The following is a 72,089-nucleotide window of genomic DNA, read 5'->3' on the forward strand; positions in this document are numbered from 1 at the left end:
ATTCACAAAGAACTTCAGTTAATCCAGTGTCAAATTCAGCAGCAGATGTGCCCCTGGCTCATATTGAATGACACATTCCATGCTTGCCACCCACAAAACAGCCTAGATCTAGTGCAAAAGATCCAACACCAATTGAGTCCTCTGATGATTAATCTTTTTTAGATACATCGTATGGTTTTTTGGGTAATTTGTTATAAGCTTATAGATATTAGAGGCTATAAAGACAGTTTGGTCCCTCTAGTTTTGTTGGAAAATCTTAGACAGTTTTGATTTTGGACTGGTTATAATGCAATCAGATGGTCAATAGCCCTGGTTTCCCTATGGGCAAGTTGAGGCCATCTAGGCATGGATGCTTATAATGTAATGTCTCTACAATTTGAAGTAAAGAAAGGTACCACCTAAACTTACAATATATATATTTTAATTAAAAAATCTCTAAATTCTTTTTTTTTCAATAATTCATATTATATATATATATGAAATTTATTATTTAATAAACATCAAATTTATTATTACTTTGTTTTTAATTTTATATAACCTACTATATTGATTTAATAATATCAATTTAACAAAGTGAATAAATGGAATCCATGATTTTGAAATGCACCTCACTTATTTTCTCCTTTATCCTTTTTCGAAGTGCTGAGGTTTTATTCGAATTTCGATTTTATATTAATAAAAGCTACAGCAAAGTGCTCAATAATAAAATTTTGTCAACGAAAACCAAAATGAAAATACTAATTTCCTGCATATGGCTATACCTATCTATATTCTCAAATATTATATCCCACTGTTTCTTAATGGTATATAATCGATAAAAAACCTAAAATCCTAATAACTTTGTAAAGCATTTAACTTAATGAGAGCCATAGTGGTTCTATCCTAAAATCCTAATAACTTTGTAAAGCATTTAACTTAATGAGAGCCATAGTGGTTCTCTGCTTCTTCCATTGCTGCATTCTCAAGATGAGTTAGTTTGATAATTTCCTTGGCTTCTCGTAATTAATGTATGGTTTCCTCTTCCTTCCAGCTTTTACAACTAAAGTAAACTTATTGTTTGTGATTAGATGCTCCAGAATGCTCTCCCTTTGTTAAATTTATTCGGTGTCTAGAACAGTAATCTGATGCTTCAGCTGGATCAAAGTACCCATAGCTATTACGTTTTGAATAGTGATTTGGCCATCAATTTCATGTGTTTTAGCTGTGCTCAGTAAAAATTGACATTTTGTTTCCTTGGATGCCCATCTTATCTCTTGCAATTCACTATAGTCCAGTTTTGAAACAATCCAAATCTGCACTTCACTGACAAACCCCTTAAGCCCAGGAGTAGTTCTTAGGAATTCCTATACCATCTAGGTCCTCGCAAACCAAAAAGAAGAAATCCGCTTCACAAAAAGAACCAACAGAGAACAGAATGCAAATTGAGTAAGACCTTTAAGGCCTAATGGCAACCCTATTACAGAAAAGAGATAGAGGATGCTTTTCCCACTCCCAACTAACCCAAAGAATACTCAATTTGAACTAAGAAATGACAGAGCAAACCTCCAATAACACAGACCTTTTCCAAGGCCTCAGACGTCCACGAGACGAACAAAATCAAAGACACAGGCTTGATAACAAGAACTTAACTAACCCCACCGTCACAAACCTGAAAGCCACCATCTCCACAGAGGACTTCTAGATTGAGGTGTTATAATCCCACCAAACTTGGGGAAATTATCTTCCATTATGAGACTCTATACAAGAAGATGCAAAAAGGTGGGTGGTGTTGAGTCCCCTTACTCACAGTGGGCCATGTGAATCCATGTGACTCCATAAATATTTGAAACACGTTATGTTTTTAATTGTAAATCACAGGATGGGATGGTTTATAAATGGTTGTTGATAATAATGTCCTTAATTTTTAATCTAATAACTTCATTGAAAAAACCATCCACTAAACAATTATTTTCCCTTTGCACACGATAAGACTTAATGTACAATTGTTTTTCCTTGGCACACGTTAGACTTAATGAAGGGGATTTTATTTATATTTTGTCTTGCACAAATTATCAATAATGTTAGAAGGTAATCGACTAAGGTACAGTTCATTACCATCTGATTTAACATTGCTTTTGAATCCCCTGTCACAATCTGCGTTTGTATGCGAGAGTTGTTAACTATATTCAAACCATAAAATAAAAAGTTTGTTTAATGACTTACCAAATTTCCCATACATAAGATGATTCAATCGTTCTTTTAAGACACACAATAACCCATTCTGCACCTGCCAACCATACCTGACTTTTTATTATATATCAAATTTATTTTACTTTTAATTTTATATAATTAAGAATGTCATATTCAATGTACAATACTAACCTATGAGATAAATATTACAATCTCACCTGTAAAATACAGCTACCATCTCATATAATTATAATTTACACCATATAACAATATGATTGCTTCACTAGCAAGTATTGCATATTTTACATGTAACAACCGTGTATCTCGTAACATCTTGGTAAACCAACTCCGTCGTTGTTTCAACGATAAGCACTGCTTAGTTTGTAATGGTGAGCGATTTGTATCTTAAATGTTCACATGGGCTATAGAAATAACATGATTCAAAGTTGGGATTCATTATTTTTTTATGGGTTAATGTTGATTCATATATTAAATGTTCACATGGGCCACAGTAGTAAAATGATTCAAAGTTGAGATCGCATTATTTTTTTAACGGAGAGTTCTTAATTTTCAAGAATATTTGGAATTCAACAATAAAACATGAATTTCAGTATGATTAGTGTAAATTCAGCATAAAATCTAAATAGGTTTATTTAGCATCCAAAAGAATCAAATTTTTCAAGCACCTCACAAATATCAATAGAGTAGCTATTTAATCATTTAAGTTTCAAATATATTAAAAAAAATAAAGATTTTGATTAAATATTTCAACTTATCATGATGTTTCACATTAAATATCTTTTAATCGCCATCTCTGATAAATGTTGCGTTGTATGTCTATTATCTGTTCTGCAGAAATTGGCTTTCCACATTTGCAACATATTTACAGCTTATTTACAGCTTAAAAATTGTATACATTTTTTAAGCTTCTATAAAAAAGCTTAAAAAAACACATTTTAGGTATCAATTCAATAGAAGGGGCACAGATGAACTTTAAGTTACTCTTTCACATCTTGAAAGGAAAAGAAACGGATTTAGCTAGCAGGTTCAATCTCTGAACCGCTACACAGCTAATAACAAATTAGCTCGCAGATTCAATAAATGAACTGCTAGACAGGAATAACAAAAATAGCTTTTGTTTGGATTAATAGGCAATTTAATTTCAAAAATGTTCAGGGGGGAAGCAAAACAATCGGTTCAATCACTATTTTGCCTTTGCAAGTCGTGTAAATGGTCAACCGATAGAAAATTATGATTGCAAATTCACAAACAGCCAGTGCAAACATCCAGGGATACTGTGATAATGTGTGTAAATGATCAACCGATAGAAAATTATGATTGCAAATTCACAAACAGCCAGTGCAAACATCCCAGGATACTGTGATAATTTGGCACAACCCCACAAGGCCACAATGATAATGTGGGTGCAAACCCTTCCAAGCTACTGTGAGAATGTCTGGTGCAGAACATCACAAGATACTGTGGGGATGTGGGTGAAATCCACCACAGGTCACAGGGAGAATGTAAATACCTATTAAACACATTTTTGATCTGACCTTCACCAGCTCAATATTAAAATTGAATGAATATATGTATAAGAATTAAAGCTGAGAATGGGCCCAACATTATACTTGCAGATTCATAATGTTATACAAGAACATTATCGAAAACTAAAGCAAAGAATAGACACATCAATATACTTGCAGATTCATAATGTTTTTTTTTTCAGAGGAAAAAAACAAGATGATATTATATATAGCAGATTCATAATGTTATACAAGAACATTATCAAAAACTAAAGCTGAGGATGGACACAACAGTATACTTGCAGATTCATAATGTTATCCAAAGAATATTTTATCGAAGCCAAAAACTCTCTCTTAGATTCATAATGTTATACAAAGAATATTTTATCCAAGTCAAGAACTTTTTCTTAGATTCATAATGTTATACAAAGAACATTTTCTCAAACTCAAACTTTTTTTCCAAAGAAAACCTGTAGAGATCTCGTTCTTCTCGAGAATTTATGGGAGGAGCGTGATGGTGACTCAATGACCAGCAGTAACAGTTCAGTCACTAGTAACTCTGAAGTACTCATCTGGATTTGAATCTGTAACCTATGGCCTCCTTATTGGCATTAGAAAATCAGAGAATTGCATACAGAAATTCAATGTCTTAGCATACACAGAAGGTAAATTGTTAACATTATAGTGATAACTGCACAAAAATAAAAATGCTGAGCAGCCTGCTAGAAGGCAAGTTCGAGAAAGGCTTGACCACTATGATGAAAAAGTAGCCGTGCAGGAACAACACCAACTACAAAATTCCAATGAGATTGCAATTTTATTGAATGACAGATGTTTGTACAAGCCATAAGTTCACCTGCTTGAAAATTATAAAATCTATTAAAATAACTTATCATGGATTCTTCTTTGTGAAGCATAGAACCAACCCTAATCAAATCATAGACTTCTAAGAGTAAATGAGGAGCGGATTAATAAACTCAGCCCCTCATCACCCATTTTATACAGACCCCAAGAAATAAATTTAGACAACCGCAACAAACAGGAATTTTACATATGATAGCTGGCTACTGTACACACCCGAAAACCCATTGTCCGATTTGCAAGTTGCTCCGCAAATGTAGATAAGTAAAGCAAGCAAATAAGATAGAACTGCAAATTCTTCTACCGATCCTTGATGTTAGCCACACTCACCAGGCATGTATAAAGGGTTTTACGTGACTCCATATGACTGGAACCAACAATATGTAAGGCATGCAACCAATGGTGTGACATCTCGAATCAAAGAATGCTATCAAGTGCAACTGTGGAACAGAAGCTGATAACCTTGTGGAACCTATTTACAGGGAAAGGCAACGGAGGAACTTTTGTCCAGGTGCAATCCAATTTCGGAGAAATGTCACAGACACAAGCAGGATACATCTTGTGATGTTCTTCATTGAAGACATAAATGAGACTCCCAAGCCCCACACACTTTAAGCTTGCAAATTTATCATCCTCCTCACTATCAAACAAAGAATACAGAAGCTCTTGGGGCATGGAACCAACCTCACAGAACGCCATCGATTCTTCCTCGACTTTCCAGAGATTAAACATCGGCCCATCGGCGCCATTGCGCAAACCAGCCAAGATAAGGTTGTTCTGGCAAGCCAGAAGAAATGAGAATATAATCCCCGGGGGGCGGACAATCTGGACACCACCCCATGCCTTGTGCTGCAGATCGAACGCTGAAATATACCCTGAATAGATCCCGAAGACATAGAATTTCCCTTTCAGCAATGCAGAAGTCAGCCACTGCGAGGAGTTACCGGATCGGAAATCCGATGGCAAAGGGGCACAGAGTTCCCATGAATCTTTGCTAGAGTCGTAGATTTCAACAGCCAATCTATCCTCGATATCAACCAGCCCCCCAATGAATCTGACACCCCCAACTACAATGAACCCATAATGGCCCTCCTTAAACACACCTACCAGAGGCTGGCGCCTGGAGAACCTTAGCGGGGCAGTTACCTTCCATGAACTCTTCAACACCGGGGCATAACAGAACCTAGAACAGGCAGACCCAGTGGTGGCAAACAGAAACCCTCCTGAACCTGCCAAGGAATCCTCAGCACAGGGCTGGGGAAACGATGAAGTAGGCAAACGGATCCATTCATTGGCCTCTGGATCAAAGCCAAATGCCTGGTTATTCTTCAAGAAAATGTTGTTTTGGCCATACAGGAAAAACCAGGGTTTCTTGCAAACCCTAAGCCTGGCTGTAAACGAGGGCTGGGTTATGAGAGAATACCAGTGCTTGCAGACGATACACGAGCGAACAATGGAGCTGACGGGCAGCCGAGAAATTACAACCTCGGTGATATCAGAATTCAAGCGGTTCCAATCTAACTCAAGGGATCCCCCATGTTGCTCGCAAACCTCATCAACTTCCATGGCCATGAGGCAATTTTGACTGAAACCCAAATCAATGCAGGCGGTCTAAGGGTGTTTGGGATGAAAAAATCGGCACAAGCCAGTTGGGTATTTTGGGAACGGCCTACGTAGGGTTTTATAGATTGCAGAAGAAAAAACAACAATCATTCATAAAGTTTTTTCATAAAGTTTTTTAGAATACAATTTTATGTGAAAGGGGTTAACAGAGAAGATGCCTATCAGTACCAGATGTAAAGCCCACTGTTGATCAGCTTGGTCTGGAGCTACAGAAGATAACCGCCTTCGGCCACGAATGAGGAAAAACCTGAATAAGGCTGTTTGCAAATTCGTCTGGAGCCACAGCAGATAACCGCCTTCGGCCACGAATGAGGGAAAATCTGAAAAATGATGGCTGCGGGCTGTGCATTGAATACCTCTATTTGCGAGAGATAAAAGTTGCAGACATTGAGGGAATGACAGGTAACCCAATTTGTCTTATCTCGATCTCCTTCATCTCCAAACTTTACGAGTTTTGCGGTGTAGTTTTGAAATGATTGCGAGATATTACTTATTTTTGAGATGACATTTGGTGTGTGTTTTACTCACGTTTTGGAGTTTCTGGTTGGAGTTGAAGGAGTCCAATGAGTGTTATATCAAAAAAATGTCAAGGCGTGTACTTTAAATCTGCAAATTCTTTGGATTTCTTTTTAAAATGTGTTTGAATTAGATATCAATTATTAGAATTCATAAAATTCAGATAAAAATTACAGAAAAACCATTTATTTTATAATTAAATATATAAATTAATAATAACTCAACTCAAATTAGAATTATCCAAAAGAAATCCAAATTTTAAATCTTTTAACTTTTTTACCAATTTCAATTTTACATGGATAATGATTATAGTCAACTCACATCGATTTTGATAAAATTTATATATATTTAAATTATTTGTCATTTTTATTAAGTTATTTTTATTTAATTTGGGCATACATCATATCACATATAATGTCCCAATTGTTATACAAGTATGAGATACATGTTTTTAAATGGAAGTCACTGTAATTGGTTGCAGGTAGATTTTTATAGCATTATTATGAATTGACCAGTAATAAAGTTGATTTTTGTGGTGATAATGAAATTTAATTTTTATAAACTAAATATTTAAATTTTATCATAAATTATATAAATCTATTTTATAAAGATAGAATTGTAATATTTATATGAATTTTGATTATCCGATTTTTAAGTCACTGTACTCTTTTTGTAAATTAATATATATGAGATTTTTTTTTTGGTTATATAGGTTTGTTGAGATGTATTTTTATTTTCCCTCTTAAATAAGCCAGAAATGTATTTTTAATTAAATTGATATTTTATAATTTAAAAAAAAATAATAATAATAATAATTGTACATTAAATTTATTATAATTTAATTTTGAATTGATAATAAAAATAATTATTATTAATGGGTGGGAGGAGAGATTATTTTTATTTTCCTTTTTAAATAAGCAATAAATGTATTTTTAATTAAATTGATATTTTATAATTTAAAAAAAAATGTAGATTAAATTTATGTTAATTAAATTTTCAATTAATAATAAAAATAACTATTATTAATGGGTGGGAGGAGGGAGAAGGATTTTTATAAATTCCGAAAGAAAATTAGAAATTAAGTACGTTTTGGGGGCTTGGTCATAAATCAAACAATCTTGCAGAGATGAATGGTTTGTATTATGGTATCCAGGTAGCCAAGAACTAGAATGTCTCTTCAATAGTAATTATTGGTCTCTCTTATTACCATCTAGCACTTCCTCAAAGGATCAAATTTGGCGAACAACCAAATCTCTCTCCACCTTCGTAAAATTAGAGTCATGTTGGAGGCCTTCTCAAATAAAGCTTATTTCCACATCCTCAAAGGGCATAACAAGGAGGTAGACACTCAAGCAAACATGGATTGTTAGTTATAGGCAAGGCAATGGGAATTGAATGACACATCAGAATGGTAAGTTATCCCATGAAGCATGTTGGCAAGTATATTAAACTTTCCCTCCCTAATGAGCAGATTACGAAAAAGGACAAGGTTAAAATAGGCACATACCATAATACTCTTCTAGAATTCCCCACAGTTCTTTGCATTTCTCTCCTAATCAATAGCAAGTCCAGCAATTGGCGTCGAACTTTTGTCATGCATCGTGAGGTGGGTGAAAGTTATCAATATGGGCTTACGCCAGCTGAGGTAATGCATGTTGAGAATGCAACAAGATGATGGAGCTTAGTGGAAAGGAGTCGCCTTCACTAAGTGGGTCCGCAGACAAATTATGGCGCAAAGTCTATTTTTAGACTATGTCTATTTTTAGACATATGGATCATGGTCTATGAGTTGCAGTATGTTGTTTATGGATGATTGGTCATGTTGGGAAAAATAGATGGACTTCTATTTTTGGCTCACAGCGGAGTGATCAGAGTCTATTTTTAGACTGCCAGTTCAAAAATAGAAAAGTCAAATATTATTGTCTCATAATAATATTTAGACTATAAACTTTATCTTATCCTCTTGGAGCACTTCAGTTTGAGCTACAGATGTGGCACATGCAGTTGTCAGAAGGAAATACGCTTTCTTTGTGGGTCAGTTGAGCTATTGCATGCAGGACTTTAGTTAGAACTCAAGCAGTTGAGTTTGGTGGAGTTGATTGTGGAGTTGATGGAGTTGTGTTCAGTTTGACTTGGTTAAACTAGTTGTAATTAGTCTAACTGCAAATAGACTAGTGATGAGTTGTGTGAATTAATTATTAACTCATAAAGCAACTAAAGAATACATCAGTTAACTCAGTTGCATGTCAGTGCATGTACAGTTCAGTGGAGACAGGTGTTAGAGGTTGAGATTACTATCAGTTGTGACTATAGTTGTGCATGAGATCTTGCACAATCAATGGGATTGAGTTATGCCAATGAGTATTGCGCAGTGTGGGCCAATACAAGGCATTATAGCCTGTGCTCACGTGATTTTCAGTGTGGATGATTTTCACTAAGCATTGTGCAGTGGAGGCAGGCAAAGCAGCGGAGAAGATTTGAACCTGTGACTTGTTTGGATCTGAGCTAGTTTTGTGTGTAACAGGTGGAGATAGTACTGAGTACTTGTGAGGAGTATTGTACTATGTACTGTTACATGTTCTCAATCATTAATATACATATAGTGTGGGGTTTTCAGCTGTAAGCTTTCCCCGGGTTACATACTGTGTTAATGTGTGCATGCGATTGATGTTTCATTGTTTTTTATGATGCTAAATTGATGATCAACATAGAGGAGGTTATGTATTATGCGTGTATTTCGCAATAGTGTATAATCAGGATAATCTCTGTGAATAAGTGTTTATTATTCAAAATTTCTACATGGTATCGGAGTTGTTGATCATCAGATCTATTATTCAGAAAGTGTTTACATCTTATTTCTTCAGGCAGAGTCTGTAATCGGGCTAGGTAGCCTCTGGATTCATCCTTCCTTTGGAAGGTGAGATATCCGGTAAAATCCCATACAGTCAATCTCTGTACGAGAAATACTTTGTTCTCACGAATTCTAGATCAGAGGCGGTTGAGTTTGGAGCTGGTGGAATTCGAATTTGCAGCAGTGTTTTCTTGGTATCAACGTGGCAATGTCTTTCAACGGATTGCGATTGGAGTATGCTCTTGAGGGCAGCTTGAACTATATTGCATGGAAGGACAGGATGGAGGCGGTGTTAGATGATAATGGGCTGAAGGAGTTCATAGAGGCTGAGGTCCCAAAGCCTACTGATACTGCGCAGGTTGATGCTTGGCAAAAGAAGATAGCAAAGTGTCGAAGGATTCTGTTGGAGGGCGTGAAGGATCACATTGTGTCCAGCCTGCATGGAAAGGCTTCTCCATACTTGATGTGGAAAGCGTTGATAGATCTATTCCAAAGCAAGAGTGATCAGAGGAAGCTGGCGCTCAAGGATAAACTCAGAAACATCAAATGTGAGAAGGGAGACAATATGCCCAAGTATCTCATGAAGTTCACTCAGTGTCGGGATGAGCTGGGAAGTGTGGGGGTGACTGTCGATGATGAGGACTTGGTGAGCTTGGCTCTCCTTGGTCTTCCGAAGAGTTGGCATTCCTATCAGGACTCTGTCAATGGTCGGGAGAAATTGCCAGGATGGGAGAGACTTTGGTCAGATCTTGTGCAGGAGGAGATCAGGCGGAATACCAGAGAGAGATCTTCATCAAAGGGGACTGATGAAGAAAATTGCGCTTTGGCTGCCAAAGCAAAGAAGGGGAAGAGCAAGAAAGCTTCTCAGTTGGTGTGAAAGGCAAGAAGCAGGACATGTCCAAGGTGAAGTGCTTTCACTGTCACCAGCATGGACACTATGCCACTAATTGTCCGCAGAAGAAGAAGAACAAGCCAACTGCTGAATCTACAGCAGGAGAGGCTCTAGCCTCACAGTTTGAGCTTGATTTTTCATTGATCGCATGCTTCGTTTCAAGTGGGATGGGATCCGTATGGTTCTTGGACAGTGGTGCGTCTTTTCACATGACAGGAGATCGAGATTTGTTTTCTGATCTGGAGGACAAAGATCTTGGAGTGCACATCGAGATGGGCGATGATGGTAGATACAGTGTGACCAGTATCGGTACCATTTCCTTTGAGAGGGAGTCTGGCAAACCCTTCGTATTGAAGGAAGTGATGCATGTTCCAGGATTGAAGAAGAATCTTATCTCTGTGGCGATGTTAGAAGACAAGGGATATGATGTTGTTTTCAGTGAGGGAAAGGCTTTCCTGCGCAGCAAGACAACTGGAGAAACCCGGAAGATAGGGGTTCGAGTGAGGAACCTTTATCAGTTGCATGTAGATGGATGTGCAGCAATGGCATGCAAGGCAGAAGGATTGGTGAGCCGGGATGATGGCGAGCTATGGCACAGGAGATTGGGTCACCTTCACCATGGAGCCTTGAAGATACTGCAGCAGATCACTACAGGGCTTCCTAAAGGCACTCTTGCGCAGTCAGATCAGTGCAAGGGGTGTACTTTGGGAAAGTTTGTGAAAGCCACCTTTCACGAGAAGGATAGTCGTGCCACGACGATCCTTGAGAGAATTCACACAGACGTGTGTGGACCTTTCTCAGTAGCTTCGACAGTAAAACACAGGTATTATGTGATTTTTGTTGATGATTTCTCTCGTAAGTGCTAGATCTTCTTCATGCAGAAGAAGAGCGAGACATACTCAAAGTTTTGTGAGTTCAAAGCACTGGTCGAGAAGGAGTCGGGGAAGAAGGTGAAGGCTCTTAGGAGCGATAATGGTGGTGAATACATCTCTGGCGAGTTCAAGGATTTCTGCAGTGCATAAGGGATTCGAAGAGAGCTCATAGCTCCCCATAACCCACAGCAGAATGGGGTTGCTGAGTGGAAGAATAGAATGATCGTGGGTGCTGCACAGGCGATGTTGCATGATCAGGGCCTACCCCTTCACTTGTGGGCAGAAGCATGCAATACAGCAGTATATGTGCAGAACCGTTGTCCTCATAGGATACTTGGAATGAGTACACACGAGGAGGCTTATTCTGGTAAGAAGCCTAATCTTTCTCATTTGAGGATTTTTGGTGCTAATGTTTACATGCATGTGATGAAGGATGCCAGGAAGAAGTTGGAGCCGACCGCAGAGGTTGGGATATTTGTGGGGTACACTAATACGCCCCACAACTATCGTGTGTATTTTCCAAACAGTGGTAAGACTGTTGTGCGACGGGATATAAAATTTCAGGAGGAGAAAGCCATGAAGTGTTTGCTTGAGAGGGAGCCACACTTGCATGTAGATGAGGAGCAATTAGTTCCTAAAGATGAGCTTCAGGGTGTGGATCAGCCACAGGACAAAGTTCATGGAGTGGAAGAGACCACTCATGCAACGCCAACCATCTGAGGGTGAAAGCGCTTGACAAAAGCTGAGTGACTGGCTCAAGATGCAGAGAAAGTTGTAGGACCACCTACAGCTCAACGCAGGCAGAGACAGTCACCTGATCGGTACACTGGATACATGGCTCTTATGAGAAAATGTGTTGTGACTGAGCCATCCTCTTTCGAGGAAGCTGTGGAGGATCCCGCATGGGTAGACGCCATGGTGGAAGAGTATGATTCGATTGTTAGAAACAGTGCATGGGAGATTGTTCCTAGACCGGAAGGGAAATTAGTGGTGGGTTCGAGATGGATCTACAAAGTTAAGCAGGCAGCTGACAGGAGTGTGGAGAAGTACAAGGCAAGATTTGTTGCCCGAGGCTTTTCACGAATAGAGGGAGTCGATTATGAGGAGACCTTTGCACCGGTTGCAAGGTATTCTTCCATACGGATGATTCTTGCTCTCCCAGCGCAGATGGGGTGGCACATTCATCAGATGGATGTGAAGACTATGTTCCTCAATGGAGTCATTAAGGAGGAGGTGTACATAGAACAGCCCGAAGGTTTTGAGATCTTCAGCAGCGAGTCGCATGTGTGCAGGCTCAAGAGAGCGTTGTATGGGTTGAAACAAGCACCACGTGCTTGGTACACATGGATAGATAGTTATTTCACCGGACTTGGATTCTCCAAGAGTGAGGCGGATCCTAACCTATACCAGATTGTGGTGGAGGGTAAGTTGCTTATCATTGTACTTTATGTAGATGATTTGATTCTAACGGGTGATGAGTTGTTGATACTTTCATGCAAGGATGATCTTGCTAAGGAGTTTGAGATGAAGGACTTGGGCCTCCTTCATTATTTTCTGGGATTGGAAATTTGGCAACGCAGTGATGGACTATTTTTTTCTCAGGGTAAGTATGCTCGGGAGATACTGGAGAAGTTCAACATGCATGGCTGCAAGCCTGTTGATACTCCTCTTCCTGGAGGTTGGAGGAAGGAGGATGCCACTTTGGCAGAAGAAGTGGATGCCACTGTTTATCGATAGTTGGTGGGGTCGCTTATGTATCTGGTCAATACACGACCCGATATATGCTATGCAGTTAACCAACTTTCACAAGCTATGGTTAAGCCTACCAAGCTCTTTTGGAAGGCGGGCAAGCATGTATTGCGTTATTTGAGAGGCACATCGGGATATGGATTGTGGTAGAGAGAAGAGGATGCAGATTGGGCAGGGAGCTCAACGGACGACATCAGGTACCATCATATCATAGATTGTGTGCAGCGGAGAATCATGTTACTTTCATACATTCCAACGGAGGATCAGGATGTTGATATCTTGACGAAGGCGCTCACCAGGAGCAAATTCGAATACCACTGAGGCAGGATAGGGGTTGCTGATAATCCATATCTTGTTGAATTGAGGCTTTTGTGATCCATAATATTTATAAGAAGAACTTCGGCGTAAATCACATAAAGAGAGACATTTGTCGACGTGTTTCGAACCAACCAGTGTGGCTCATCGTCAGGACAAGTTGAAGAAACAGATCCAGCTTTGCATGCTAAATAGTCTGAGCAGAGCCTCCAACGGCTATCTTGATCAACGACTAATTTTGACTTAGGGATTGTAGTCAAAAAGTCAAAATTATAATTTAGAGGGAGTTAGTTAGGTTATATAAGAAAGAAATAATTATAGATGTTGATTATGTTATTAGTTTAATAAAAACCGTGACTTGTATGGGAATTAGTTAGATTAAGGCCCTGAGTTATACATATATATATATATATATATATATATATAAATATATATATAAATAAATATATATTATATATATTAAATATATTTTTTTTTTCTCGATAAAGACTAATTCTATTAAGTAAAATATAGTACAATCAAGAGAAGCAAGAGACCGACAGACCGGAAATGATGCATCCATCAACCTCGGTCCCGGAGGAAAGATTCAATCTCAGAGCTACATCAAATAACTTGAGAGCAAAGACTGACTAACTGACTTTTACCCCACAGGGGCAGAAACTACAACACAGTGTTTTTTCCCTTTCTTTTTGTTGACTTTTGTCCAGCCATCATGGGGAGAATGAGCTAAAACAACTTGAAGACTGGAATTCTCTATCTTCGGGAACTCCTTTTCTGATTCAGAAGAGGAAGTCTCATGGGCGCGTTTCTGGGAGATTGCTGTGACATGGGTGTGCCCCTTAGTATCCGTGGGCGGATCCATCGGCTGAGGCGCCTGGTCCGGTTCTGAATCGCTTTCCTCATCCTCCGAACTTGGGGAGCTAGAGCTCCATTCTGGCGGCGGAGGACAGGGAGCCCAACGCTTGGGTTTGGTTTTTGCGAAGATGCCCTTTTTCGTTCTTGCTGTCAGCGATGGGCAGGAGTTCTGCAGGTGCCCTGTTAGGTGACAATGGCAGCATCGGAAGGCAGTGTTTTCGTAATCTAGAAACTGGGTCCAAACAGTGTCATTGATCTTGAGATTGATTTGCTCTGGCAGTCCCTTGCTTAGATCAAGCTCCACACATATTCTAGCATATGTATAGAGACCTTGCTGTTCCCTCTCGTAATTTCCCATTAAAAAGTAGCCCAAGGTGTTGCCAATTTGCCTGTATACTTCCGTGCGCCACAGGTGTATTGGGAGATTTGGAAGTCTGATCCAGACAGGGGCTTTAGTGATGACTGCAGAAGCTGGGTCAAAGTCTGGGAACCATGGAGTTAAGAAGAGGCCTGCTGAACCCATGAACCAAGGGCCTTCTTCTAAGGCCTTTTCGTAGTGCTCGGGATTATCGAACAGCACTATGAAATATCCCTTTGCACAGAAATAAACCTTGCAACGGTGAGTCTAGTTGTCATTGATCCAGTCATAAAGATCCTTTGAGCGTGGCCAGAGCCCATTGAATCTGCAGATGATGGCCCTTTCAGCAAATTTTTGGGTGTCATCTGCAAGGTCAGAGTAGGAGATCTCAACAGAGGGAACCTCCTCCAATTTGTCAACCAAAAAAGGCTTGGGTTTGGGAGGTTCAGGGGATGCGGGTATCTCATAGTGGACTGCAGCTTTGTAGGAGTATGGAGGAGCAGAAGAGGATTGACCAGCAGCTCCACCTCTCAAGCGAAAGGAAAACACTAAAGAGCTGTTGTTTGTTATGCTGTAAAAAGAGAGAGGAAGAGGATCATCGAGCTGTTTACCTTGGAAAATAAGTCTCTGTAGGGCTGAGGGGATCCCAAGTCTGTGCTCCAGCTTTGCTTTGAGGTTCTGCACCAGATCTGTAGGGTTTACCCATTGCAGAATGGTCTTGCCAAAGATCTGTGCGATTTGAACCTGAAAGGGGGCAAAGGAATTTTCAAAAGATTTCTGGAGCAGCACGAGGCCAGAATCTTTTGAGTCTCCCATCTCTTGACGCATAGGGGGCAGCAGGAGAGAAGAAATCTTCTGCCTAAGGTATCTTTTGCTCCAACTCGGATCCGCTGCAAAGGGAAAGGCGTCCGAACTGTAGAGAGGCCCCTGATCAGTGGATGAGCCAGAGCTGCCATGGCTTTGCGCGCCTGTGCTCAGCGCATGGAAGTTCGCCTCTTCCTTCGGCTCAACCTCTGCTTGGAGCTTCAGCTCGGGTTCTCGTCTCCGATAGATCCTGAATCGAGCCTCCCTTTCAGCAGCAAGTCCGCGCAGAGGCCAAGCGGTGGCCGAGGACAAGGAGGCGACGGCGGCGACAGCTTGGCAGTTAGGGTTCGGCTCCGGCTCCAGATCTCTGCTCAATGCTTGCTTCTCAAGTGATGAGGAATGCTCCGGCCTTCTGATCTGGATTGGATCTTCCCCTTCAACGGCAGAGAGCCGATGCCAAACGGAGGCCGAGGGCGCTGAGGCGGCGGCGGCTGTAGGGTTCATCTTCAAGAGCTCTGCCTGCTCAATGACCTTAGTCATATATTAAATATATATTAAATATATTTAATATATTTAATATATATTTAATATATATTATATATATTATATATATTAAATATATATATATATTATATTTAAATATATTAATAATTTTTAATATTTTAAATACTTAATTTTATTAAAAATATAAAATATATATTTTTATATTTTTATTAGAATTATTTTTATTTAAAATTAAAAATTATTTGAAAAAAGAAATGTTGGGCTTGTCACCCAATCTTTAAGTTTGACATCAAAGTTAATCCCATCAAACGCTGAAATCAAGTCCACTACCAACCAAATGCAAGCCAAGTCAGAAACTAGTCAGCGACATACACAAATCAAAGCACGGGAGGAGCCCGCAAGGGCATGCATTTCATTCAACCATGCCTTTACAAATATTGAATACAATGGTGTATATAAACACCATTTATATCCCTCACCTTGTACATATGGGGTAAAACTCTCGTGGAGAGCTAAACTTCAAAGTCAAAGTAGCATATAAGTCAAGGACAAATATAACAAGCATCAAGATAAGGAAGGGAAAGGATAACGTCTCGGCAGTTTTTAATGGCAAAGATTGTCAATACGAAATTAATGGTTTTCATTCCATTTCGAACCCCCGAGATCATCTGAGCTTTAACAGCTCGCCGGGGGGGTCCAAAGTTTTGTTTTGACAAAAACCACCTATGATCACGTGGCATCATTTTGAGCATTTCAGTCCATCCAAGTCGAAAACCACTTACCATGTGCAACACCCCCCCCCCCGCCCACCCCCAAAATCAGCTTATGGTTTCAGTACAACAGGTTGGGCAGTGTTTTGTCAAATACAAAGCCCTTAACCAACAATGTTGCCAGCAGTTACCTCTCCCAAAAACCAAGGGCAAGAATTTGGGTGGTGAGATTGCTGCCATCCATTAGTCGTGCATCTCCTGGAGTGCACTCTGCCTAGTTGACCTATTATTGGAGATTTGTTCACGATGCCTCTTTTGAGTAGAGTTATCTAGTGTCAACAATGTAAGAAGATTTGACTCTGTGGGTTTTATACCAAAGGTGAAGAATCTCATGGAGTAGGGTGATACATCTCTGGTTCTCATACTATCTAATTTGATCGTGAAAGAACTTTGTCTGGGACTGCAGACAGTTGAAATCTGACTTTTGCCTAATATCTATGCTTCCTGTGTATGATCCATTACAATTTATTGACACAGAGTTCGGTATCCTAGATATATCATCTAGGGAGAAAGAAAGATTGTGTTCATCAATGCTGACTTCAAAATATCCGAAGAACGGTTCATAAACACCACTGTGGTCATTATCACTTGCTTGGGAAAGGAGACAAAAATTCCATACTCGTTTCAACCTATCTAGTTGCACTTATTGAACCTAATTTCTGATAAGTAGCATGTAGGCATAGCCTTACGGTGGCTCTCACAACCTCAGGGCATGTATATACAATGGGTAACCTTGTTAATGGTCAGTTGGGAAATCCTCAAGCTGATGGGAAGCTTCCAATATGTGTCGAAGGTAAGCTTCGTAATGAATTTATATAGCATATAGCCTACGATGCTTATCATGTTGCAGTTTTGACATCAAAATCAGAAGTGTACACATGGGGAAAGGGAGGAAATGGATGGTTAGGTCATGGTGACATTGAAGATAGAAATTCTCCAAATTTGTTTGAAGCATTAAAAGACAAACAAGTCAAAAGTGTAGCATGCGGTTCTAGTTTCACAACAACTATTTGTTTTAATAAGTGAGTATCAGGTTCTAACCAATCAATGTGTTCAGGTTGTCGACTTCCATTTGGTTTACAAGAAAACGTCACAATTTCTATAATTGTGGGCTTGTTTTTTTCATGCGTGCAGTGCCGAGAAGTCCTTCGAGGTTTCTTTAGCTCCAAATCCTAACAAGCCATTTCATGTTTGTGATAATTGTTATATAAGGTTGAAGGCTATTGAAGCTGGTTTAATATGCATTACTTTGGGGATCATAAGAGGAAATGTCAGTCAACATTCCCATAATTCTAAGGAGAAACAGGAAAAGTTTGATGCCAAAACACCTTTATCATTTTCCAGGTTCTCCATCATGGAATCATCTAAACAAACTCTGAGTAGATAAGCCTTTAGAAGAAATAGGAAGATGGAATTCCATAGCAGACGAGTATCTCCAGTTTCGAATGGCAATACACTGTGGGGGAACACAAATATTTTAGTACCCATGAGTCCCATTTTTTGTTCTTCCAATAAATTTTTCTCTACATCTCTTCTTGTGTCTAGAATTGTTTCTCGGGCATCATCACCAATTTCAAGGTGTCCTCGTCCACCTCGGTCTAGAACTCCCAACTCCAAAAATTTTAGGTCTAACTTCAAAAATTTTGGTCAATAATAAGAAGGCAAATGATACGTTAAGTCAGGAAATTTTCTAGAGGTATCCATAGGTTTGCTACATGCTGAAGCAAAAAAAAATGTTGGTTAGGTTGGTGATTATGTCTAGTTGTGAGATACAAGAAGAACTCATGCACTTATTAAGAAACTTGTGTTCTATCAATTCAGATCTCTAGCAGTGATCTAAGGGGCGAGAGGGAATTCAGATTTTAATTTCATTCCTTGGCCTATCTATTGAGCAAAAACAGGAGCATGTCATTTCTTAACTTTCTATTTTGTTCATAGAAGTTGATGACAGTAAATGGGCAATTACAACAGCATGTGGGATACCTCCACTTGTCCAGCTACTTGAATCTGGGTCTTGGAAAACAAAAGAGGATGCTGCACTTTTTCTAGGAAATTTATATTCTCATAGTGAAGAAATTTTTGCTTGTGTTCAAATTACAGATGTTGTTCCAGCCCTCCTGTGGCTCTTGAGAAATGTTGGTCCAAAGGGATAAGAAGTTGTTGCTAACGCGCTTAAGCATCTTATTAGAGATGCAGATGCTGCCATTATTAACCAGTTGGTGGTTTTACTGTGGGGGAATAAACCAAACTCAAAAGTACATGTGATAATGGTGTTTCCAGTCAGACAATTAACCCAAGCGATTATGGTGGATGCTATTTAACTCTTAACGTGGCAATATCTTCAATCATTTGTTGAAGTTAGTGCTACAAATTAGAGACTAAGCTCTATTTTTTTTTTTTGTAAACTTGGCAGTGCTTTCTCTATTTATATAAATTTTCTAAAATCATAAACTTCCATTTGTTCCATGTGGCTTACCTACCCAAAGGAAACCAGGTAACCACCTGTCTACATTGAAACATGTCCAAAATTTAAAAAGGTTTTTTGCTATCCATCTAGCGACATTGTTTTGACGGTCTATACTACTGCTCAGATAAAACAAATTAAACAAGTGAATGCATTTCATCAAAATTTTATCAGATTCGAACTGGACCGCTGCATCACTCCTCATCCGAGGATGTTACTGGGGCAGGCACTTTGGCACTGGAGCTAGGCATCTCACTCCTCTTCAAATCTTGTAATGTCTGCTCAATTCTCCACTTCATATCTTTTAGTGTCTGCTCAATTCTACCCAAGGCCAAGTTATTTTTGTAGTTTTGTATCTGAACTGTTGCTATTTCCCTGAGTAGTTCAACCCTGACTGGATCCTCTCCCTTGTTTTTCTCCTATGCCTCTGTTTCGTCACCTGCTGCTTGTTCTCGATTCAGAGTCATGGCCCGTGCCACCACATTCTTCATTACCCAATACTATTGTATGGTTTGCCTGAAGAGGGAGTGACGGCCTCGATAATTCCCTGGATCAGGAACCATGCTTTCCCACTCCTCCATGGGGATGTCCTATTTCTTGATGCTATCATTCAGTTCTCTCTCGCAACCTGCAATTTGGGCTCTGATGTCCGACGGGTTCCCTGCCATATATGCTTCAATAAGAGTTTTCATGTGTTCACTACCCGGCTTCCTCCCTCTTTTCCTGTTCGACCCGCTTGTTCCTTATTCCTTCTTGTTATCTCTCTTGCCTCTCCTGGGTGTCATGTTACTCCCTGCCTGCTTGTAACTGTCTTCTTCTCATTGTTCTCTATTCTCCTCGTTGTGTTGTCCACAGTGTGAGGTGAGACCTATCACAAAGCCATTGCATTTATCAGAATTATAATAATAAAACAAAACTATTTCCCATTTACCCATATCCTTTCTGTTATCCCTTCTGTTTCTAGGGTTTATTTCCTTCAGGATTTTTGTCGAAATTCCGCCAGTCCTCTCCTTGTTATGGGTTCGTTCCTTTCTTGGACCTCTTACTGTTTTCTCTCCACGACAACAGTCGACACACGGCCTGTCTGTTTTGGCCATCCTAATGGGTTCTTCCCTAGATAAGGCTGGTTTCCTGTTCCTCCCTTCCCAGGGTCTCCCTGGTTTGTCTACGCCTTCCCTCAGGTTGCTAGCGCTAACTACCTCCCCTAGAGGTTTCTTGTTTCCCTGGTTCTCAATTTTCCTTGATTTTTTTGTTCCCCGAGGTGCTTCCTTGTTACCTTTTTGTATCCATCCCATAGTTTCCTACAGGGGTGGCTACAGTCACGCTCTGTCTAGGTTTACTTCGGGCTTTTACCATGGTGTAGTCCTCTCCCTTCCTGGGTTCGAGACCCTCCCACCTTATCTCCCTACAACGAGTTTTCACAAGCACTTCTATTTTGTCTACACTAGTGTCATAGGAGGGTTTGGTTTCCTCCTTGATAGACTCATTCTTGTTCCATATCAGATTTCCTATATTCCTACTGAAATTAATCCTGAGCCTAACGAGGTTGGGGAGCAGAGGAACTACATACCAACTTGTAGGTCTGATGCCGCTTTCGTCCGCAGGCTGGATCTTCGCTCTTCAGCCACCTATCCTCTCTCATCTCTCATCTCCGACGTCTACATGTATTTAACTATGCCTTATTTTCCTTTAAGTTTTATGCCCCTCTTCCTCCTGTCCCTTACCTTTACTGCCACATGTCTAGCATTATTACCTAGGTTGATCCCTACGCTGTCATTTCAGAATGCTGCCCCCTGTCCTGGCTGCCATCTCCTCTCATTAATCCTCACTTTCTCTCGGCTACTCTTGTCGTGTACGTGTTGTCCTTGTCCTGCCACTTGCTGACATCCTTCTGCCCACCCCCTGCTCACTGCCCTGCCCTCTTTGTTGTCATGCTTATCCGTCACCGCCCTCATTCTCTCGGGAGTTATACCTTCTCTGCCCTGCTCCGCCACTTGCCATCTTACCTGCCTACTCACTTCATTTCCCTCATCTATCTATTCCCCCACTTGTCCTCTTCCTCTCCCTTCTCGGTCACATTTCCCCCGTCCCTCTAGATTTCCTGTGTTGTCTCCCAATCGGGGGTTCCCCTCTCCTCCTTTGTCATGTTATAGGATTTTTACTAAGTTTTCCATCTCCTCCATATGGGATAGCTCTTCCTCATTTGCGTCCAAGGTTCTTCCTCCACGACTACTCCCCCAGTTTGTCAAGTTGTTTGCTAGTGCGTTGCCTTTCCTTCTCACATGGGTTGGAAGGATGTAGTCTATCTGTCTAGTGAGTTTGCCAATCTCCTACACCAGCCAAGCGGTTCTCCAGCTATGGCTGATCTTCTCCGATTGGGTTCCTTGCTGTAGCTGTTTGACTATATCAATTAGCATTTTCGAGAGTCCTTCCACCTGTAGTTTTTGGTATTTCTCTCTTATGGCAATTTCCAGCGCTTTTTTCAGTGCATGCAACTCTGCTTCATTGTTTGTACCGTTACTGTAATCCATCACATAGATTTTGAGGGTCCTCCCCTTATCGTCTCTGAATACTCTGCCAGTCCCTGCCTCATCAGGGTTCCCTTTCGCAGCCCCGTCGATGTTTAACTTGATGAACCCCTTCTGGGGCCTTCTGAAGTGGTTGACCTCCTCCGCCTCATTGCTTTGGTGTTTCCTTGTTGGCTAGTGCATCATGTTTGGATTTAGGTTCAGGCATGTCATTATCTTTGTTTCTGTTGGGTTAGTTTTCCAATCCTCCTCAAACCAGCTCTCGGTTAGATTGGTCTCTCTGATATTTTGGATAATTTGGCTCCATATTTCTGTTCTTGCTCTACCTTCCTCTTTGAATATCAGTATGTTTCATTCTTTCCATATATTCCACAGAACAAAGCCTAGTGAGAGTCTCCATGCCTTGTTCAGGATCGTGTTCTGGTAAGTTTTTTTCCTCTAGTTCTCTATCGTTGTTTGCATGCTATTTATATTTCTGTCGCTAATTTCAAATATTTTCTGATGTTGATTCCACAGGTTTACGCTAACTTTACAGACGTTGGTTAGGTGCTCTATAGTCTCTTCCCATTCTATGCAGAGGGCACATCTCGATGGGCCTTGCATTCCTTTTTTTCTCAGTTGGTCCCATGTTAGTGCTCTCCCATGGCTCAGGATCCAGGTAAAGAAGGCTACCTTGGCCATGTTTTTGTTTTCCATATGCTTTCCCATTTTTTTGTTTCTAAATGTCTGTTGTGTCCTGATTTTATTTGGTAGCCTTCTCCTATTGTAAACATGCCTTTGATTCTATGGCCCCATCTTAGAGTGTCTAACCCTTCTTTTATCGCTATTTTCCTTGTTGCCATTTCCTTTTCATAGAGTTCCCATTGGGGTGTTGCTGGCGCTTCTGGCCAGTTTTCCTGTTGTTTCCACTTTCTCCAATATCCTTTTGGTTCCGGGCACCAGTAATTTAGTACTGTGTCGCCCTCATGTAAGCTGGTGAATTGGTGGATCTCTTTGAGTTATGGCTGGTTGTTGAGTTTTCCTCTCTGTTGCCATGCTTCTTCCCAGAAGTTGGCTTTATCCCCTCCTCTGACTTCCCAGAAGCTGTGCTCTCTGATCAGATCCCTGTTGGCACTGGCCAGATTCCATATTGCAGAGCCTTTCTTCTCATTTTGACTTCTCAACTTTCCTTCTAGGGACCTAGGCATATCATATTTTCTCTCCCATAGTTTTTTCCAAAGGTCTTCCCCTCCATGTGTCGATATCCACCACAACTTTTCCCCCATTACCTGATTCAGGATGTAGGGATCTTGAAGTCCAAGTCCTCCCTATTTTAGGGATTTGCTCAGCCAGCTCCAAGACAAGAGCACCCATTTCTTTGTCATGCTAGGCCCTTGCCATAGGAATTTTTTGAGCATGTCTACCATTTTCTGGCAGATTGTTTTAGGGGTGGCTTGACTTGTAAGTTGGTATATCGGGATAGATTGAAGCACTAATTTTAGTAGAATGATGCAGCTCGGGATATTCAGCGCCCTGAATGTCCAGTTTTGCATTCTCCGTTGAATCTTTCCCATCAAGGTACTCCAGTTAGCCACTCTGTTTTGTTGGTCATTTAAGTGGATACCTAATTACTTTGTAGGGAAATTCCAATTCTAAATCCCATGGTTCTTGCCAGGAAGGCTTGGGAGTGTGCAAGGGTATTGAAGAAATATATATCTGATTTCTCTTTACTTATCTCTGTCTCAGAGGCACTTGTGAAGTCTGTGAGAATTTCCATTATTTTTTTTGCTTCTTTGAGCGTTGCCTGTCCATATAGCGTGACATCATCAACAACTTGCTAGTGGGTTAGAGGGAGATCATTTCCCCAGAGTCTTAGGCCCTTATATTGTTCGTTGTATACTTTAGCTCTTATGAGTCTTCCTAGTCCTTCGGCTGCGAGGATAAATAGGAACGGGGATAACAGGTCACCTTGCCTGAGCTCTCTGGTCACATTGAAAGCTTCTATAGGTGATCTGTTTAGCAGTATTGACAGAACTGGCATGGCTATCATTGACATTACCAAACTTATCCATCTTTCATCGAAGTTGAATGCCTTTAGGATTTTTTGGAGGTATCCCCAATTTAGCCTATCATAAGCTTTGGCTAAGTCTAATTTTATCAGCATCCCATTGGTTTTTGAATTTTTTAATGAATGTATTGCTTTTTGTGCCACCACTATGCTGTCTGTTATTTGTCTGCCTTTGACAAACCCTGTCTGCTCCTGGGATATCAACCCAGGTAGTATTGGTCTTAGTTGGTTCACCATTATCGTAGCTAAGATTTTACATATTACATTGCAGAGTGCTATAGGTTGGAATCCTTGTGGTTCTTCCGAGTGCTCCATCTTTAGTATCAGGGCTAGAAATGTGGCATTCAGGGCTGGATGCATTCTTTTGGTGCATCTGGATTCTTCTAATACATTCACTATGTCTTGGCTCATGAAGTTCCATGTAGCTTGAAATAATTCTGAAGTGAATCCATCAGGCCCAGGTGCTTTATTCTTTGTCATCTTTTTTATTACCTCCTCCACCTCCGCTTTCGTTATGACTCTTAGGAGAGCCAAATTCTGATCTCTAGTTACTAGTTTGGAGATATGTTGACTAATTTTGCAAATTTTGTCCTCCCTTCTGATATTTGGTTCTGTCGGGAGCCCTTTAAAGTGTTGTATCAGCAAATTCTCCATTTCAACTTCTGAGTTAGCCTGTTGCCTTTTTGGTCCTTTAGGGAGAAGATTCTGTTTTTCTATCTATGTTATACCATTGCTTTATGGAAGAATTTCATGTTTCTTTCTCCTTCTTTTAGCCATTGGACTCTTGATTTTTGTTTCCAAATGATTTCCTCTTGTTTTCTCCTTTCTTCCAGATTATTTAGCACCAATCCTTCCTCTTCTACCAGCTATTTGCCTCTCTATGATTTGTTGTTGTATTTGTTTCATCTTTATCTAGAGCATTTCTTGTTCCTTCTGTATGTTTCCAAATTCTTCTATGTTCCATTTCTTTATCCTTCCTTTTAAGTCTTTTAGTCTGAGTTGGAGGGTGTGCATTTAGTTTTTTCCTTCCATCAAAATCTCAGTTTCCTTCCACCAATTCTCCATTTTATCGATAAAGGTGGGTTCTCTTAGCCAGAATGCCTCAAACCTAAAGGGTCTATTCTGGTTCTGATGATTCATAGCTATTTCTAATTTAATGGGCCAATGGTCCAACCCTAAACACTAGAGGATTGTTGCTTCATAGAAAATATATTTTCCAATGAAATGTTTTGTTGCTAAGAATCTGTCTAACTTGGATGCTATCTGCCTGCTTCCTCCTCTTCGATTGTTCCACGTGTATTTTCCATTTATGGTTGGAATATCTACCAACTTTAGTTCTGCTTGAAGGTCCCTGAACCTCTCCATCTCTGGCTCTTCTCTTTGCAGACCTCCTTTCTTCTCCTCTATTAATGTTGTCAAGATAAAGTCTTTTGCTATCATCCACATTTTCTCCTCGTGGAGTTTTCCAAGCTGTTGTAGTTGGAGGAGGAAGCTTCCTCTTTCCGTTGGGGTATGAGGGTCGTATACAACAGAGACTAGAAACCATTCTCGTTTCTGATTAGCCGGAATCGTCCTATGAGTATTATTTTCATGCCTATCCAGTAATCTATAGTAATATCTGCAGGGTTCCATAGTATTGCTATACCTCCCACACTGCCTTTCGCATCTATGGACATGCATTCATATTTCGATTTTATTTTATTTAGGATTTCCTCCATTTTCCATCCCGGTTTTTTTTTTCCTGTATCAACATTAGTTGAGGTTTTTCTTTTCTTAGCCTTTCCACTAAGTGTCTATGTTTGCCTTTACTATTAAGGCCTCTTATATTCCAAGATGTAATTATCATTGGGGTGCTTGGTTGGTTTGGTGGAATACCGCCGATAGCATTACTACCCTCCCTGTATTTACTAACATTTCTCCCATGATCTGTATCGACTCCTGTAGGTTTCTTTGACCTCTTTTCTTTCCGCCTTTTGCTTTGCTCTGATGGTCTTGAGTGTTGTCCTGTTGAAGGCCTAGTTGTTCTGCCATTTCCATTTTCCCTTGTCCCTATTTCACTTGGCACTGTTGAAATGTTTCTCTGTATAGTATTTTTTGCTCTTCTGGAATGAATCTTTTGTCTAGGGGTCTCCACTCATTTAGTAGTTTCCTCAACACCTCTTCTTCTGAACTTAGTTCTTCTCCTCTACTTGTATCAATTTCCATTATAGCATTATCCATCTTCTCCCTCTCTTCCTTTTCCTCCTTCTCTGTCAGTTTGCTTTGTGCTTTCCTCTTGGGTTTTGATTTGCCTTGGCTTGTGCTGCTTTCCTTTCCTTTTTCCCCCTGATAGTCCATTGTTTGGGTCTCGTTGTTATCTTCTTCTTCTTCTTGTAGGACTTCAAAGCTGTTTGTATTGCTAGGTTGGCCTTGTTGTTCTTTCTTTTCTCCACTGGTATTCTCTCTTGTTTGTCTTCTTTTGCTTTTTAATTCTTGAAACCCTTCCTTGTCTTCTTGGTTTTTCCTCTGATGTTTGTTTCTGCGCTCCTCTTCTTCTATATTGAGTGGACATTCCTTCAACAGATGTCCATACTCATGACATATTCTACATCTGAATGGAATATGTTCATAGTCGAGGGTTTGCTGCCAAACCTCTTCATGATACTCTAAATCTATTGTGTCTGGAATAGGGTCAGCTGTATTCCTGTAAACACAAATGTTGGCGTATGATGTGTATCTTCCTTTTTTTGTCGTTTCTTCTATTTTGACAAAACTGCCTATCATGTTTCCTACGCCCTCTAGGATCTCCGGGTCCCAGAAGTCCATTGGAAGGCCAAATAACCTAACCCATACCAGGGCTGCCAATAATTTTTCCTTGTCTGGATTATAACATTCTTCTCAGTATCTCATGAACAATCCAACATTATAATGAAAGTAAGGGCCATTCTCAAAAACTTTTTCTTTATCTTGCAGGTTCAAGAATATTACCGTGAAGAAGCCTCTTGCTCCCAGCGTTAGCTCGATGTGGCCTCGGGGTTGCCATTTTTGCTGAATCCACTTGGTGAGATCATTTTCCGTCGACCATTCTCCAATGAACTTGCATATGAGCGCGTGGTATTTCATATAGCTTCTGTATCGCTCTAATTTGTTCATCGTGATTATGAATCTTGGTTTCTCCATTGCACATGGTAAACATTTGCCTCTGCTACCTGCCTACCATCGTGCTCCAAGGATAGGTCCTGGTTTTCTTGTTTCTCCTGCCTGGTTACTGGTGTTCTGGCCTTACCCTGCTGCCACATCTCAATAGGAGGGTATCTCTCCCCTCCTCTCCTCCTCTGTCATTTTCTTCTAGTTCTTGGTTTTTGGGTCAGTCTCTTGCTGCAGTCTATGGTTCTTTCTAGCGCTGCCTAACTCATGGCTGCCTGAACATTAGGGTTGCAGAGCTCTCTGAAAATGTAAGATATGATATTTAGTTATTCGAATCTTACATTAGAGACTAAGCTCTATTATCACTACTAAGTTGAGTTCATTCTAGTAGAGGGCAGCAAATCTCCTTTTCTACAGGTTGAAATATCAGTCCCTTAATTCTAATCATCAATGGCCATACTCCGACATCTTTTATTAAATGTTTTAAATGAAATATGAACATGTTATGAATGTTTATTTGTTACTAAGGAAAGGGGTGAACTTATCTTTTGAGAAAGGAGACAAGTGGTAGAACATTCCAAATTCAATTCCAAGGAATTTGACTCAAGCAGTTCAACAAAAAAAGGTAGAATATTAAGCACTAGTGAACTAATTCAGATTTCAAGGCACAATACTTGCAAACAGTTCAAAGTTTCTAGCAGATAAATTAGAGATATTATTTTATTTTTAGTTATTGTTCATGATTTTATTCCAGAATTATTGTAACAATTTAGGAGAGATTTATTCTATATATTGTTTCATTTGTAATGTAAAAGGGTTAGCTTTTGATGAAAAAAACCTTTAAGCTTTGTAAAAATTTGATGACATAATTCTTAATTGAAGCCTTCTGACTCTAGTTCATGACAAAACTTATGTTTCTTGTATGTTTTTATAGTGTTTTCATACCTTATTTCTGCACATGTTCAAAGTAACATAGGAGATTCTGGGTAAGAATAGATTGAGTATCAATCTCTCTGGAATCCCTCGCAAAGTTATAATCATTTAAAGAGATTAGTTTATTGGATAGTCTGTTTGAGATAGCTCCTGTACATCTTTAAATTGTTTCCTCTTGTCATCTCTTGAATGTGTCTTGTTTGGATGTAGAAATCTTCTACACGTATCTAAATTTGCCTGGTTGTTTAAGTATTCAGTATGATTGCTTAATTATTAGGAATTATCTCATATTCTGCTTTCAGATCCTTCAAAAATCATGTTATTCTATCAAACTAGATGCTGACACTTTGACCAATGATTCTGTAAGAGAGGGATTTATTCATGAACAAAGATTGGTAATCACCGGCAACCGCCCAAATTAAATTATAAATCTAGCCATTGTGCTTCATAGGTTGTTTTCTAGTGACAATGAACAATGTTAAACAAGGCCTCGTAACATTTGAGGGAGCCCCCTTTGGTTCAAGGGCCAGCTTGAACCTAATGACTGGTCGAGTTGGTATTTCAGCATAATTTTTCAGCCAAGGGCTGCCTACGAGAAATAGGTACAGCATTTGGCGCTGGTTCCGGGGAGCGAAGTAACGAAGACGTCTTTCCTTGTAGAACGATAAAGACTAGATCTACTCTTTTCTAGTGAACAAAGACTAGACAATTGATATTGGTTGCATTGCTTCCACCTGGAGACTCCACTTTGTCATATGGTGATTCCACTGGTTTCCGAATTCAACTGGTTCAAAATGATAAGTGCATATCTCGCTTTGATAATAGCATGCAACTGTATGTTTTTCTTCTTTATAGTGATAGTTGCATTTAGAAACATATCTTTCTACTTTTTGATGATGACCAAAAGTCTCAAACATCAACAAAGGATGCAATTTTTTGAGTTCACATGTAAGTATCTATTGCCTGTGGAGTTTGAGTTTTATATTGTAAATATGTTTCGAGTTTTCAGCTGTTGGCAAAGTGATTTGCTAGTAAATCCACTCCTCACTTGGTTATATTGGAAAGGAAATTACAACTAACAATGCAGATGTTTCGTTCAGTTAGGTAAAGGTTGTGTGGGGTTGAATTAATTATTTTAGAATTTAGTGAGTATTATATTATTCAGTTTTGGTGTGCAGAATATGGGTTGATTTAAGTCTCAGTAAAGCATATTGTAGATTAGATTGCTATAATTACAATTTTATTTCCTAAAATAAATGAGATCTGAAACAAGGATATTGAAATAAGCAATACGTTGCAGTTTGCCAGATTTTGGAACAATGTACAGTTTTCAGATTTCAATGTGGTTGCAATTCACAGTTACAAGTTTTAGTGTGCAGTTGTAGTATATTCAAATGACAAGATTGATTCATCGGGATTGGTTATAATTTTACATGATTGTAGATGAATGGTTGATGGTTTCATGGTATGACTCCATGCCCAACACTTGAGGCAGTTGGTCTACTAGTTCTATGCTTCCAACAGGGGGAGGAAATCCCCAGTTGGAGCTGATGTTGTAAATTTTTCTGACACTCGGAAAGTTACAATTTTTTTTGAATTTTAGCCAATCTACCTTTCAGCTAAATATTTGGGCATATATAAAATTTCATGGCAACATTGTTGCTTGGCTAATTTTGAATATTTTAAATACTTAATTTTATTAAAAACATAAAATTATATTTTTGTATTTTTATTTAAAATTAAAAATTATTTGAAAAAAGAAAATGTTGGGCTTGTCACCCAATCTTTAAGTTTGACATCAAAGTTAAGCCCATCAAACACCGAAGTCAAGTCCACTACCAACCAAACGCAAGGCAAGTCAGAAACTAATCAGCGACATACACAAATCAAAGCACAAGAGGGGCCCACAAGGGCATGCATTTCATTCAACCACGCCTTAATATTGAATACAATGGTGTATATAAACACCATTTATATTCCTCGCCTTGTACATATGGGATAAAACTCTCGTGGAGAGCTAAACTTCAAATTCAAAGTAGCATATAAGTCAAAGACAAATATAACAAGCGTCAAGATAAGGAAGGGCAAGGATAACGTCCAGGTAGTTTTTAATGGTAGAGTTTGTCACTACGAAATTAATGGTTTTCATTCCATTTCGGATGCCCAAGGTCATCTGAGCTTTAATAGCTAGGGGATTCCGAAGTCTTGTTTTGATAAAAACCACCTGTGATCACGTGGCATCATTTGGATCATTTCGGTCCCTCAGGTCGAAAACTACTTACCATGTGTAGCCCACCCCCAAAATCAGATTATGGTTTCAGTGAAATAGGTTGGGTATAGTTTTGTCGAATACGAAGCTCTTAACCAACAATACTGCCAACAATTGCCTCTCCCAACAACTAAGGACAATAATTTGGGTGGTGATATTCCTACCACCCACCAGTTATGCTTCTCATAGAGTGCGCATTGCCTGGTTGACCTATTAGCGGAGATTTGTTCATGATGCCTCTTTTGAGAAGATCCATCTAGAGTCAGCAATGTAAGAAGATTTGACTCTGTGGGTTTTACAGCAAAGGTGAAGAATCTCATGGAGCAGGGTGATACATCTCTGGTTCTCATATTGTCTAATTTGATCGTGAAAGAACTTTGTCTGAGACTGTAGACAACTGAAATTTGACTTTTTCCTAATATCTATGCTTCCTGTGTATGATCCATTACAATTTATTGATACAGAGTTTCGTATCCTAGATATATCATCTGGGGAGCAGGAACTATTGTGTTCATCAATGCTGACTTCAAAATCTCCAAAGAACGGTTCACAAGCACCATTGTGGTCATTACCACTTGCTTGAGCAAGGAGACAAAAATTCCAGACTCGTACCAACCTGTGTAGCTGCACTTATTGAACCTAATTTCCAACAAGTAGCATGTAGGCATAGCCTTACGGTGGCTCTCACAACCTCGGGGCATGTATATACAATGGGTAGCCCTGTTAATGGTCAATTGGGAAATCCTCAAGCTGATGGGAAGGTTCCAGTATGTGTCAAAGGTAAGCTTCGTAATGAATTTGTAGAGCATATAGCATGTGGTGCTTATCATGTTGCAGTTTTGAAATCAAAATCATAAGTGTACACATGGGGAAAGGGAGAAAATGGACAGTTAAATCATGGTGACATTGAATATAGAAATTCTTCAACTTTGGTTGAAGCATTAAAAGGAAAACAAGTCAAAAGTATAGCATGTGGTTCTAATTTCATAGCATTTATTTGTCTTAATAAGTGGGTATCAGGTATTGACCAATCTACATGTTCAAGTTGTCGGCTTCCATTTGGTTTTACAAGAAAATGTCACAATTGCTATAATTTTGGGCTTGTTTTTTGCCATGTGTGCAGTGTTGAGAAGTCCTTCGAGGCTTCTTTAGCTCCAAATCCTAACAAGCCATTTCGTGTTTGTGATAATTGTTATATCAAGTTGAAGGCTATTGAATTTGGTTTAATATACAATACTTTGGGGATCAAAAGAGGAAATGCCAATCAACATTCCCATGATTATGAGGAGAAACAAGAAAAGTTTGATGCCAAAACACCTTTACCGTTTTCTAGGTTCTCTAACATGGAATTATCTAAACAAACTCGGAGTAGATACACGCATTTAGAAGAAATAGGAAGATGGAATTCCATAGAAGTCGAGCATCTCCAGTTCCGAATGGAAATACACCATGGGGGAACACAAATATTTCAATACCCATGAGTCCCATTTTTGGTTCTTCCAAGAAATTTTTCTCTACATCTCTTCTTGTGTCTAGAATTGTTTCTCAGGCATCATCACCAATTTCAAGGCGTCCCCGTCCACCTCGATCTGCAACTCCCAACTCCAAATATTTCAGAACTAACTTCAAAACTTTTGTTTGATAATAAGAAGAAGGTGAATGATACGTTAAGCTAGGCAATTTTCTAGAGGTATCCATATGTTTGCTACAAGCTGAAGCTAAAAAAAAAAAAAATGTTGGTTGGCCTGGTGACTATGGCTAGTTGTGAGATACAAGAAGAACTCATGCACTTATTAAGAAACCTGTGTTATGTCAATTCAGATCTCTGGCAGTCATCTAAGGGGCGAGGAGAGAATTCAGATTTTAATTTCATTCCTTGGCCTATCTAATGAGCAACAACAGGAGCATGTCATTGTTTTTCTTTCTATTTTGTCCGTAAAAGTCGATGACAGTAAATGGGCAATTACAGCAGCAGGTGGGATACCTCCACTTGTCCAGCTGCTCGAATATGGATCCTGGAAAGCAAAAGAGAATGCTACGCTTTTGCTAGGAAATTTATGTTCTCATAGTGAAGAAATTCATGCTTGTGTTCAAATTACAGATGATGTTCCAACCCTCCTGTGGCTCTTGAGAAATGCTGGTCCAAAGGGACAAGAAGTTGTTGTTAAGGCGCTTAAGCATCATATTAGAGATGCAAATGCTCCCATTGTTAACCAGTTGGTGATTTTACTATGGGGGAATAAACCAAACTCAAAAGTACATGTGATATTGGTGTTTCGAGTCAGCAGATTAACTCGGGTGATTATAGTGGACTCTATTTAACTCTTAAGGTTGCAGTATCTTTAGTCATTTGCCGAAGTTAGTGCTACAAATTAAAGACTAAGCTCTATTATCAGTATTGGGTTGACTTCATTCTAGTACAGGGCAACAAGTCTCCTTTTCTATAGGTTGAAATATCAGTCCCTTAATTCTAATCATCAATGGCCATACTCCGACATCTTTATTAAATGTTTTAAAGTGAAATATGAACCTGTTATGAATGTTTATTTGTTACTAAGGAAAAGGGTGAACTTATCTTTTTAGAAAGGAGACAAGTGGTAGAACATTCCAAATTCAAAATCGAGGAATTTGACTTAAGCAGTTCAACAAACAAAGGTAGAATATTAGCACTAGTGAACCAATTCCAGATTTCAAGGCACAATACTTGCAAACAGTTCAAAGTTTCCAGCAGATAAATTAGAGATATTATTTTATTTTTAGTTATTGTTCATGATTTTATTCCAAAATTATTGTAACAGTTTAGGAGAGATTTATTCTATATATTGTTTCATTTGTAATGTAAAGGGGTTGGCTTTTGATGCCAAAACCTTTCATCTTTGTAAAACTTTGATTACAAAATTCTTAATTGAAGCCTTCCGGCTCCAGTTCATGACAAAACTTGTGTTTCCTGTATGTTTTTCTAGTGTTTTCATACCTTATTTCTGCACATGTTCAAAGTAACATAGGAGATTATGGGTAAGAATAGATTGAGTATCAATCTCTCTAAAATCCCCTGCAAAGTTATAATCATTTAAAGAGATTAGTTTATTGGACAACCTATCTGAGATAGCTCCTCTACATCTTTAAATTGTTGCTTCCTGCCATCTCTTGAATGTGTCTTGTTTGGCTATAGAAATCTTTTACACGCATCCAAATTTGCCTGGTTGATTAAGTATTCATTATGACTGCTTAATTATATGAATTCCCTCATATTCTTCTTTCAAATCTTTTAAAAATCATGTTGTTCTGTCAAACTAGATGCTAACACTTTGACCAAGGATTTTGCAAGAGAGGGATTTATTCATGAACATAGATTGGTAATCACCGAAAACCACCCATATTAAATTATAAATCTAGCCATTGTGCTTCATAGGTTGTTGTCCAGTGATAGTGAACAACGTTAAACAAGGCCTCGTAACATTTGAGGGAGATCCCTCTGGTTCAAGGGCCAGCTTGAACCTAAAGACTGATCGAGCTTGTTTTTCAGCATAGTTTTTGCAGCCAAGGGCTGCCTACTAGAAACAGGTACAAGATTTGGCGTCATTGTCAGGGAGCGAAGTAACGAAGATGTCTTTCCCCAGAGAATGATAAAGACTAGATCTACTCTTTGATGGTGAACAAAGACTAGACAATTGATATTGGTTGCATTGCTTTCACCTGGCGACTCCACTTTGTCATATGGCGATTCCACTGGTTTCTGGATTCAGCTGGTTCAAAATGATAAGTGCATATCTGGCTATGATAATAACATGCAACTGTATGTTTTTCTTCTTCATAGCGATAGTTGCATTCAACAACATATCTTTCTACTTTTTGATGATGACCAGAAGTTTCAAACATCAAAAAAGGATGCAATTTTCTGAGTTCACATGTAAGTATATGTTGCCTATGGAGTTTGAGTTTTATATTGTAAATATGTTTCGAGTTTTCAGCTGTTGGCAAAGTGATCTACTAGTAAATCCACTCCTCACTTGGTTACATTGGAAAGTAGATTACACCTAACAGTGCAAATGTTTAGTTCAGTTAGGTAAAGGTTGTGTGGGGTTGAATTAGTTATTTTCAGATTCAGTGAGTGTTAGATTATTCAATTTTGGTGTGCAGTATATGGGTTGATTTAAGTCTCAACGAAGCATATTGTAGATGAGATTGCTACAATTAGAATTTTCTTTCCTAAAATAAATGAGACTTGAAACAAGAATATTGAAATAAACAATAAGTTGCAGTTTGACAGATTTTGGAATAGTGTATAGTTTTCAGATTTCAGATTTCAACGTGCTTGCAATTCACAAGTACAAGTTTTACTGTGCAGTTGCAGGATATTCAAATGACATGATTGATTCATGGAGATTGGTTATACTTTTACATGATTACAGATGAATTGTTGATGGTTTCATGGTATGATTCCATGCTCAACACTTAAGGTAGCTGGTGATCCAGGTGGCTCCAGAGACACACATAGGACAAAGAGGGCTTATGGAAGCTTGAAAATCAAAGTGAACAGAATGCTTTTGAACCAAGACCAGAGCGTAGATCTCGTCGTCCTGATCACAGCGGTGCAAATGGTTTGTCAATCCGAGCTCGTATGAGGGAGAACGAGCCAGTCAAAGTTTTGGTTGACTTTTGCTGATTGGGCAGGCTTAATGGAGACACAATTTGGAAGTTTTCCGGTGGACGGAATCTGGCCAACTCTGGCCAGATTCCGGGTGAATATGTGGCATGTTTAATTTGATTCCTTCGGTCAAATTTTGGAATTTTCGAAATGGCCTTATTATTATTAAAAATTAAAAAATATATAGATAAAGGAGGTGGCGGGCCACCACCCCCACCACCCCACGGCTTTCCATAAGCATATGTTAATCATTTTTATGTGGAGGCCAGCGAGGATTGAACCCGCTCGGCCCACGTGGGCCGGCCCCCACCGGGGGCCCCATGAAACAACCATACACTAATACCATAAATGCGCTCACACCATTTTAATACAACGCCATCCAAAAAGATACGGAGGTTATGGGGTGGGCCGCCCAATGCGGACCTGACCCCCCAACAGAGAAATAAATTTTTGGTTTTATAAAACAATAAGGGTATTAAAATGGAGGGGTCGGCGTTTGACCACCCGACCTCCTCCTTACTAATCACCTCCTCATACCAATCCGCCTAAACAGCATTTCTTGTTTAATCCGCCACCAAAAACTTATATAAACCCGTCATTTGTCAGTGCACCCAGGCATGGAGGAGTAGGGGTGCACACGAAAATCGAGGCGATAATTTTTTTAATTAATTTATTGCAGGGGGGACCATGATTGAGCAAAATTTCCAGGAGGGTGAAATTTTTGCAGTGTCCAAATTGGACAAATTTTATGTCGATCTTACACCTCTCAGCGACACGAACCCGATGGCGTAGTCAGTTTCCTGATCTTGGCAGCAGATTTGCAGAGGACCTGGAAGAGGGAATCTTTAAGGAATCTAGGGGGAATCTAAAAGATTCCTTGAGCCCCAGATTTTCATTTTCTCATAATTCAGAAATTTGACAGTCGATTTTGCACTATTCGATGCCAAAAATTTGACGGTGTACTTAGATTTTCCATTTGCTCATTTCATTTTTCGATCACTTTTCAAAGTGGAGTGCAGGTGTCAGCATTCATGTGCAAGCAGCCATTCCATGCCGCGAGATTCATGGTACGACCAACTTCAGCAGTTTGACATCCTTTCCTTCAGATGGCTCAGGATGTGAGGTATATGCAATGTGTTCATGTACTTCTTTTTGCTATGCATTGTGCTGCACAGATCCCAGTTTGATGTTTGATGTGGGATCTTATTTCTTACTTGTCTCATAATTCCTGCTTGATGTGATGCAAAATCATTTGTGGGATGCACTTGTTGTCATGATTCGTCATGTTTTGTTTGAGTTCCCTTGGTCGTTATGTTGATGGGATACTCATGTGTTTCCATGTATGATTACATTGAAATCCCTTTTATGCCATGTCAGCGGGATGCTCATTCTCATCATGCATGAGTTTATGTCATACTGATAGGAATCCTTTTTGACTGAGGGTTCCTATAGCAGAACATCTCTTGGCACCACTCCTATGTGAGGGAATTTTCCTTGTATGATAGAGATGTAACCTCTTATGTACATCATCGCTATTGACAACACTTAATGCAGCGGCCTACACCATCTTGACACTGGGCCCGGAGACGTAATCCCTCCTAGATGAACTCCGTTATTAATGGCTTATGTTTTCATGTGTTGATGAATGTCATATTTCTCTCCTTTACAGCATGCAGATGTATTCATTTATGTTCTTTTAAAAATGCAATTTAACACATCACGAAAGTAAAAGGTCTTGGAAGGGTCCTTTGTCACACTCGGACCCGGATCAGCTGGTCTACTAGTTCTCTACGTCCCACAAGGGAAGGTAGTCCCTAGTTGGAGCCGATGTTGTAACTTTTTCTGACACCCGGAAAGTTACAATTTTTATTTTTATTTTACCCAGTCTACCTTTTAGCTAAATCTTTGGGCATATATAAAATTTCATGGAAACATGGTTGCTCGACTAATTTTGAATATTTTAAATACTTAATTTTATTAAAAATATAAAATTATATTTTTATTAGAATTATTTTTATTTAAAATTAAAAATTATTTGAAAAAAAAAGTTGGGCTTGTCACCCAATCTTTAAGTTTGACATCAAATTTAAGCCCATCAAACACCGAAGTCAAGTCTGCTACCAACCAAAAGCAACGCAAGTCAGAAACTAGTCAATGACATACACAAATCAAAGCATGGGAGGAGCCCACAAGGGCATGCATTTCATTCAACCACGCCTTTACAAATATTGAATACAATGGTGTATATAAACACCATTTATATTCCTCACCTTGTACATATGGGATAAAACTCTCATGGAGAGCTAAACTTCAAAGTCAAAGTAGCATATAAGTCAAAGACAAATATAACAAGCGTCAAGATAAGGAAGGGCAAGGATAATGTCCAAGCAGTTTTTAATGGTATAGTTTGTCACTACGAAATTAACGGTTTTCATTCCATTTTGGACCCCCAAGATCATTCGATCTTTAACAGCAGGGGGGGGTCAGAAGCCTTGTTTTGAAAAAAACACCTGTGATCACATGGCATCATTTGGAGCATTTCGGTCCCCCCAGGTTGAAAACTACTTACCATGTGCAGCCCCCACTCCCCCCCCAAAAAAACATCAACTTATGCTTTCAGTACAACAGGTTGAGTAGTGTTTTGTCAAATACAAAGCCCTTAACCAACAATGTTGGCAATAGTTACCTATGCCAACAACCAAGGGCAAGAGTTTGGGTGGTGAGATTCCTACCATCCACGGGTTGTGCATCTCCTGGAGTGCACACTGCATAGTTGACCTATTATTGGATATTTGTTCACAATGCCTCTTGTGAGTAGAGCCATCTAGAGTCAACAATGTAAGAATTCTCTGGGTTTTATACCAAAGGTGAAGAATCTCATGGAGTAGGGTGATACATCTCTGTTCTCATACTATCTATTTTGATCGTGAAAGAACTATGTCTGGGATTGCAGACATCTGAAATATGACTTTTGCCTAATATCTATGCTTCCTATGTATGATCCAATACAATTTATTGATACAGAGTTTGGTATCCTAGATATATCATCTGGGGAGCAAGAAAGATTGCGTTCATCAATGCTGACTTCAAAATCTCTGAAGAACGATTCACAAACACCATTGTGGTCATTACCACTTGCTTGTGCAAGGAGAAAAAAATTCCAGACTCATTCCAACCTGTGTAGCTACACTTATTAAACCTAATTTCCAACAAGTAGCATGTGGGCATAGCCTTACGGTGGCTCTCACAACCTCGGGGCATGTATATATAATGGGTAGCCCTGTTAATGGTCAGTTGGGAAATCCTCAAGCTGTTGGGAAGCTTCCAATATGTGTGGAAGGTAAGCTTCATAATGAATATGTAGAGCATATAACTTGTGGCCATGTTGTAGTTATGACATCAAATTCAGAAGTGTACACATGGGGAAAGGGAGGAAATGGACAATTAAGTCATGGTGACATTGAAGATAGAAATTCTCCAACTTTGGTTGAAGCATTAACAAGCAAACAAGTCAAAAGTGTAGCATGCGGTTCTAGTTTCACATCAACTATTTGTGGTAATAAGTGGGTATCAAGTGCTGACCAATCTATGTGTTCAGGTTGTCATCTTCCATTTGGTTTTTCAAGACAACGTCACAATTGCTATAATTGTGGGCTTGTTTTTTGCCATGCATGTAGTGCCGAGAAGTCCTTCGAGGATTCTTTAACTCCAAATCCTCACAAGCCATTTCATGTTTGTGATAATTGTTATATCAAGTTGAAGGCTATTGAAGCTGGTTTAATATACAACACTTTGGGGTTCAAAAGAGGAAATGTCAATCAACATTCCCATGTTTCTGAGGAGAAACAAGAAAAGTTTGATGCAAAAACACCTTTACAGTTTTCCAAGTTCTCTAACATGGAATCATCTAAACAAACTCTGAGTAGATACGCCTTTAGAAGAAATAGGAAGATGGAATTCTATAGCAGACGAGTATCTCCAATTCCGAATAGCAATACACCGTGGGGGGACACAAATATTTCAGTACCCATGAGTCCCATTTTTGGTTCTTCCAAAAAAATTTTATCTGCATCTCTTCTTGTGTCTAGAATTGTTTCTCGGGTATTATCACTAATTTCAAGGCGTTCCCGTCCACCTCGGTCTACAACTCCCAACTCCAAAAAATTCAGGCCTAACTTCAAATCTTTTGGTCGATAATGAGAAGAAGGCGAATGATACATTAAGCCAGGAAATTTTCTAGAGGTATCTATAGGTTGTCTACATGCTAAAGCAAAAAAAAAAAAATGTTGGTTGGGCTGGTGACTATGGCTAGTTGTGAGATACAAGAAGAACTCATGCACTTATTAAGAAACCTATGTTCTGTCAATTCAGATCTTTGACTATCGTCTAAGGGGTGAGAAGGAAATCAATTTTTAATCTCATTCCTTGGCCTATCTACTGAGTAACAACAAGAGCATGTCGTTGCTTTGCTTTCTATTTTGTCTGTAGAAGTCGAAGACAGTAAATGGGCAATTACAGCAGCAAGTAGGATACCTCCACTTGTCTAGCTGCTCAAATCTGGATCCTGGAAATCAAAAGAGAATGTTTCACTTTTGCTAGGAAATTTATGTTCTCGTAGTGAAGAAATTTGTGCTTGTGTTTAAAGTACATATGTTGTTCCAACCCTCCTATGGCTCTTGAGAAATGCTGGTCCAAAGGGACAAGAAGTTGCTGCTAAGGAGCTTAAGCATCTTATTAGAGATGCAGAGATGCTGCCATTGTTAACCAGTTAGTGGTTTTACTATGGGGGAATAAACCAAACTCAAAAGTACATGTGATAATGGTGTTTCTAGTCAGATGGTTAACCCGGGCAATTATTGTGCACGCTATTTAGTTCTTAACGTGGCAGTATCTTTAGTAATTTACAGAAGTTAGTGCTACAAACTAGAGACTAAACTCTATTATCACTACTGGGTTGAGTTCATTTTGGTATAGGGCAAGAAATCTCCTTTTCTACAAGTTGAAATATCAGTCCCTTAATTCTAATCATCAATGGCCATACTCTGACATCTTTAATAAATGTTTTGAAGTAAAATACGAACCTGTTATAAATGTTTATTTGTTACTAAGGAAAGGGGTGATCTTATCTTTTGAGAAAGGAGACAAGTGGCAGAACATTCCAAATTCAATTCCAATGAATTTGACTCAAGCAGTTCAATAAACAAAGGCAGAATATTAGCACCAGTGAACCAATTCCAGATTTCAAGGAACAATACTTGCAAACAATTCAAAGTTTCCAGCAGATAAATTAGAGATATTATTTTATTTTTAGTTATTATTCAGGATTTTATTCAAGAATTATTGTAACAGTTTAGGAGAGATTTATTCTATATATTGTTTCATTTGTAATGTAAAAGGGTTGGCTTTTGATGCCAAAACCTTTCAGCTTTGTAAAACTTTGATTACAAAATTCTTAATTGAAGCCTTCCAGCTCTAGTTCATGACAGAACTTGTGTTTCCTGTATGTTTTTCTAGTGTTTTCATACCTTATTTCTACACATGTTCAAAGTAACATAGGAGATTTTGGGTAAGAATAGATTGAGTATCAATCTCTCTGAAATCCCCTGCAAAGTTATAATCATTTAAAGAGATTAGTTTATTGGACAGTCTGTCTAAGATAGCTCCTCTACATCTTTAAATTGTTGCCTCCTGTCATCTCTTGAATGTGTCTTGTTTGGCTATAGAAATCTTCTACACGCATCCAAATTTGCCTGGTTGATTAAGTATTCAGTATGTCTACTTAATTATCAGGAATTCCCTCATATTCTTCTTTCAAATCCTTTAAAAATCATGTTATCTTGCCAAACTAGATGCTAACACTTTGACCAAGGATTCTGCAGAAGAAGGATTATTCATGAACAGAGATTGGTAATCACCAACAACCACCCAAATTAAATTATAAATCTAGGCATTGTGCTTCATAGGATACTGTCCAATGACAATGAACAACGTTAAACATTTTTGGGGGAGCCCCCTCTGATTCAAGGCCCAGCTTGAACCTAAAGACTGGTCAAGTTGGCTTTTCGGCGTAGTTTTTGTAGCCAAGGTCTGCCTACGAGAAACAGGTACAACAAGACACTTGATCTTTGCAAAGCAAATACATGATTTTTAAAATTTTTTGTTGGTTGTAAAAAAAAAAAAAAAAAAAAAAAACAAAAACTTCTAATAGAACCATTTCATCTATTACTTAGACTACTAAAACTTAATTCATAATCTTGTTAAATAATGTCATAGCCATTAATTATTAATCCATTCATAAATTATAGTGTTTAATTATGGATTTATTTATTTATAATTTTTCAGTTTCACTTATAAATTGAAATGGACATTTTTATATCTATTATTTACTATAATTATTGTTAAAGTGTTTAATTTATCTCTCGCATATATATATGTGTATATATATGTATTTTAATTTATTAATCATATATATATATATAGTTATATTTTATATTAATTATTTTAATGGACCATGAACATAATTTGTATAATAAATATAATCAAATCATTAATTGTTGATCTATCTTTCAGTGAAAACCACATGGGAAAGGTTTTGTCAACATTCATAATATGATAGCTCAACATTCATAATATGGATCACAAAAGCCTAAATTCACAAATAATTTATCTTTATATTTGTATGCAATATTTAATGATTTAATGTATCACATACATAATTTCTATAATACATTTATTACTATATTAAATTTTCATAATCAAATTTAATTGTCTTACATTAATATTAGTTATTTTTTATTAATCTTGATTGATTTTAAAATATTATTAAATTATTAAAAAAAATTATTTCTATTAAAATAAAAATTATATGTAAATATCACTTGAGTCTATAACTTATTAAATTATTCATTTTTACTCACTAGATTTGTTTGTGTTAAAGTAACTCTTGAGAAAAGTGTTATTGAATTATATTTAAATATCACTTGAATCTATAACTTATTAAATGATTCATTTGTAGTCACTCGATTTGTTTGTGTTGAAGTAGCTCTTGAGAAAATTGTTATTGAATTATATTTAAATATCACTTGAGTCTATAACTTATTAAATGATTCATTTTTAGTCACTAGATTTGTTCGTGTTAAAGTAGCTCTTGAGAAAAGTGTTGTTGCCAATGGTTTAGTTATAATTGATGGTTTTGTAACTTATATTTATTTAATATATCAGTTTTAACCCATGGTATATTAGTTATTTTTTATTAATCTTGATTGATTTTTAAAATATTACTAAATTATTAAAAATAAAAATTATATGTAAATATCACTTGAGTCTATAACTTATTAAATGATTCATTTTAGTCACTGGATTTGTTTGTGTTAAAGTAACTTCTTGAGAAAAGTGTTATTGAATTATATTTAAATATCACTTGAATCTATAACTTATCAAATGATTCATTTGTAGTCATTGGATTTGTTTGTGTTAAAGCATCTCTTGAGAAAAGTGTTATTGAATTATATTTAAATGTCATTTGAATCTATGACTTATTAAATGATTCATTTGTAGTCACTCAATTTGTTTTTGTTAAAGTAGCTCTTGAGAAAAGTGTTATTGAATTATATTTAAATGTCATTTGAATCTATAACTTATTAAATGATTAATTTTTAGTCACTGGATTTGTTTGTTTTAAAGTAGTTCTTGTTTGTTTGTCAAGTTGTTTGTGATCCCTGTAAAAGTCACCCAGGGTGCCACACCAACCCTTAGTTGTATGGATTTCTTTTAGCATGGGCACAACCACCTCAGTGAGGTTTGATCCTAGATCACCTTGCTCACAAGGCCCATCCTCAACCAATTGTGCTAGTAAGACTTGACTTCCTAATTTCTTAATTTTTATTATTTATTTGTTTTTTATATTGACTACTAATAAATGATTAATTACTTTATTTTCTTCATTATTTATTTATTTAGCTATTTATTTAATTTAATATAATATATATATATATATATATATATATATATATTAAGTTTGAACATTTATTATTTTAATTTATTTTTAAGTTTTTAGAATTAATTGTTTTGATTATTTAAGTTTGACCTAAATATTTTTTTATTTTATTAATTGTTTTAGTGTTTTGATTATTTAGGTTTGACCCAAATATTTACTTTTAAGTTTGACAATTTTTATTTTTATTTTTATTTTTTTATATATTTAAGTTTGACCCAAATATTAATTTTGTTTTATTAATTGTTTCGATAATTTAGGTTTGACCTAAATATTATTTTAATATTAGATATTCATTTGATTAAAAAACTTCTTTTGATTAATTATTTTCCTTAATTCAATATTAACAACTATATTCTAACAATTATTTCCTTACGCGACATTGTGATCTTTGGAGAGATGGCGGAGATGGAATGGAGAACCAGCTGGGGTTAGGGTTTCGACTGGACTCTGCAACTTTCTCAGCATCTACAACCATCTGCATCTGCACCAGCTCCTCACCGTCCTCCGTACACCAGCCCTGGTAACTCACCCTCCGCTCCCATTGAGCCGTTACGGTCATTCCTTCATACTTACCGCCTTGTTTTTACCCTCACCCTCCTCGACTCTACCCCGCCTATTACCCGGTCACTACAGCGATAGGCATCCTTGGTTTCTGAAGGCAGCTGGCGTAGGAAAATAATGACGGTTATGGAGGACCTAGTAGACTACTCGGAAGACCCACTAGCGAGTACCTCCATCTAGACATCTCACCAAGTAAACCGGCAAGCAGCTACCCTTACGACTGTGATTTCTCTGACACCGTTGCCTCGCTACCCTCGATCTCAGGGCCTTCATGCTCAGTGGCTACACTCTCAGAGGCTTCCCCCTCCATACCAGACCTCACTGCTCAGCCCTTATCTCCATCTACCCTAAATTTTGTGGATCAAACCCTAGAACCCAACCTGGGCATCTCCTCAGAGGGTATCTCATCTTTCCCATCCTCCGCCGGTTCCCGTGCCCTTTCGGCAGCTATCACCAACGATCCTGCCGCTTTTGATTCAGGGCATCCTATGCCGCCCTCATCGGCCCCCCCATCTAGAAATATTACTGAGATTCCCCCCATTTCAGGAGTCTTCCCATCCGAACCCCATTTGGACGTCCCTGCACCTGAGTCTAACCCTACCCAAGGCATCCATCAGAATTCCACACCTGATGAAGGAACCCAGAAAGCAAAGAAACCAAGGGTCCTGAAACCAAAGGCTTTGGAGGTATTCCTGAGTTTAGGCGAGGATTTCCAGTGGAGCAAGGCAATGGACACAACCGAACACGTGTTGGTAGGAAGAGTCAGGGACTGGTTCTATAGCGCCACTAGATTGAAGCAGTGGGCGACGAAGGTTTGGGGACATCATCTGGCTAAACCACTGGTGGTACAAACCTTTTTCAGAGGATGGTTCACGCTCCGCTTCACCAAGGCAGAGCACACCAACTTGGTACTTTCAGCGGTTTGGCATCTTGAACAAGCACCGATGCTCCTTCGAAGGTGGACACCACTATTCGACCCAGGAAGAGAACAACTTGAAGCAAGCCCCCTCTGGGTTAGACTACCTAGCTTGCCATTACAGTTTTGTTCAGAGGACATCTTTAGGCGTATAGGGAGCTTCCTGGGAACTTACCTGGAGTATGATAAATCCTACCTCTCGACAGGAAGGATGGCGTATGCAAGAATTTTGGTACACATTGATACTAGTGATGGGCTTAAGGAATATATCACAATTCAATGGCAGAATTTCTCTCAGCGGCAAAATCTGGACCATGAAGGGGTTTCCTTCAGATGTAGGAGATGCCACAAGGTTGGGCATCTCTATAAGGATTTCCCTCTCATTAATAACAAAGGAAGGGGAGAAGCTGGAAGGACAATTCCCCCAAAGACAGTTCAGGACCGGGGGAGCAGCCCCTCAGCAAAGAAGAAGGGAACCAAGTCGATCCATCTCAAGCAGACATGGCTCTCTCTCAGGGGACCCTAAAGAAACACGCCAGGCCTCCTCTTCGACCTCCCTCTCCTCCTCTCACCAGGGCAAGAGCGGTTGCTGGGACGATGGTTTCTTCGGGTATGATTTTCACCTCTCTTAATCCCTCCAATTTGCATGCTTTTGATGGTTTAAATGAAATTCTGGTTGCTAGTATAATAAATGGAATCGGTGACACTCCCTTCCATTCCTCTCTGGCCTGCTCCTCTCACTCACCAGATCACACCTTCTCTGACACCACTCCATCTCTCCTGGATCCCCCCCCCCTGACATCACTCCTATACCTGAAGTTGGACCTCCTTCCCCACATTACCAAACTCGATCCAAGGCCAAGCAGAAGTTAAAGACCCCGGATCATTTTGGGCTTGATCTTCTTTTATCCCCTTTTCCTCCTAAGCTTCCTTGGGGACACCCCTCCTCCCTCTCAAAGGCACAACTTCGGGTCGGAGGCGAGATCGCCTTGGGCAAGCAATCAACCATTCACAGGGCACTTAGAGCATCAAATCCCTCATCTGAACTCCCCCATGAAGATTGCCTCTTTCAATTGCAGATGGTTGGCTAGACCCCAAAAAAAAACTAGCCCTTCGCAAACTGATCCTTACCTCTCCAGTTGAAGTCATCTTCCTCCAAGAAACGTTGGTACCTACTGATTCCATTACACACCTACTTGAGGCTATGTTCCCTGGATGGAACTTTATAGGCTTAGATGCTAATGGAAGATCTGGAGGTCTTGCCTTAGGACACAATAATCACTCCATAAAACTCAATAATTATTGGGGAGGACCTGGGCATATTGGAGCAGACCTTTTTTCATCTGATTTGGGTTTGGAGGTGCGAGTCATAAACGTATATGGGCCTTGCCAACACAGGCCTTACCAACACAAGCTTCCCTTATGGGACCATCTCCTCGGCTCAGAAGTTTTTCAGAAAGATTACTTAAGCTTGGGAGGGGACCTAAATTTCTCCATTGGACACTCTGAGTCCTAGGGACATCATGCACAACTGGATCCCTTATCTACCTATTTCAAGAACCTTCTGGACTCCCATAACTTGTTGGACATCCCCTCAGCCAAGCTCTTACCTACCTGGAGGAACAATAGAGCCGGGGAGGACTGTCTTGCTCGAAGACTTGATCATTTCCTCATAAAGGAAGGACTTCTGACCTTGGGTCTTCTTCATAGACAGTGGGTGGGATCGGGAGGAGTCTCTGACCATCTACCTATATTCATGGAGATTAGTGGGGGGCCTCGGAAACCCAAGGGACCTTTCAAGTTCAGCTCCTCTTGGTTAAAGGACCCCACATATATTCACATGATCAAGGAATTCTGGAAGACGCATCCCCCGGATGCTGGTGGGAACATAACAGAGGGCTTCACCCACAACCTTATTGAGATGAAGAGACTATCCAAAACCTGGGCTCATAATAAGAGAATAAAAGATGATCAAACTCTAATGAATGCTGAGAAGGAAATTGTTGAGTTTGAAAAAAACCTGGAAGGGGCCTACAGAGTGACTGAACAAAAGGACAGACTCACTGAGCTATATGCCACCAGAAGGAAAATCCTTATGGACGTGAAGAAGCATGGAGGTTGATACCATGGCAGGAAAGCTATTAATACCATTTGGCAGCTCTCGAACGAGCAAGGTCACACTGTTAATACCTTCCCTCAGCTGGCATCTTTGGCGACCTCACATTTTAAACAGACTTACAGGGCCCCCCTTGTGCAAATCTAGCCGAAATTATACAAGTAGCTCAATTATTCCCTCGATTTGTGGATCAGGAGGCAGGCAGGGAATTGACTAAGGAAATCACTATAGGTGAATTAGAAGCCACAATCAAATGGTTTAAGAAGGATAAGAGCCCAGGGCCGGACGGATGGTTGATCGAGTTCTATTTAGCTTTTTTTGAAACCCTGGGGGCTGATCTTCTTAAAGTTATTGAACACTCTAGAACTAGTGGCAAGATTCTTGAATCCTTCACATCCACTTTCATCGCCCTCATTCCAAAATCTGAAAACCCTCTACCTTTGACGATTACAGACCTATATCATTATGCAATTGCATCTATAAGATCATGGCGAAGATTATTGCAAATTAGTTGCGGCCCATCCTATCCAAATATATATCACCGGAGCAATTTGGCTTTCTACAAGATCGTCAAATCCATGAGGCAATGGGAACTGCCCAGGAAGTCCTACACTCTCTGCACTCCAAGAAAATCAAAGGTATGATCTTAAAGGTAGACCTCTCTAAATATTTTGACAGAGCAAACTGGTTGTATATTAGAATGCTTCTAACCCACCTAGGGTTCCCTTTTTATTTCATTAAATGGATCATGAGCTGCATCACTAACATACCTTTCAACATGCTTATCAATGGAGCAACTTCACCTTTTTTTTTATTCTGAAAGAGGTCTCAGACAGGGTTACCCCCTATCCCCATTACATTTTTTGCTGATAATGGAAGGCCTCAGCAGTCTGGTCAAAGAAGAGTTCAGAAGGGGTAGACTAAAGGGAATAAAAATCACGGATGACTACACATTAACTCATCTGTTGTTTGTGGATGATGGCTTACTATTTCTTAATGGAAGCATATGAGACTTGACAATCATGAAGAACACATTTGCACTATTCCAAATAACCACTGGTATGACTGTTAACTATAACAAGTCGACCCTCACAGAGGCTGGATGTTCTCCACATGAAATCCATTATGCGCTGCAAAGGTTCCAGTACACTCTTCTTAGACTGGAAGATGGACTCAGATATCTGGGCTACAAGCTGAAACCTCTAGGGTACAAAATTACAGATTGGACTTGGCTCATTTCCAAAATGGAGAAAAGACATAATATTTGGTACTACAAATACCTCTCCAGGGCGGGCAGACTCATACTCATCAAAGCTATCCTCGAGGCCACCCCAGTCTACTGGATGTCACTAGCATGGATCCCCGGGGTATACTCTCTAGAATACAGGCCTTATGCTGCAAATTCCTTTGGAAGGGACAACAGACAGGAAGAATATTCGCATGGGTAAAGTGGGAGGCCCTAAATCTGCCCAAGAAATGGGGAGGATGGGGCATAAAGAAACTAGAAGATTTATCCACAGCTCTGGCAGTGAAACTAGGGTGGAAACTTATTACATCAAACAGTGTATGGACTAGGGTGGCCGTTTCAAAATATATTGCCCCCTCAAACCTAATGGATTGGCTAAGCCAACTGCAAAGACTCCACTTAGGGGTTTCAATCATATGGAAGGCGGTAATAAAATCTCTGGACATCATCAGGGCCGGCATCACATGGAAAATACAGTCCGGAATGAAGGTGAGGATTGGTTTGGATCCATGGATTGGATGCGGGAATGTACACAAGCTGCAGACGACCTCAAATCCTTTCTCAAAGACAACAATATTACCCATGTTGGCCACATAGCAAACTTTGAACACTCCACCGTATTTCAGCAAGCCTGGAAAACAGCTTAGAGACTGAACATTCCCCATCAATGGACACATAAGTGGAATACTTACATCAGGGCCCTCACTGAGGCTCATATCTAGATTATTGAGGAAGAAGATGAAGTCATCTGGGCACTCTCAAAAGCAGGGAAATACACACCAAAGGAGGGATACCTTGTTTTAGCTGAAGATCGCCGCCCACAAGCCTTAGAGTCATGGTGGAAGCATTTGTGGAAGCTAAAGGCCCCCCCAAGGAGCAAACTTCTCATGTGGACCATACTTAAAAACAAAATCCCCACTAGAGACAATCTACTCAAGAGAGCTCATCATGGCCCTTTCTGGTGTCACCTTTGTAAATGTAAGAGTGAATTCGTCTCACATCTATTTATCGAATGTTAGGCTGCCCAAGACCTATGGCAATTGATATCAGCCATGATTTCATCCCCGATAAGGTGGCAAGGTACAACTGTGAAGGAGACCTGGTCGACCTGGTTGATAAGCGTTGATCCAAAAAAGCTCAGAAACCTCCCATTACTTATATGTTGGGGACTGTGGATAGCCCGCAATAATCTCATTTTCAAAAACTCCACGTCGCACTGGCCTTTCATTGCTTCTCGTATCATCTCCAACTACTCCATCATCCCAGACGACGAGGAGATGACACGACCCTGAACCATCATACCCGAATCCATAAACCATACAAAACCTTGGGATTATTTTGACGGTTTTGCCCCGGAGGAGGATGTGGGGGAGGGGCCATACTTAACATCACCGCTTCGCATTCCTTCCATATTCAGATGGGTCTAGGTGAGGACATGAATAACTATGTAGAACTATCCTCTGCAAAATTCCTCATACAACATGCACTGCAAATCCAATGTCGAGACCTCCAACTCTTTGGAGACTCAAAAGTTGTTTGTGATTGGATAAACAAAAAAACTAGATGTTCTGCATACACATTATCACATATTCTGGAAGAGGCTCATCGTCTTATTACTTCTTTTGACACATTTACATGTCATCATATTTACAGGGAGCGAAATGCAGATGCTGACAGATTATCCAAAGAAGCTGCGCACAGGCCATCCGACACTTGGTTTATCCAAGAACATAGAGAAGGGAACTTTTACCAGTACCACCACCAGCCCTTCATGGACATAGATGCTATAGCAAGCTCACAGGGAGCTTAGATCATGTAATTTTTTTGCTTTAAGTTACCATTTGTAAATATTCATATGTTTTTCTCAGTTTTAGCAAGACCTATGGACACGCTATATGGCTACGTTATTCATTTTGGTAAAATCAATATGATGAACACATCAGAAAATGATGCCTCCCTGTGTGGACAAAAGGCATCAATATCTGGTTTTTTTTGGAACCTTGATTATCTGATAGACACTGCCTCTTACAACATATGCTTTTGCATATACAACATGTAATTTTTCTATCAATGAAAATTACGTTTTTTCCAAAGGGAATTTTTTTTCCTTACGCTAAAATATTATTTATTAATAAATAATATTTATTTAGTCAAATCTAACTGTTATATTGTAACAACTAATTTTTTTTATCTAATAACTATATTCTAACAATTATTTCCTTACACTAGAATATTATTTATTAATAAATAATTTTTATTTAGTCAAATCTAAGTGGTATATGTAACGACTAAAAAATAATTCATCTATTTAACTTGATGTCAAGATCTGGTTCTTCATCTTGTCTTGACGATGAAAGTTGACAAAATTCTGATGATGTGACTTTACCGAAAGTTTTCTTACTTTTCATGATATGGGCCCCATGATTTCCTAGAGCTGGTACATAAAACATAGAGTTGGCCAGCTCTGAGGTATATGAGATAATCCATTAGCATCGTCGAAACAATTTTATCTTTCCTTGGCTGGTCAGAAGTTGTAAATTGAATTTCCCACTCAAAATAAAATGTTTTTCTTAGCTAGTGGCGCATAACAGGATTTTGACATGGGGCATTCTTAGTGAGAGGGGCTTCCAAGGGCCGGGTAGATGTTGCCTCTCTAAATCTGTAGGAGAGGACATAAGTCATCTATTCATTCTACGTCCTTTCACCTCCTCTATCTAGAAAAATGTGATCAGAATGACTAATCCCTCTGCAACCTGGGACCATTATGACATCCTTTCCTACCTTGGTTGTTGGCCTGAGGACCACCCAAAACACCAATCTCTATATTTCTTCATCATATGGGGAATTTGGCGAACTAGAAATGCCCTCACTTTTGAGAATATCCCTTCCAACATCTGGCAAACCAACTGCAACATTTTCTCATTCTATCTAGAATACTCTCCTGTCAATCAATCGACCCCTGAAAGCCCTTCACCTCCTTGCAACATATGGTCTTCCTTTCCCATGGGTTTTTTTTACGGTGCCTCTTCTTTTGATTCCTATGGATGCGAAATGGTTATCTACCCAAGTCTTGAGAGAATATACAAGTTCCACTAACACTGCGATTTTGGATCTAATTCACAAGCATAACTCCTTACTCTCTGGGGGGTCCTTTTATGTGCATCTTGGCTTGAAATCTCAACTCTCACTGTCTTTGGGGACTCCAAATCCATTATAGATTAGGCAAATAATCTAGGCACATTGAATTCATCAAACCTAGATACATGGAAATGCCAAATTAAAGTCCTGCTCCAGGCTTTCAACTCTATCTCCATCACTCACATCTATCAGAGACATGATGGAGAAGCAGATCGCCTCTCAAAGGAAGGTTGCAACTCAGATATGAACAATATCTTCTTCAAATACTTTTCCTCTGGTTCATTTCTACGATCGAGACACATTCTGATTTAAGTGAATGCACCTGCAAAAGATTTAAGATCTACTAGAGGAATGTGTAATAGAAATGATCCAACACGACATGTTGGAGCAATGATTAATCATCATAGGAACTGGTTTTTAGAGCAGAGTTTAATCAAGTATAGAATTGCTTCTGCTTAAACACAGAGGAAAAACCAATGGGATCCTTATCTCCTGTTTTATTGTACTTTCTAATTTCTTATTAATTTGAAAGCGTTTATCTGTTTTGGAGAAAAAAAATGTAGAGGTACTAGAAATTAAAAGTACATTTTTGATGGAGATTCAAAAACTACTTCTACTTGCCTACCATATTCATACATGAGACAAAAATTGTTATATCTGTAAATTCAACAAAATTGGCCACAGACCAGGATATATTTGCATTGTGTAAACATGGATTAATTTGGCGAGTCAATTGACATTTTATCAGAGGGTTCTTCTAGTGTGCTGCTAGTTGTGTTGCGTTCCACGTCCACATTTCTCTTGCCTTGGAGATCAACAAATTGGCATCGGAACCAACCTATTTATTATTCTATTTGGTTAATCTTTGCTTTCTGCTTTTGGAATTCTTCATTGAGGAAGAGAATGTGCTTGAACTGTTGGCTCACTTGATGCTTGAGTTCCATGATCTCCTCATTTCCACCAATTGGAGGATGAGGGAAAACAGAAAATGAAACAGACCCTAGAGCCCGAGGGAGGCATGTCCTGGTTTTCCATGACTCCCAAGTATGCAAAATATGGTATTCAATATATATCTAAGAGAGTGAGCATGGAAAAGGATTGACTTTCTAGCTGTTGAGATGCAATTATGTCAATTAGCTATACAATTAGCTATGGTAATCAATATATAGAGTGAGCATGGAAAAGGATTGACTTTCTAGCTGTTGAGATGCAATTATGTCACTCCTGGAGTGGCTGCAAGCACAACTAGAAAGATCCATTGGCACAAAGTTGACCCACTGAGATGAAAGTTGGAAAAACACTAATGACAACCAAATAGAGTGATCTTTTATTTATAGGCCCTTCAATTCATCATAGGGGAATAGTTGGGCACTTCAAAATAATTTCCAGAGTTGTTACCTTCTTTTGTTGCTTCCAATGAGGACAAGCCACAACCAACTTGAAATTATAACTGTGTGGCGCTAGAGTGATGAATATAATTATGCTTTCAAGGATTGGACTAATTAACCTGGAGGGATTGAGGACATCCAATCCAATGAGAATATACCAACCCTAAAACCATAGGATACTAGGCTCATAAACAACAGTGAAACTATATCGAATGTTGTCCATTCCAGTTGATTTATCTATGATGTTCTCCTTCATGTAAATTGGATCCGACTGAGGCCAATTCCAACCATCTTTTCTCACCATGAATGCCTCTTCTATGCCTGGTGTCTCCCACGCTTTGGGATGTCTCTCATTCCTTCTTAGCTTGAATTCCATCTATTTGGTCATCAACAAAACTGAGGCCAAGGCGTGGGAGGAGATCCATATCTGGCCTAAGCCTATCCTTCCTTCATGCATTACCTCAGCTGGCGTAAGCCCATATTGATAACTTTCACCCACCTCACGATGCATGACAAAAGTTCGACGCCAATTGCTGGACTTGCTATTGATTAGAAGAGAAATGTAGAAATTTTGAATAATAAACACTTATTCACAGAGATTATCCTGATTATACACTATTGCGGAATACATGCATAATACATAACCTCCTCTACGTTGATCATCAATTTAGCAGCATCAAAAACAATGAAACAGCAATCGCATGCACACATTAACACAGTATGTAACCCGGGGAAAGATTACAGCTGAAAACCCCACACTATCTGTATATTAATGATTGAGAACATGTAACAGTACATAGTACAATACTCCTCACAAGTACTCAGTACTATCTCCACCCGTTACACACAAAACTAGCTCAGATCCGAACATGTCACAGGTTCAAATCTTCTCCGCTGCTTTGCCTGCCTCCACTGCACAATGCTCAGTGAAAATCATCCACACTGAAAATCACATGAGCACAGGCTATAATGCCTTGTATTGACCCACACTGCGCAATACTCATTGGCATAACTCAATCCCATTGATTGTGCAAGATCTCATGCACAACTATAGTCACAACTGATAGCAATCTCAACCTCTAACACCTGTCTCCACTGAACTGTACATGCACTGACATGCAACTGAGTTAACTGATGTATCCTTTAGTTGCTTTATGAGTTAATAATTAATTCACACAACTCATCACTAGTCTATTTGCAGTTAGACTAATTACAACTAGTTTAACCAAGTCAAACTGAACACAACTCCATCAACTCCACAATCAAATCCACCAAACTCAACTGCTTGAGTTCTAACTGAAGTCCTGCATGCAATAGCTCAACTGACCCACAAAGAAAGCGTATTTCCTTCTGACAGCTGCATGTGCCACATCTGTAGCTCAAACTGAAGTGCTCCAAGAGGATAAGATAAAGTGTATAGTCTAAATATTATTATGAGACATAAGAATAATATTTGACTTTTCTATTTTTGAACTGGCAGTCTAAAAATGGACTCTGATCACTCCGCTGTGATCCAAAAATAGAAGTCCATCTATTTTTCCCAACATGACCAATCATCCATAAACATCATACTGCAACTCATAGACCATGATCCATATGTCTAAAAGTAGACATAGTCTAAAAATAGACTTTGCGCCATAATTTGCCTGCGGGCCCACTTAGTGAAGGCGACTCCTTTCCACTAAGCTCCATCATCTTGTTGCATTCTCAACACTCCCTCTCAACAAGATATGGATTTATAAGAAGAACTTCGGCATAAATCACATAAAGAGAGACATTTGTCGACGCGTTTCGAACCAACCAGTGTGGCTCATCGTCAAGACAAGTTGAAGAAACAGATCCAGCTTTGCATGCTAAATAGTCTGAGCAGAGCCTCCAACGGCTATCTTGATCAACGACTAATTTTGACTTAGGGACTGTAGTCAAAAAGTCAAAATGATAATTTAGAGGGAGTTAGTTAGGTTATATAAGAAAGAAATAATTATAGATGTTGATTACGCTATTAGTTTAATAAAAACCGTGACTTGTATGGGAATTAGTTAGATTAAGGCCCTGACTTATATATATATATATATATATTAAATATATTAAATAAATATATAAATAAAAGTTAGTTAGATTAAGGACCTGACTTTTATATATATATATATATTAAAATATTAAATAAATAAATAAAAGTTAGTTGAAAGGTATAATTTAAAAATAAATTAAGGGGGAATTAGTTATGATAAAGACCAATATAAAGTTAATATTAAATATATAAATAAAAGTTAGTTGAAAGGTAAAATTTAAAAATAAATTAAGGGGAATTAGTTATAATAAAGACCTATATATATATATATAAAATATATAAGAGGTAGGTTAGTTAGTTATAATTACTAGAAACTTAAAAAGGAAGAAATAATATTATTTTATATGGTGATTACTTATTGGTTGGTTAAATTCATTTTTTATTATTATTATTACTAAAACTTATTTTCATAAATATATTAATAAGATAATTTAAGGTGATGGTTATAGTGATTATATATTACTAATCTGTTAAAATAAGATGGAAAAATAACTAAAAAATAAAACTGAATAAAACTAATTAAGAATGTGGAAAAAAATAAAAAATAATAATAATTAATTAATAATATTTACGATCATATTTATATAATAGTTACGATCATAATCATAAAAATCTATCAGGAAGAAGTAAAGAGAAAGAGCGTCTAAAAAGGAGGAGGACCGGAAAAGGCCTGAAAACAAGAAGGACAAACCATAACGAAAGCAAAGAAGATGAAAAAGGAGAGGGGGAGGGGGGGGGGGGGGGGGCGGAAGAGAAAGACTAGGATGAAAGGGCGGGGATCCAACATCTACTGATCTTCCATCCGTCATCTCTATTGAGATTGTTTGGCCTTCTTTCAATCTCAATAGCCTCCCTGAATTTACGATGATGGAATTGAGCAACTTTGGCGACAACCTTGGCCTCCTCTATACACACCTGATGCTTGGTCTTTTCAACATGCTCCGCCAATGCTGAAGACTTGGATCTCCCATGTCTTAGGTCGGCTGCATGTTCACTGATCCTCTGATGGATGGAGCGCCATGTTTCCCCAATATAGGGGGTCCCACAAGAACAAGGGATCAAATAGACACCCTTCATGTCCTTAGGGTTAATGGGATCTTTCACCGATCGGAGGGAATTGCGAATGGTGTTAAGGGGCCTAAAGGTTGAGGGAATCTCATACCTCTTAAGGATCCGAGCAATCTTGTCCGTAGTTCCTTGGACATAGGGAAGATGGACACCTAGACGGCGCTCTTTAGGCTCTTTCTTAATTAACGCATTTTTAGAGGCTTTTCGGAAAGCCTTCTGACCTAGGCGCCTACTATATCCATTCTCCACAAAGACATCAAGGAGATGGGATCTCTCCTTATCAAAGTTCTCACTATCAGAAATCCTAAGGGCACGAGTAGCGAGGGTGTTAAGAACACCCATCTTCTGAGCAGGGAAATGATGGGAATCAGCATGAAGATACTGCTCAGTATGCATTTTCTTTCGGAACACAGAGTGTGAGAGATAGCCATCCTTATTCTTAGATATAAGAATATCCAGGAAAGGGAGGCAACCATTGACCTCTTTTTCCATGGTGAACTTAATGGCTGAGGACTGGCTGTTGAGGTGATTAAAAAAGTGTTCCAGCTCCTCTGGGCCATGGGGCCAGATGACATTAGTGTCTTCTACATACCTTTTCCAAAGCTTGGGAACGAGACGAGCCGAGGCTAAAGCTTTGGCTTCGAAATCTTCCATAAAAAGATTCACAACAATAGGGGAAAGAGGGGAACCCATGGCAACACCACAAGTCTGTTCAAAGAACTCACCCTCAAAAGAGAAGAAAGTGGAAGTGAGACAGATCTCCACCAGATGAGCGGTATCGGGATCTGTTAGGCGAAAGATCACTTCCAAGGCCTCCTTTATAGGGATGCAAGTATAAAGGGAGACCACATCAAAGCTGACGAGAATCCCTATCAAGGAGGCCTTGGAAGTGATCTTTCGCCTAACAGATCCCGATACCGCTCATCTGGTTGAGATCTGTCTCACTTCCACTTTCTTCTCTTTTGAGGGTGAGTTCTTTGAACAGACTTGTGGTGTTGCCATGGGTTCCCCTCTTTCCCCTATTGTTGTGAATCTTTTTATGGAAGATTTCGAAGCCAAAGCTTTAGCCTCGGCTCGTCTCGTTCCCAAGCTTTGGAAAAGGTATGTAGAAGACACTAATGTCATCTGGCCCCATGGCCCAGAGGAGCTGGAACACTTTTTTAATCACCTCAACAGCCAGTCCTCTGCCATTAAGTTCACCATGGAAAAAGAGGTCAATGGTTGCCTCCCTTTCCTGGATATTCTTATATCCAAGAATAAGGATGGCTATCTCTCACACTCTGTGTTCCGAAAGAAAACGCATACTGAGCAGTATCTTCATGCTGATTCCCATCATTTCCCTGCTCAGAAGATGGGTGTTCTTAACACCCTCGCTACTCGTGCCCTTAGGATTTCTGATAGTGAGAACTTTGATAAGGAGAGATCCCATCTCCTTGATGTCTTTGTGGAGAATGGATATAGTAGGCGCCTAGGTCAGAAGGCTTTCCGAAAAGCCTCTAAAAATGCGTTAATTAAGAAAGAGCCTAAAGAGCGCTGTCTAGGTGTCCATCTTCCCTATGTCCAAGGAACTACGGACAAGATTGCTCGGATCCTTAAGAGGTATGAGATTCCCTCAACCTTTAGGCCCCTTAACACCATTCGCAATTCCCTCCGATATGTGAAAGATCCCATTAACCCTAAGGACATGAAGGGTGTCTACTTGATCCCTTGTTCTTGTGGGACCCCCTATATTGGGGAAACATGGCGCTCCATCCATCAGAGGATCAGTGAACATGCAGCCGACCTAAGACATGGGAGATCCAAGTCTTCAGCATTGGCGGAGCATGTTGAAAAGACCAAGCATCAGGTGTGTATAGAGGAGGCCAAGGTTGTCGCCAAAGTTGCTCAATTCCATCATCGTAAATTCAGGGAGGCTATTGAGATTGAAAGAAGGCCAAACAATCTCAATAGAGATGACGGATGGAAGATCAGTAGATGTTGGATCCCCGCCCTTTCATCCTAGTCTTTCTCTTCCGCCCTTCCCCCCCCGCCCTCCCCCTCTCCTTTTTCATCTTCTTTGCTTTCGTTATGGTTTGTCCTTCTTGTTTTCAGGCCTTTTCCGGTCCTCCTCCTCCTTTTTAGACGCTCTTTCTCTTTACTTCTTCCTGATAGATTTTTATGATTATGATCGTAACTATTATATAAATATGATCGTTAATATTATTAATTTGATCGTAAATATTATTAATTAATTATTATTATTATTTATTTTTTTTCCACATTCTTAATAAGTTTTATTCAGTTTTATTTTTTTTTTATTTTTTTTTTTTTTTTTAATTTTTATTTTTTTTTCCATCTGATTTTAACAGATTAGTAATATATAATCACTATAACCATCACCTTAAATTATCTTATTAATATATTTATGAAAATAAGTTTTAATAATAATAATAATAATAAAAATGAATTTAACCAACCAATAAGTAATCACCATATAAAATAATATTATTTCTTCCTTTTTAAGTTTCTAGTAATTATAACTAACTAACCTACCTCTTATATATATATATATATATATATATATTGGTCTTTATTATAACTAATTCCCCTTAATTTATTTTTAAATTTTACCTTTCAACTAACTTTTATTTATATATTTAATATTAACTTTATATTGGTCTTTATCATAACTAATTACCCTTAATTTATTTTTAAATCATACCTTTCAACTAACTTTTATTTATTTATTTAATATTTTTATATATATATATATATATATAAGTCAGGTCCTTAATCTAACTAACTTTTATTTATATATTTATTTAATATATTTAATATATATATATATATATATAAGTCAGGGCCTTAATCTAACTAATTCCCATACAAGTCACGGTTTTTATTAAACTAATAACGTAATCAACATCTATAATTATTTATTTCTTATATAACCTAACTAACTCCCTCTAAATTATCATTTTGACTTTTTGACTATAGTCCCTAAGTCAAAATTAGTCGTTGATCAAGATAGCCGTTGGAGGCTCTGCTCAGACTATTTAGCATGCAAAGCTGGATCTGTTTCTTCAACTTGTCTTGACGATGAGCCACACTGGTTGGTTCGAAACGCGTCGACAAATGTCTCTCTTTATGTGATTTACGCCGAAGTTCTTCTTATAAATCCATATCTTGTTGAGAGGGAGTGTTGAGAATGCAACAAGATGATGGAGCTTAGTGGAAAGGAGTCGCCTTCACTAAGTGGGCCCGCAGGCAAATTATGGCGCAAAGTCTATTTTTAGACTATGTCTACTTTTAGACATATGGATCATGGTCTATGAGTTGCAGTATGCTGTTTATGGATGATTGGTCATGTTGGGAAAAATAGATGGACTTCTATTTTTGGATCACAGCGGAGTGATCAGAGTCCATTTTTAGACTGCCAGTTCAAAAATAGAAAAGTCAAATATTATTCTTATGTCTCATAATAATATTTAGACTATACACTTTATCTTATCCTCTTGGAGCACTTCAGTTTGAGCTACAGATGTGGCACATGCAGCTGTCAGAAGGAAATACGCTTTCTTTGTGGGTCAGTTGAGCTATTGCATGCAGGACTTCAGTTAGAACTCAAGCAGTTGAGTTTGGTGGAGTTGATTGTGGAGTTGATGGAGTTGTGTTCAGTTTGACTTGGTTAAACTAGTTGTAATTAGTCTAACTGCAAATAGACTAGTGATGAGTTGTGTGAATTAATTATTAACTCATAAAGCAACTAAAGAATACATCAGTTAACTCAGTTGCATGTCAGTGCATGTACAGTTCAGTGGAGACAGGTGTTAGAGGTTGAGATTGCTATCAGTTGTGACTATAGTTGTGCATGAGATCTTGCACAATCAATGGGATTGAGTTATGCCAATGAGTATTGCGCAATGTGGGTCAATACAAGGCATTATAGCCTGTGCTCATGTGATTTTCAATGTGGATGATTTTCACTAAGCATTGTGCAGTGGAGGCAGGCAAAGCAGCGGAGAAGATTTGAACCTGTGACATGTTCGGATCTGAGCTAGTTTTGTGTGTAATGGGTGGAGATAGTACTGAGTACTTGTGAGGAGTATTGTACTATGTACTGTTACATGTTCTCAATCATTAATATACAGATAGTGTGGGGTTTTCAGCTGTAAGCTTTCCCCGGGTTACATACTGTGTTAATGTGTGCATGCGATTGTTGTTTCATTGTTTTTGATGCTGCTAAATTGATGATCAACATAGAGGAGGTTATGTATTATGCATGTATTCCGCAATAGTGTATAATCAGGATAATCTCTGTGAATAAGTGTTTATTATTCAAAATTTCTACATTTCTCTTCTAATCAATAGCAAGTCCAGCAATTGGCGTCGAACTTTTGTCATGCATCGTGAGGTGGGTGAAAGTTATCAATATGGGCTTACGCCAGCTGAGGTAATGCATGAAGGAAGGACAGGCTTAGGCCAGATATGGATCTCCTCCCACGCCTTGGCCTCAGTTTTGTTGATGACCAAATAGATGGAATTCAAGCTAAGAAGGAATGAGAGACATCCCAAAGCGTGGGAGACACCAGGCATAGAAGAGGCATTCATGGTGAGAAAAGATGGTTGGAATTGGCCTTAGTCGGATCCAATTTACATGAAGGAGAACATCATAGATAAATCAACTGGAATGGACAACATTCGATATAGTTTCACTGTTGTTTATGAGCCTAGTATCCTATGGTTTTAGGGTTGGTATATTCTCATTGGATTGGATGTCCTCAATCCCTCCAGGTTAATTAGTCCAATCCTTGAGAGCATAATTATATTCATCACTCTAGCGCCACACAGTTATAATTTCAAGTTGGTTGTGGCTCGTCCTCATTGGAAGCAACAAAAGAAGGTAACAACTCTGGAAATTATTTTGAAGTGCCCAACTATTCCCCTATGATGAATTGAAGGGCCTATAAATAAAAGATCACTCTATTTGGTTGTCGTTAGTGTTTTTCCAACTTTCATCTCAGTGGGTCAACTTTGTGCCAATGGATCTTTCTAGTTGTGCTTGCAGCCACTCCAGGAGTGACATAATTGCATCTCAACAACTAGAAAGTCAATCCTTTTCCATGCTCACTCTATATATTGATTACCATAGCTAATTGTATAGCTAATTGACATAATTGCATCTCAACAGCTAGAAAGTCAATCCTTTTCCATGCTCACTCTCTTAGCTATATATTGAATACCATATTTTGCATACTTGGGAGTCATGGAAAACCAGGACATGCCTCCCTCTAGCTCTAGGGTCTGTTTCATTTTCTGTTTTCCCTCATCCTCCAATTGGTGGAAATGAGGAGATCATGGAACTCAAGCATCAAGTGAGCCAACAGTTCAAGCACATTCTCTTCCTCAATGAAGAATTCCAAAAGCAGAAAGCAAAGATTAACCAAATAGAATAATAAATAGGTTGGTTCCGATGCCAATTTGTTGATCTCCAAGGCAAGAGAAATGTGGACGTGGAACGCAACACAACTAGCAGCACACTAGAAGGACCCTCTGATAAAATGTCAATTGACTCGCCAAATTAATCCATGTTTACACAATGCAAATATATCCCGGTCTGTGGCCAATTTTGTTGAATTTACAGATATAACAATTTTTGTCTCATGTATGAACATGGTAGGCAAGTAGAAGTAGTTTTTGAATCTCCATCAAAAATGTACTTTTAATTTCTAGTACCTCTACATTTTTTTTCTCCAAAACAGATAAACGCTTTCAAATTAATAAGAAATTAGAAAGTACAATAAAACAGGAGATAAGGATCCCATTGGTTTTTCCTCTGTGTTTAAGCAGAAGCAATTCTATACTTGATTAAACTCTGCTCTAAAAACCAGTTCCTATGATGATTAATCATTGCTCCAACATGTCGTGTTGGATCATTTCTATTACACATTCCTCTAGTAGATCTTAAATCTTTTGCAGGTGCATTCACTTAAATCAGAATGTGTCTCGATCGTAGAAATGAACCAGAGGAAAAGTATTTGAAGAAGATCTTGTTCAGATCTGAGTTGCAACCTTCCTTTGAGAGGCGATCTGCTTCTCCATCATGTCTCTGATAGATGTGAGTGATGGAGATAGAGTTGAAAGCCTGGAGCAGGACTTTAATTTGGCATTTCCATGTATCTAGGTTTGATGAATTCAATATGCCTAGATTATTTGCCTAATCTATAATGGATTTGGAGTCCCCAAAGACAGTGAGAGTTGAGATTTCAAGCCAAGATGCGCATAAAAGGACCCCCCAGAGAGTAAGGAGTTATGCTTGTGAATTAGATCCAAAATCGCAGTGTTAGTGGAACTTGTATATTCTCTCAAGACTTGGGTAGATAACCATTTCGCATCCATAGGAATCAAAAGAAGAGGCACCGTAAAAAAAACCCATGGGAAAGGAAGACCATATGTTGCAAGGAGGTGAACGACTTTAAGGGGTCGATTGATTGACAGGAGAGAATTCTAGATAGAATGAGAAAATGTTGCAGTTGGTTTGCTAGATGTTGGAAGGGATATTCTCAAAAGTGAGGGCATTTTTGGTTCACCAAATTCCCCATAAGATGAAGAAATCTAGTGATTGGTGTTTTGGGTGGTCCTCAGGCCAGCAACCAAGGCAGGAAAGGATGTCATAATGGTCCCAGGTTGAAGAGTGATTAGTTATTCTGATCACATTTTTCCAGATAGAGGAGGTGAAAGGACGTAGAATGAATAGATGACTTATGTCCTCTCCTACAGATTTAGAGAGGCAACATCTACCCGGCCCTTGGAAGCCCCTCTCACTAAGAATGCCCCATGTCAAAATCCTGTTATGCGCCACTAGCTAAGAAAAACATTTTATTTCGAGTGGGAAATTCAATTTACAACTTCTGACCAGCCAAGGAAAGATAAAATTGTTTCGACGATGCTGATGGATTATCTCATATACCTCAGAGCTGGCCAACTCTATGTTTTATGCACCAGCTCTAGGAAATCATGGGGCCCATATCATGAAAAGTAAGAAAACTTTCGGTAAAGTCACATCATCAGAATTTTGTCAACTTTCATCGTCAGGACAAGATGAAGAACCAGATCTTGACATCAAGTTAAATAGATGAATTATTTTTTAGTCGTTACATATACCACTTAGATTTGACTAAATAAAAATTATTTATTAATAAATAATATTCTAGTGTAAGGAAATAATTGTTAGAATATAGTTATTAGATAAAAAAAATTAGTTGTTACAATATAACAGTTAGATTTGACTAAATAAATATTATTTATTAATAAATAATATTTTAGCGTAAGGAAAAAAAAATTCCCTTTGGAAAAAACGTAATTTTCATTGATAGAAAAATTACATGTTGTATATGCAAAAGCATATGTTGTAAGAGGCAGTGTCTATCAGATAATCAAGGTTCCAAAAAAAACCAGATATTGATGCCTTTTGTCCACACAGGGAGGCATCATTTTCTGATGTGTTCATCATACTGATTTTACCAAAATGAATAACGTAGCCATATAGCGTGTCCATAGGTCTTGCTAAAACTGAGAAAAACATATGAATATTTACAAATGGTAACTTAAAGCAAAAAAATTACATGATCTAAGCTCCCTGTGAGCTTGCTATAGCATCTATGTCCATGAAGGGCTGGTGGTAGTACTGGTAAAAGTTCCCTTCTCTATGTTCTTGGATCATCCAAGTGTCGGATGGCCTGTGCGCAGCTTCTTTGGATAATCTGTCAGCATCTGCATTTCGCTCCCTGTAAATATGATGACATGTAAATGTGTCAAAAGAAGTAATAAGACGATGAGCCTCTTCCAGAATATGTGATAATGTGTATGCAGAACATCTAGTTTTTTTGTTTATCCAATCACAAACAACTTTTGAGTCTCCAAAGAGTTGGAGGTCTCGACATTGGATTTGCAGTGCATGTTGTATGAGGAATTTTGCAGAGGATAGTTCTACATAGTTATTCGTGCCCCCACCTAGACCCATCTGAATATGGAAGGAATGCGAAGCAGTGAGGTTAAGTATGGCCCCTCCCCCACATCCTTCCTCCTGGGCAGAACCGTCAAAATAAGCCCAAGGCTTTGTATGGTTTATGGATTCGGGTATGATGGTTCGGGGTCGAGTCATCTCCTCGTCGTCTGGGATGATGGAGTAGTTGGAGATGATACGAGAAGCAATGGAAGGCCAGTGCGGCGTGGAGTTTTGGAAAATGAGATTATTGCGGGCTATCCACAGTCCCCAACATATAAGTAATGGGAGATTTCTGAGCTTTTTTGGATCAACGCTTATCCACCAGGTCGACCAGGTCTCCTTCACAGATGTACCTTGCCACCTTATCGGGGATGAAATCACGGCTGATATCGATTGCCATAGGTCTTGGGCAGCCTGACATTCGATAAATAGATGTGAGATGAATTCATTGTTACATTTACAAAGGTGACACCAGAAAGGGCCATGATGAGCTCGCTTGAGTAGATTGTCTCCAGTGGGGATTTTGTTTTTAAGTATGGTCCACATGAGAAGTCTGCTCTTGGGGGGGCCTTTAGCTTCCACAAATGCTTCCACCATGACTCTAAGGCTTGTGGGTGACGATCTTCAGCTAAAACAAGGTATCCATCCTTTGGTGTGTATTTCCCTGCTTTTGAGAGTGCCCAGATGACTTCATCTTCTTCCTCACTAATCCAGATATGAGCCTCAGTGAGGGCCCTGATGTAAGTATTCCACTGATGTGTCCATTGATGGGGAATGTTCAGTCTCTGAGCTGTTTTCCAGGCTTGCTGAAATAGGGTGGAGTGTTCAAAGTCTGCTATGTGGCCAACATGGGTAATATTGTTGTCTCTGAGAAAGGATCTGAGGTCGTCTGGCAGCTTGTGTACATTCCCGCATCCAATCCATGGATCCAAACCAATCCTCACCTTCATTCCGGACTGTATTTTCCATGTGATGCCGGCCCTGATGATGTCAAGAGATTTTATTACCGCCTTCCATATGATTGAAACCCCTAAGTGGAGTCTTTGCGGTTGGCTTAACCAATCCATCAGGTTTGAGGGGGCAATATATTTTGAAACGGCCACCCTAGTCCATAGACTGTTTGATGTAATAAGTTTCCACCCTAGTTTCACTGCCAGAGCTGTGGATAAATCTTCTAGTTTCTTTATGCCCCATCCTCCCCATTTCTTGGGCAGATTTAGGGCCTCCCACTTTACCCATGCGAATATTCTTCCTGTCTATTGTCCCTTCCAAAGGAATTTGCAGCATAAGGCCTGTATTCTAGAGAGTATACCCCGGGGGATCCATGCCAGTGACATCCAGTAGACTGGGGTGGCCTCGAGGATAGCTTTGATGAGTATGAGTCTGCCCGCCCTGGAGAGGTATTTGTAGTACCAAATATTAAGTCTTTTCTCCATTTTGGAAATGAGCCAAGTCCAATCTGTAATTTTGTACCCTAGAGGTTTCAGCTTGTAGCCCAGATATCTGAGTCCATCTTCCAGTCTAAGAAGAGTGTACTGGAACCTTTGCAGCGCATAATGGATTTCATGTGGAGAACATCCAGCCTCTGTGAGGGTCGACTTGTTACAGTTAACAGTCATACCAGTGGTTATTTGGAATAGTGCAAATGTGTTCTTCATGATTGTCAAGTCTCCTATGCTTCCATTAAGAAATAGTAAGACATCATCCACAAACAACAGATGAGTCAATGTGTAGTCATCCGTGATTTTTATTCCCTTTAGTCTGCCCCTTCTGAACTCTTCTTTGACCAGCCTGCTGAGTCCTTCCATTATCAGCAGAAAAAGTAATGGGGATAGGGGGTAACCCTGTCTGAGACCTCTTTCAGAATAAAAAAAAAGGTGAAGTTGCTCCATTGATAAGCATGTTGAAAGGTATGTTAGTGATGCAGCTCATGATCCATTTAATGAAATCAAAAGGGAACCCTAGGTGGGTTAGAAGCATTCTAATATACAACCAGTTTGCTCTGTCAAAGGCTTTAGAGAGGTCTACCTTTAAGATCATACCTTTGATTTTCTTGGAGTGCAGAGAGTGTAGGACTTCCTGGGCAGTTCCCATTGCCTCATGGATTTGTCGATCTTGTAGAAAGGCAAATTGCTCCGGTGATATATATTTGGATAGGATGGGCCGCAACCAATTTGCAATAATCTTCGCCATGATCTTATAGATGCAATTGCATAATGATATAGGTCTGTAATCGTCAAAGGTAGAGGGGTTGTCAGATTTTGGAATGAGGGCGATGAAAGTGGAGGTGAAGGATTCAAGAATCTTGCCACTAGTTCTAGAGTGTTCAATAACTTTAAGAAGATCAGCCCCCAGGGTTTCAAAAAAAGCTAAATAGAACTCGATCAACCATCCGTCCGGCCCTGGGCTCTTATCCTTCTTAAACCATTTGATTGTGGCTTCTAATTCACCTATAGTGATTTCCTTAGACAATTCCCTGCCTGCCTCCTGATCCACAAATCGAGGGAATAATTGAGCTACTTGTATAATTTCGGCTAGATTTGCACAAGGGGGGGCCCTGTAAGTCTGTTTAAAATGTGAGGTCGCCAAAGATGCCAGCTGAGGGAAGGTATTAACAGTGTGGCCTTGCTCGTTTGAGAGCTGCCAAATGGTATTAATAGCTTTCCTGCCATGGTATCAACCTCCATGCTTCTTCACGTCCATAAGGATTTTCCTTCTGGTGGCATATAGCTCAGTGAGTCTGTCCTTTTGTTCAGTCACTCTGTAGACCCCTTCCAGGTTTTTTTCAAACTCAACAATTTCCTTCTTAGCATTCATTAGAGTTTGATCATCTTTTATTCTCTTATTATGAGCCCAGGTTTTGGATAGTCTCTTGATCTCAATAAGGTTGTGGGGGAAGCCCTCTGTTATGTTCCCACCAACATCCGGGGGATGCGTCTTCTAGAATTCCTTGATCATGTGAATATATGTGGGGTCCTTTAACCAAGAGGAGTTGAACTTGAAAGGTCCCTTGGGTTTCCAAGGCCCCCCACTAATCTCCATGAATATAGGTAGATGGTCAGAGACTCCTCTCGATCCCACCCACTGTCTATGAAGAAGACCCAAGGTCAGAAGTCCTTCTTTTATGAGGAAATGATCAATTCTTCGAGCAAGACAGTCCTCCCCGGCTCTATTGTTCCTCCAGGTAGGAAAAAGCTTGGCTGAGGGGATGTCCAACAAGTTATGGGAGTCCAAAAGGTTCTTGAAATAGGTAGATAAGGGATCCAGTTGTGCATGATGTCCCTAGGACTCAGAGTGTCCAATGGAGAAATTTAGGTCCCCTCCCAAGCTTAAGTAATCTTTCTGAAAAACTTCTGAGCCGAGGAGATGGTCCCATAAGGGAAGCTTGTGTTGGTAAGGCCTGTGTTGGCAAGGCCCATATACGTTTATGACTCGCACCTCCAAACCCAAATCAGATGAAAAAAGGTCTGCTCCAATATGCCCAGGTCCTCCCCAATAATTATTGAGTTTTATGGAGTGATTATTGTGTCCTAAGGCAAGACCTCCGGATCTTCCATTAGCATCTAAGCCTATAAAGTTCCATCCAGGGAACATAGCGTCAAGGAGGTGTGTAATGGAATCAACAGGCCACAGGCTTTCTTGGAGGAAGATGACATCAACGGGAGAGGTAAGGATCAGTCTGCGAAGGGCTAGTTTTTTTCGGGCCTAGCCAACCCTCTGCAATTGAAAGAGGCAATCTTCATGGGGGGAGGTCAGATGAGGGATTCGATGCTCTAAGTGCCCTGTGAATGGTTGATTGCCTGCCCAAGGCGATCTCGCCTCCGGCCCGAATTTGTGCCTTTGAGAGGGAAGAGGGGTGTCCCCAAGGAAGCTTAGGAGGAAAAGGGGATAAAAGAAGATCAAGCCCGAAATGATCCGGGGTCTTTAACTTTTGCTTGGCCTTGGATCGAGTTTGGTAATGTGGGGAAGGAGGTCCAGCTTCAGGTATAGGAGTGATGTCAGGGGGGGGGGATCCAGGAGAGATGGAGTGGTGTCAGAGAAGGTGTGATCTGGTGAGTGAGAGGAGCAGGCCAGAGAGGAATGGAAGGGAGTGTCATCGATTCCATTTATTATACTAGCAACCGGAATTTCATTTAAACCATCAAAAGCATGCAAATTAGAGGGATTAGGAGAGGTGAAAATCATACCCGAAGAAACCACCGCCCCAGCAGCCGCTCTTGCCCTAGTGAGAGGAGGAGAGGGAGGTCGAAGAGGAGGCCTGCCGCGTTTCTTCGGGGTCCCCTGAGAGTGAGCCATGTCTGCTTGAGATGGATCGACTTGATTCCCTTCTTCTTTGCTGAGGGGTTGCTCCCCCGGTCCTGAACTGTCTTTGGGGGAATTGTCCTTCCAGCTTCTCCACTTCCTTTGTTATTAATGAGAGGGAAATCCTTATAGAGATGCCCAACCTTGTGGCATCTCCTACATCTGAAGGAAACCCCTTCATGGTCCAGATTTTGCCGCTGAGAGAAATTCTGCCATTGAATTGTGATATATTCCTTAAGCCCATCACTAGTATCAATGTGTACCAAAATTCTTGCATACGCCATCCTTCCTGTCGAGAGGTAGGATTTATCATACTCCAGGTAAGTTCCCAGGAAGCTCCCTATACGCCTAAAGATGTCCTCTGAACAAAACTGTAATGGCAAGCCAGGTAGTCTAACCCAGAGGGGGCTTGCTTCAAGTTGTTCTCTTCCTGGGTCGAATAGTGGTGTCCACCTTCGAAGGAGCACCGGTGCTTGTTCAAGATGCCAAACCGCTGAAAGTACCAAGTTGGTGTGCTCTGCCTTGGTGAAGCGGAGCGTGAACCATCCTCTGAAAAAGGTTTGTACCACCAGTGGTTTAGCCAGATGATGTCCCCAAACCTTCGCTGCCCACTGCTTCAATCTAGTGGCGCTATAGAACCAGTCCCTGACTCTTCCTACCAACACGTGTTCGGTTGTGTCCATTGCCTTGCTCCACTGGAAATCCTCGCCTAAACTCAGGAATACCTCCAAAGCCTTTGGTTTCAAGACCCTTGGTTTCTTTGCTTTCTGGGTTCCTTCATCAGGTGTGGAATTCTGATGGATGCCTTGGGTAGGGTTAGACTCACGTGCAGGGACATCCAAATGGGGTTCGGATGGGAAGACTCCTGAAATGGGGGGAATCTCAGTAATATTTCTAGATGGGGGGGCCGATGAGGGCGGCATAGGATGCCCTGAATCAAAAGCGGCAGGATCGTTGGTGATAGCTGCCGAAAGGGCACGGGAACTGGCGGAGGATGGGAAAGATGAGATACCCTCTGAGGAGATGCCCAGGTTGGGTTCTAGTGTTTGATCCACAAAATTTAGGGTAGATGGAGATAAGGGCTGAGCAGTGAGGTCTGGTATGGAGGGGGAAGCCTCTGAGAGTGTAGCCACTGAGCATGAAGGCCCTGAGATCGAGGGTAGCGAGGCAATGGTGTCAGAGAAATCACAGTCGTAAGGGTAGCTGCTTGCCGGGTTTACTTGGTGAGATGTCTAGATGGAGGTACTCGCTAGTGGGTCTTTCGAGTAGTTTACTAGGTCCTCCATAACCGTCATTATTTTCCTACGCCAGTTGCCTTCAGAAACCAAGGATGCCTATCGCTGTAGTGACCGGTAATAGGCGGGTTACAGTCGAGGAGGGTGAGGGTAAAAACAAGGCAGTAAGTATGAAGGAATGACCGTAACGGCTCAATGGGAGCGGAGGGTGAGTTACCAGGGCTGGTGTACGGGAGGACGGTGAGGAGCTGGTGCAGATGCAGATGGTTGTAGATGCTGAGAAAGTTGCAGAGTCCAGTCGAAACCCTAACCCCAGCTGGTTCTCCATTCCATCTCCGCCATCTCTCCAAAGATCACAATGTCGCGTAAGGAAATAATTGTTAGAATATAGTTGTTAATATTGAATTAAGGAAAATAATTAATCAAAAGAAGTTTTTTAATCAAATGAATATCTAATATTAAAATAATATTTAGGTCAAACCTAAATTATCGAAACAATTAATAAAACAAAATTAATATTTGGGTCAAACTTAAATATATAAAAAAATAAAAATAAAAATAAAAATTGTCAAACTTAAAAGTAAATATTTGGGTCAAACCTAAATAATCAAAACACTAAAACAATTAATAAAATAAAAAAATATTTAGGTCAAACTTAAATAATCAAAACAATTAATTCTAAAAACTTAAAAATAAATTAAAATAATAAATGTTCAAACTTAATATATATATATATATATATATATATATATTATATTAAATTAAATAAATAGCTAAATAAATAAATAATGAAGAAAATAAAGTAATTAATCATTTATTAGTAGTCAATATAAAAAACAAATAAATAATAAAAATTAAGAAATTAGGAAGTCAAGTCTTACTAGCACAATTGGTTGAGGATGGGCCTTGTGAGCAAGGTGATCTAGGATCAAACCTCACTGAGGTGGTTGTGCCCATGCTAAAAGAAATCCATACAACTAAGGGTTGGTGTGGCACCCTGGGTGACTTTTACAGGGATCACAAACAACTTGACAAACAAACAAGAACTACTTTAAAACAAACAAATCCAGTGACTAAAAATTAATCATTTAATAAGTTATAGATTCAAATGACATTTAAATATAATTCAATAACACTTTTCTCAAGAGCTACTTTAACAAAAACAAATTGAGTGACTACAAATGAATCATTTAATAAGTCATAGATTCAAATGACATTTAAATATAATTCAATAACACTTTTCTCAAGAGATGCTTTAACACAAACAAATCCAATGACTACAAATGAATCATTTGATAAGTTATAGATTCAAGTGATATTTAAATATAATTCAATAACACTTTTCTCAAGAAGTTACTTTAACACAAACAAATCCAGTGACTAAAATGAATCATTTAATAAGTTATAGACTCAAGTGATATTTACATATAATTTTTATTTTTAATAATTTAGTAATATTTTAAAAATCAATCAAGATTAATAAAAATAACTAATATACCATGGGTTAAAACTGATATATTAAATAAATATAAGTTACAAAACCATCAATTATAACTAAACCATTGGCAACAACACTTTTCTCAAGAGCTACTTTAACACGAACAAATCTAGTGACTAAAAATGAATCATTTAATAAGTTATAGACTCAAGTGATATTTAAATATAATTCAATAACAATTTTCTCAAGAGCTACTTCAACACAAACAAATCGAGTGACTACAAATGAATCATTTAATAAGTTATAGATTCAAGTGATATTTAAATATAATTCAATAACACTTTTCTCAAGAGTTACTTTAACACAAACAAATCTAGTGAGTAAAAATGAATAATTTAATAAGTTATAGACTCAAGTGATATTTACATATAATTTTTATTTTAATAGAAATAATTTTTTTTAATAATTTAATAATATTTTTAAAATCAATCAAGATTAATAAAAAATAACTAATATTAATGTAAGACAATTAAATTTGATTATGAAAATTTAATATAGTAATAAATGTATTATAGAAATTATGTATGTGATACATTAAATCATTAAATATTGCATACAAATATAAAGATAAATTATTTGTGAATTTAGGCTTTTGTGATCCATATTATGAATGTTGAGCTATCATATTATGAATGTTGACAAAACCTTTCCCATGTGGTTTTCACTGAAAGATAGATCAACAATTAATGATTTGATTATATTTATTATACAAATTATGTTCATGGTCCATTAAAATAATTAATATAAAATATAACTATATATATATGATTAATAAATTAAAATACATATATATACACATATATATCTGCGAGAGATAAATTAAACACTTTAACAATAATTATAGTAAATAATAGATATAAAAATGTCCATTTCAATTTATAAGTGAAACTGAAAAATTATAAATAAATAAATCCATAATTAAACACTATAATTTATGAATGGATTAATAATTAATGGCTATGACATTATTTAACAAGATTATGAATTAAGTTTTAGTAGTCTAAGTAATAGATGAAATGGTTCTATTAGAAGTTTTTGTTTTTTTTTTTTTTTTTTTTTTTTAAACCAACAAAAAATTTTAAAAATCATGTATTTGCTTTGCAAAGATCAAGTGTCTTGTTGTACCTGTTTCTCGTAGGCAGACCTTGGCTACAAAAACTACGCCGAAAAGCCAACTTGACCAGTCTTTAGGTTCAAGCTGGGCCTTGAATCAAAGGGGGCTCCCCCAAATGTTTAACGTTGTTCATTGTCATTGGACAGTATCCTATGAAGCACAATGCCTAGATTTATAATTTAATTTGGGTGGTTGTTGGTGATTACGAATCTCTGTTCATGAATAATCCTTCTTCTGCAGAATCCTTGGTCAAAGTGTCAGCATCTAGTTTGGCAAGATAACATGATTTTTAAATGATTTGAAAGAAGAATATGAGGGACTTCCTGATAATTAAGTAGCCATACTGTATACTTAATCAACCACGCAAATTTGGATGCGTGTAGAAGATTTCTATAGCCAAACAAGACACATTCAAGAGATGACAGGAGGCAACAATTTAAAGATGTAGAGGAGCTATCTTAGACAGACTGTCCAATAAACTAATCTCTTTAAATGATTATAACTTTGCAGGGGATTTCAGATAGATTAATACTTTATCTATTCTTACCCAAAATCTCCTATGTTACTTTGAACATGTGTAGAAATAAGGTATGAAAACACTAGAAAAACATACAGGAAACACAAGTTCTGTCATGAACTAGAGCTGGAAGACTTCAATTAAGAATTATGTAATCAAAGTTTTACAAAGCTGAAAGGTTTTGGCAACAAAAGCCAACCCTTTTACAATACAAATGAAACAATATATAGAATAAATCTCTCCTAAACTCTTACAA

General features: G+C 38.8%; 1 protein-coding gene and 3 pseudogenes across 1 annotated transcript; 3 read left to right on the top strand and 1 right to left on the bottom strand.

Moving 5' to 3' along the window:
* Positions 1-4,896: 4,896 nt before the first annotated feature.
* Positions 4,897-6,723, bottom strand: LOC149190457 (Galactose oxidase/kelch repeat superfamily protein). The gene is made up of 2 exons (XM_089412183.1): positions 6,348-6,723; positions 4,897-6,141 (listed from the first exon to the last, which is right to left on the bottom strand). The coding sequence occupies exon 2, from the start codon at positions 6,126-6,128 to the stop codon at positions 4,974-4,976; it is 1,155 nt and encodes a 384-aa protein (XP_089268309.1). The 5' UTR covers positions 6,129-6,141; positions 6,348-6,723; the 3' UTR covers positions 4,897-4,973.
* Positions 6,724-15,541: 8,818 nt separating this feature from the next.
* On the top strand, positions 15,542-18,359 carry LOC149190458 (PH, RCC1 and FYVE domains-containing protein 1-like; annotated as a pseudogene).
* Positions 18,360-30,350: 11,991 nt separating this feature from the next.
* Positions 30,351-31,708, top strand: LOC149190459 (PH, RCC1 and FYVE domains-containing protein 1 pseudogene; annotated as a pseudogene).
* Positions 31,709-31,841: 133 nt separating this feature from the next.
* On the top strand, positions 31,842-38,920 carry LOC149190460 (PH, RCC1 and FYVE domains-containing protein 1-like; annotated as a pseudogene).
* Positions 38,921-72,089: the final 33,169 nt, after the last annotated feature.

Source organism: Pinus tabuliformis, chromosome 3_1 (assembly GCF_031772625.1).
Source record: "Pinus tabuliformis cultivar Carrire ecotype Pingquan chromosome 3_1, CPIR1, whole genome shotgun sequence".
In the NCBI taxonomy this organism is placed as follows: Eukaryota; Viridiplantae; Streptophyta; class Pinopsida; order Pinales; family Pinaceae; genus Pinus; species Pinus tabuliformis.

Excerpts from the sequence above, each read along its gene's own strand:
- LOC149190457 (XM_089412183.1), bottom strand. The coding sequence starts at position 6,128 with ATGGCCATGGAAGTTGATGAGGTTTGCGAGCAACATGGGGGATCCCTT.